This window comes from Pseudophryne corroboree, chromosome 7, assembly GCF_028390025.1.
Source record: "Pseudophryne corroboree isolate aPseCor3 chromosome 7, aPseCor3.hap2, whole genome shotgun sequence".
Classification (NCBI taxonomy): domain Eukaryota; kingdom Metazoa; phylum Chordata; class Amphibia; order Anura; family Myobatrachidae; genus Pseudophryne; species Pseudophryne corroboree.
Genome location: NC_086450.1, coordinates 98144242 through 98216330, shown reverse-complemented (window position 1 = coordinate 98216330; position 72089 = coordinate 98144242). Strand labels below are relative to the sequence as shown.

Genomic DNA, 72089 nt, shown 5'->3' with positions numbered 1-72089 from the left:
GGTAAGCATCCTTGATGTCCCGAGACATCATGTAGTCCCCTTCTTCCAGGTTCGCAATCACTGCTCAGAGTGACTCCAACTTGAATTTGAACCTCCGTATGTAAGTGTTCAAAGATTTTAGATTTAGAATCGGTCTCACCGAGCCGTCCGGCTTCGGTACCACAACAGTGTGGAATAATACCCCGTTCCCTGTTGCAGGAGGGGTACCTTGATTATCACCTGCTGGGAATACAGCTTGTGAATGGCTTCCAAAACTGCCTCCCTGTCAGAGGGAGACGTCGGTAAAGCCGACTTTAGGAAAACGGCGAGGGGGAGACGTCTCGAATTCCAATTTGTACCCCTGAGATATCACCTGAAGGATCCAGGGGTCTACTTGCGAGTGAGCCCACTGCCCGCTGAAATTCATTGAGACGGGCCCCCACCGTGCCTGATTCTGCTTGTAAAGCCCCAGCGTCATACTGAGGGCTTGGCAGAGGCGGGAGAGGGCTTCTGTTCCTGGGAACTGGCTGATTTCTGCAGCCTATTTTCCTCTCCCTCTGTCACGGGGCAGAAAAGAGGAACCTTTTGCCCGCTTGCCCACGAAAGGACTGCGCCTGATAATACGGCGTCTTCTTATGTTGAGAGGCGACCTGGGGTACAAACGTGGATTTCCCAGCTGTTGCCGTGGCCACCAGGTCTGAAAGACCGACCCCAAATAACTCCTCCCCTTAATAAGGTAATACTTCCAAATGCCGTTTGGAATCCGCATCACCTGACCACTGTCGTGTCCATAACCCTCTACTGGCAGAAATGGACAACGCACTTAGACTTGATGCCAGTCGGCAAATATTCCGCTGTGCATCACGCATATATAGAAATGCATCTTTTAAATGCTCTATAGGCAATAATATACTGTCCCTATCTAGGGTATCAATATTTTCAGTCAGGGAATCCGACCACGCCAACCCAGCACTGCACATCCAGGCTGAGGCGATTGCTGGTCGCAGTATAACACCAGTATGTGTGTAAATACATTTTAGGATACCCTCCTGCTTTCTATCAGCAGGATCCTTAAGGGCGGCCATCTCAGGAGAGGGTAGAGCCCTTGTTCTTAAAAGCGTGTGAGCGCTTTATCCACCCTAGGGGGTGTTTCCCAACGCACCCTAACCTCTGGCGGGAAAGGATATAATGCCAATAACATTTTAGAAATTATCAGTTGTTATCGGGGGAAACCCACGCATCATCACACACCTCATTTAATTTCTCAGATTCAGGAAAACTACAGGTAGTTTTTCCTCACCGAACATAATACCCCTTTTTGGTGGTACTCGTATTATCAGAAATGTGTAAAACATTTTTCATTGCCTCAATCAAGTAACGTGTGGCCCTACTGGAAGTCACATTTGTCTCTTCACCGTCGACACTGGAGTCAGTATCCGTGTCGGCGTCTATATCTGCCATCTGAGGTAACGGGCGCTTTAGAGCCCCTGACGGCCTATGAGACGTCTGGACAGGCACAAGCTGAGTAGCCGGCTGTCTCATGTCAACCACTGTCTTTTATACAGAGCTGACACTGTCACGTAATTCCTTCCAACAGTTCATCCACTCAGGTGTCGACCCCCTAGGGGGTGACATCACTATTACAGGCAATCTGCTCCGTCTCCACATCATTTTTCTCCTCATACATGTCGACACAAACGTACCGACACACAGCACACACACAGGGAATGCTCTGATAGAGGACAGGACCCCACTAGCCCTTTGGGGAGACAGAGGGAGAGTTTGCCAGCACACACCAGAGCGCTATATATATACAGGGATAACCTTATATAAGTGTTTTTCCCCTTATAGCTGCTGTATTTTTAATACTGCGCGTAATTAGTGCCCCCCTCTCTTTTTTAACCCTTTCTGTAGTGTAGTGACTGCAGGGGAGAGCCAGGGAGCTTCCCTCCAACGGAGCTGTGAGGGAAAATGGCGCCAGTGTGCTGAGGAGATAGGCTCCGCCCCCTTCTCGGCGGCCTTATCTCCCGTTTTTCTGTGTATTCTGGCAGGGGTTAAATTCATCCATATAGCCCAGGAGCTATATGTGATGCATTTTTTTTGCCATCCAAGGTGTTTCTATTGCGTCTCAGGGCGCCCCCCCCCAGCGCCCTGCACCCTCAGTGACCGGAGTGTGAAGTGTGCTGAGAGCAATGGCGCACAGCTGCAGTGCTGTGCGCTACCTTGTTGAAGACAGGACGTCTTCTGCCGCCGATTTTCCGGACCTCTTCTGTCTTCTGGCTCTGTAAGGGGGCCGGCGGCGCGGCTCTGGGACCCATCCATGGCTGGGCCTGTGATCGGTCCCTCTGGAGCTAATGTCCAGTAGCCTAAGAAGCCCAATCCACTCTGCACGCAGGTGAGTTCGCTTCTTCTCCCCTTAGTCCCTCGATGCAGTGAGCCTGTTGCCAGCAGGACTCACTGAAAATAAAAAACCTAACTTAAACTTTTTCACTAAGCAGCTCAGAAGAGCCACCTAGTGTGCACCCTTCTCGTTCGGGCACAAAAATCTAACTGAGGCTTGGAGGAGGGTCATAGGGGGAGGAGCCAGTGCACACCAGGTAGTCCTAAAGCTTTTACTTTTGTGCCCAGTCTCCTGCGGAGCCGCTATTCCCCATGGTCCTTACGGAGTTCCCAGCATCCACTAGGACGTCAGAGAAAACTGAATTTTATACTCGCAAACCGATCTAAAAAAATATATTTTTGTTCCCCAGTTTTATGATTGGGTATAGAGACAAGTGCAGAGACATCTTAACAGCATTGTAGCCCCTGGGCAAAGCAACATAATGGAGCATAATTTACCCTTCCTGCAATCCCGCACCGTCTCTCCAAATGCTTATATACAGTAAATGGCTGTCAGCACTCTGATTGGCGGATAGCTCCTGCCTTCCACCAATCATCATGCTGACAACCATACACTGTCTGTCTGTCTGTCTGTCTGGGTGGCAGGTAGAGAATGGGGCACTCTGACTGGTAAATAGCTTGAGCCATACACCTATCAGCTTGCTGCAGCTATTCACTGTTTGGCTGCAGGCTGGGGGGCAGGTAGAGAATGCTGCTCTCTGATTGGTGGATAGCTGCAGCCATCTACCTATTAGGATGCTGACAGCCATTCACTATATGCAGGCTGGGAGGTAGGAAGAGAATTCTGCTTCTCCGCTTCTTGAAAAAGCTGTCCCGTGCAGAGAAACGCATTGACGTCCATAGTTCCCCTGCATACACTGGACTGTATAATGAATGGCAATTGACACTAGCTATCCATCAGTTTATACCAGCAATCACGATCTACAGTGCATAACCTCAGGAATCTTTCCGGTGAAGGGAGGTCTCTCCTGCATAATGGAGCACCCTCACCCGGCCGAGGCTGCCGCACGCCGTTTGCACTGCTGGTCCCGATGGGCACTCAAATCTGAGTGTTTTAAATGTGGCTCTCCGGAAGCAGATATTGGGGGTCATTCCGAGTTGTTCGCTCGGTATTTTTTTCTCGCAACGGAGCGATTAGTCGCTAATGCGCATGCGCAATGTCCGCAGTGCGACTGCGCTACGTAAATTTGCTATGCAGTTAGGTATTTTACTCACGGCATTACGAGGTTTTTTCTTCGTTCTGGTGATCGTAATGTGATTGACAGGAAGTGGGTGTTTCTGGGCGGAAACAAGCTGTTTTATGGGTGTGTGCGAAAAAACGCTACAGTTTCTGGGAAAAACGCGGGAGTGGCTGGAAAAACGGAGGAGTGTCTGGGCGAACGCTGGGTGTGTTTGTGACGTCAAACCAGGAACGACAAGCACTGAACTGATCGCAGATGCCGAGTAAGTCTCGAGCTACTCAGAAACTGCTAAGAGGTGTCTATTCGCTATTTTGCTAATATTTCGTTCGCAATTTTGATAAGCTAAGATTCACTCCCAGTAGGCGGCGGCTTAGCGTGTGCAAAGCTGCTAAAAGCAGCTTGCGAGCGAACAACTCTGAATCACCCCCATTGTTCATTGCTTGTGGTCCTGTCCGAAGGTGCGGGCCTTGTGGCACGCACTTCAAACTATACGTTACAAATGATCTAAAAATCCAATTCACTACTGATAAAATCTGGGCGTTTTGGGGCATTTATCCTAACCCCCCCCCCATACATTGTCTAAAGGGAACCGTGTTTTACTTGTTAAACTGGCTGCAGCTGCAAAAAAACAACAACGATACTCTCCCAATGGATATCCTCGGACCCTGTCTCCATTTCACTGTTACACCCCATCATTTTATATTTGTTTTATTTAGATTGGACCAACACCACGTTTGAAAAAGAGAAGTTGATGGGGGAACACTTTGACACGTGGCTCCCATACGTTCATACTTTATCCCCGTTGGTTACAGAGGTCTTACGGAAATGCTTCCAATCCACTACATGGTACAAATTAGAAGTGTTAGACTCTGGTGCTCCATGTTGACCCAGCCCAAATAAGGGGTATATACTGTGCAGGCCCAAACTGTGATTTTTGTGTATTGTGTCTGTATTTTCCATTTACTACCTATTACCTTGTACGCGCTCTATTCTTTTATGTGAGCACCATGCTTTCTGTTGGTAATGTTCTGTATCGCAGGTCCACCCTGCAGTTGTTCTGTATGTCTGTACTGTATACGTGTATTACATGCCTTACTGTTATCTGCTGTCAATAAACTATTAGAAAAAAAAAGAAAAAAAAAAGAAGCGCCATATATGATAGTATCAGTGTATTGTGAGGTGCTGGCACAATTAATCTGTACAGGCTGACTGGATGCTATAAACTACAGGGAGGGGATCACTGGCAGCGCGGAGGCCCCTACTGGTACAGTAAGCAACACCCAAATGTACCTCCTCGTACTTATGTGGGGTACAAACAATGCAGAAGGATGTCACTTTGTTAAAAGCAACTTTGATCCTATATCTATTAGTGGGGTCAGTTGGCCGGCGGTCGGGATCCCGGCACCCAGAATACCTGCGCCGGGATCCCGATCACCAGAATGCTGGCAGCGGGGGCGAGTGCAAAAGAGCCCCTTGCTGGCTCACTGCGCTTGCCACGCTGTGGGCATGGTGCCGCACTACGCGCACCACGCTATTTATTTTGTATCTCTTGTGTCCCCCTTGTAGCTGGTACTTCTCCGGCTGGCGTGGTGTCATGTCTCTATTGCTGATCTCCCGTCTCCATGGTCCTGCATCCTATCTTCTCTGGGCTGCCCCTCCGTCTTTCCATCCCCACACTCCCGGCAGTTGCCTCCTCCCCTAGCCCTTGTTTCGCCGGCCAGAGGGGGTCATTCCGAGTTGATCGCTAGCTGCCGTTGTTCGCTGCGTAGCGATCAGTGAAAAAACTGGCTAATCTGCGCATGCGTATGCACTGCAATGCGCACGCGTGTTGTATGGGTACGAAGTCCATTGTGGTTTTGCACTGGTTCTAGCGACGATTCCAATCGCACAGCTGAACGCAAGGAGATTGATAGAAAGAGGGAGTTTATGGGTCTCAACTGACCGTTTTCTGGGAGTGTTTGGAAAAACGCAGGCATTGCCGGGCGTTTGCTGGGCGGGTATCTGACGTCATTACTGTGTCACTCGTCGCAGCAATCATCGCACAGGATAAGTAACTACAGGGCTGGTCTTGTTTTGCACAAAATGTGTTTGCAGGTGCTCTGCTGCACATGCGTTCGCACTCCTGCAAAGTGAAAATCCACTCTCCCGTGGGCGGCGACTATGCATTTGCACGGCTGCTAAAAACTGCTAGCGAGCGATCAAGTCGGAATGACCCCCAGAGTGCGGCAGTGGTCTTGTGCCCTGGGAAACCACCAGCTGCTCACTGGGGGGGAGGGGGGAGCTACATTGCCGCCCCCACCAAGTGTTGCCCATAGGCAGGTGCCTCATGTACCTAGTGGGAAATTCACCACTGACCCTAGGCGCTATTGCTGTACAGCGCTATGGCTGAGATGCGCCGACGGAATCTCCACACTTCGATGCTCACTGCTCAGGGCACACAGTGGTCAGGTATGTCGCATGACATCATGACATGTGCGGCACCTGGCACATATGCAGCACAGTGCTCCTCTGGGAACAAAGCCTAGGCCAGACTTCCTGGGGCCTGTCCACGGGCCCCTTGCAAACCGCAGGGCAGGCGCCTAGGTTGCCTTGCAGAAAATCCTGCCCTGCCGCCTGCTTGTTTGTAAGACTGGGCAGTTTCGGCCTCCGTCTGCTTATTTCTGCACACTAGGTACTAGATTGTGAGGCTGCGGGTTACCCCTGCCACCAGCTTTGGTACACTGGGCACTAGATTGTGAGACTGTGGGATACCCAAGACACCAGTTTCGGCACACTGGGCACTAGATTGAGAGGCCGCGGGCAACACCTGGCACCAGTTATGGCACACTGGACACTAGATTGTGAGGCCGCCGCGGGCAACCCCTGGCATCAGCTTCGGCACACTGGGCACTAGATTGTGAGGCTGCCAGAAAACCCTGGCAACAGTCTCGGCACACTGGGCAGTGGATTGTAAAGCTGCGGGTAACCCCTGGCACCAGTTTAGGCACACTGGGCACTAGATTGTGAGGCTGCGGATAACCCCTGGCACCAGTTTTGGCACACTGGGCACTAGATTGTGAGGCCGTGGGCAACCCCTGGCATCAGCTTCGGCACACTGGGCACTAGATTGTGAGGCTGCCAGTAACCCCTGGCAACAGTCTCGGCACACTGGGCACTAGATTGTAAAGCTGCGGGTAACCCCTGGCACCAGTTTAGGCACACTGGGCACTAGATAGTGAGGCCGTGGGCTACCCCTGGCACCAGTTTCGGCACACTGGGCACTAGATTGTGAGGCAGCGGGTAACCCTGGCACAAGTTTTACCCTCCGTCTGCTTGTTTCAGCACAGAAGGCACTAGATTGTGAGGCCGTGGGCTACCCCTGGCACTAGTTTCGGCACACTGGGCACTAAATTGTGAGGCCACAGGTTACCCCTGGCACCAGTTTCGGCACATTGGGCACTAGATTGTGAGGCCGCAGGCAACCCCTGGCACCAGTTTCGGCTGACTGGGCACTAGATTGAGAGGCCGCGGTCAACCCCTGGCACCAGTTTCGAAACACTGGGCACTAGATTGTGAGGCTGCGGGCAACCCCTGGCACCAGTTTAGGCACACTGGGCACTAGATTGTGAGGCTGTGGGCAACCCCTGGCACCAGTTTTGGCACACTGGGCACTAGATTGTGATGCGGCGGGCAACCCCTGACACCAGTTTCGGCTGACCGGGCACTAGATTGTGAGGCCGTGGTCAACCCCTGGCACCAGTTTCGGCACACTGGGCACTAGATTGTGAGGCCACGGGCCACAGGCAACCCCTGGCACCAGTTTCAGAACACGGTACTAGATTGTGATGCTGTGGGCAACCCCTGACACCAGTTTCGGCTGACTGGGCACTAGATTGGGAGGCCGTGGGCAACCCCTGGCACCAGTTTTGGCACACAGGGCACTAGATTGTGAGGCCGCGGGCAACCCCAGGCACCAGTTTCGGCGCACAGGGCACTAGATTGTGAGGCCTCGGGCAACCCCTGGCACCAGTTTTAGCACACTGGGCACTAGACTCTGAGGCCGCGATCAAACCCTGGCACCAGTTTTGGCACACCAGGCACTAGATTGTGAGGCCGCGGGCAATCCCTGGCATCAGTTTCAGCACAATGGGCACTAGATTGTGAGGCCGCGGACAACCCCTGACACCAGTTTTGGCACACTGGGCACTATATTGTGAAGCCGTTGGCAGCCCCTGGCACCAGTTTTGACACACTGGGCACTAGATTGTGAGGCCACGGGCAACCCCTGGCACCAGTTTTGGCACACTGGGCACTAGATCGTGAGGCTGCAGGCAACCCCTGGTACCAGTTTCGGCACACTGGACACTATATTGTGAGGCTGCGGGCAACCGCTGGCACCAGTTTCGGCACACTGGACACTAGATTGTGAGGCTGTGGGCAACCCCTGTCACCAGTTTTGGCACACTGGGCACTATATTGTGAGGCCGCGGGCAACTCTTGGCATCAGTTTCGGCACACTGGGCACTAGATTGTGAGGCTGCGGACAACCCCTGGCATCAGTTCCGGCACACTGGGCACTAGATTGTGAGGCTGCGCACAACCCCTGGCATCAGTTTTGGCACACTGGGCACTAGATTGTGAGGCCGTGGGCAACTTGGCATCAGTTTTGGCACACTGGGCACTAGATTGTGAGGCCATGGGCAACCCCATGACCAGTTTTGGCACACTGGGTACTAGATTGTGAGGCCGCGGGCAACATCTGGCACAAGTTTTGGCACACTGGGCACTAGATTGTGAGGCTGCGGGCAACCCCTGGCACCAGTTTTGGCATACTGGGCACTAGATTGTGAGGTCGCGAGCAACCCCTGGCATCAGTTTTGGCACACTGGGCACTATATTGTAAGGCCGTGGACAACCCCTGGCACCAGTTTTGGCACACTGGGCACTAGATTGTGAGGCCGCGGTCAACCCCTGGCACCAGTTTTGGCGCATTGGGCACTAGATTGTGAGGCTGCGGGCTACCCCTGGCACCAGTTTTGGCACACTGGGCATTAGATTGTGAGGCCGCGGGCAACCCTTGGCACCAGTTTTGGCACACTGGGCACTAGATTGTGAGGCTGCAGGCAACCCCTGGCACCAGTTTTGGCACACTGGGCATTAGATTGTGAGGCCGCGGGCAACCCTTGGCACCAGTTTTGGCACACTGGGCACTAGATTGTGAGGCTGCAGGCAACCCCTGGCACCAGTTTCGGCACACTGGGCACTATATTGTGAGGCCGCGGGCAACCCATGGCACCAGTTTTGGCACACTAGGCACTAGATTGTGAGGCCGCGGGCAACCCATGGCACCAGTTTCAGATCACTGGGCACTATATTGTGAGGCCGCAGTCAACCCCTGGCACCAGTTTTGGCACACTGGGCACTAGATTGTGAGGCTGCGGGCTACCCCTGGCACCAGTTTCGGGACACTGGGCACTAGATTGTGAGATTGCGGACAACCCCTGCACCAGTTTTGGCACACTGGGCACTAGATTGTGAGGTCGCAGGCAACCCCTGGCAAAAGATTTGGCACACCGGGCACTAGATTGTGAGGCCGCAGGCAACCCCTGGCACCAGTTTCGGTACACTGGGCACTAGATTGTAAAGCTGCTGTCAATCCCTGGCACCAGTTTCGGCACACTGGGCACTAGATTATGAGGCCGCGGGCAACACCAGGCACCAGTTTCGGCACACTGGGCACTAGATTATGAGGAAGCGGGCAACCCCTAACACCAGTTTTGGCACACTGGGCACTAGATTGTGAGGATGTGGGTAACTCCCTGGCACCAGTTTTGGCACACTGGGCACTAGATTTTGAGGCTGTGGGCAACCCCTGGCACCAGTTTCGGCACACTGGGCACTAGATTGTGAGGCCGCGGGCAACATCTGGCACAAGTTTTGACACACTGGGCACTAGATTGTGAGGTCGCAGGCAACCCCTGGCACCAGTTTCGGCACTGGGCACTAGATTGTGAGGCCGCTGGCAATCCCTGGCACCAGTTTCGGCACACTGGGCATTAGATTGTGAGGCCACGGGCAACATCTGGCACAAGTTTTGGCACTAGATTGTGAGGCCGCGGGCAACCGCTGGCACCAGTTTCAGCACACTGGGCACTAGATTGTGAGGCAGCAAGCTACCCCGGGCACCAGTTTTGCCACACTGGGCACTAGATTGTGATGCCGCTGGCAACACCTGGCACCAGTTTTGGAACACTGGGCACTAGATTGTGAGGAAGCGTGAAACCCCTGGCACCAGTTTAGGCACACTGGGCGATAGAGTGTGAGGTCGTCCCTGGCACCAGAGAAGTATAAAATGACAATGAATACAGGGAACTCAGGGTAAAGAGCTTAATGGGGTTTCCTGTGAATTTTGCAGATGCTTTTTCTATTTATTGCTAAATAAAAGTTTACATTACTAATACGGTTGTATGTAAATGAATAAACATATATGCTCAAAACTGATCTGGAGTAAATATTAAAGTATTATGAGCTGGTTTTAGTGTGTGATTAGCTACAGATAAGTACAGTACATGGGTGGTGACCATGCAAAAATGGTAACTTCAGCCCTATTACTATGTGCAGAGCATATCTGACGTGCCATCGCGCTCCGCATAGTCTAGAACTGAGTGCACAGAAGTATGAGCAACATCTGCACTTGTAACTGAGAAGGTGTAACTGGGATGTAAGGGGGCATTCCTACTGGGACAAAGCTAAGTGAGGGCATGTCGATACAATTGCGGTCTATGAACCATTGGATGTAAGCATCAGGCATTACATTTGCTGGTTGCTGTAATGCAAACTTGCCTACATTTATTTTCTCCTTTCCGGGAGATACTCGGAGAGGAAAAGCAGGCGGGTGGCGACGGAAGCGGGGCCGAGCCAATGACGTCATTAGGCCCCGCCAACACACAAGCAAGTACCGCGATTGGACGGCATTTGCATATGAACGGAGCTTCGATGACGCAGTTAGCTTATAATCACATCATTAAGTCCCGCCCCCTCCGCCAGGTCCGCGATTTGGCACTATTAGCTCCAGAATCTGCCCACTTACCTAGGAGCCCGTTTGAGATTCTTCAGTCACATGTCGGCAACATCATGCCAGGATCCCTAGGTCAGAGATCTTATAGCCCAGGGCTACAGACTGGATTTTCAGGAACTCCCACCTCACAGATTCTTCAAATCAGGATTACCAGCTTAGCTTCTCCAGAAGCAAGTATGACTTTACAGAAAGCAATTCATAAACTGGTACAGACTCAGGTCATTGTTCCAGTTCCACTTCAGCTGCAAAACCAGGGTTATTATTTCAACCTGTTTGTAGTTCCAAAACTGGACGATTTGGTAAAGCCCATTTTAAATATCAAGTCATTGAACCCAAACTTACGGGTGTTCAAGTTCAAGATGGAGTCTCTGAGAGTGGTGATCTCAGGTATGGAGGAGGGGGAATTCTTGGTGTCTCTGGATATCAAGGATGCGTAACTTCATATTCTGATTTGGCCGCCTCATCAGGCTTATCTAAGGTTTGCAATACAGGACCGTCACTACCACTTTCAGGCCCTGCCATTTGGGCTCTCTACGGCACCGAGGGTGTTCACCAAGGTAATGGCAGAGATGATGTTTCTCCTACGCAAACAGGGAGTGAACATAATACCATACCTGGATGATCTGCTGATAAAAGCACCATAGAGGGAGAGGTTGTTAGTCAACATTGCCCTCTCAACCCGACTACTCCAGGATCACGGGTGGATTTTGAACCTACCAAAATCTCATCTGGAACCAACACGGAGGCTTCTTTTCCTGGGGATGATATTGGATACGGAGGAGCAGAAGGTATTCCTTCCGTTGGAAAAAGCATTGGTGATCCAGTCAATGGTGTGGGATGTTCTAAGACAAACCCGGACATCGGTGCATCTGTGCATTCGCCTTCTGGGGAAGATGGTAGCCGCTTACAAGGCGCTGCAGTACGGAAGGTTTCGCGCAAGGCCCTTCCAGCAGGATCTGCTGGACAAGTGGTCCGGATCGCATCTTCACATGCACCAGAGGATACGTCTGTTGCCAAAAGCCAGGATTTCTCTCCTGTGGTGTCTTCAGACTTCTCACCTGACCAAGGGCCGAAGGTTTGGGATTCAAAATTAGATTCTGCTAACCACAGACGCAAGCCTCAGAGGTTGGGGAGCAGTCACCCAGGGGGTGCAGTTCCAAGGAAAATGGTCAAGTCAGGAAGCCATTCTTTCAATCAACATTCTGGAACTAAGGGCCATATATAACGCCCTTCTACAGGCATCACATCTTCTTCAAGATCAAGCCATTCAGGTTCAGTCAGATAATGTGACGGCAGTAACGTACATAAACCGACAAGGTGGAACGAAGAGCAGGGCAGCAATGTCGGAGGTAACAAGGATTCTTCTCTGGGCAGAAAGACATGCTGTGGCGTTGTCCGCGATCTTCATTCAGGGAGTAGACAACTGGGAAGCAGACTTCCTCAGCAGACACGACCTCCACCCAGTAGACTGGGGCCTTCACCCGGAGGTGTTCGTGTGCTTGACACATCAGTGGGGAATGCCACAAATCGACATGATGGCCTATAGTCTTAACAAGAAGCTCAAACGGTATTGTTCCAGGTCAAGGGACCCGCAAGCAGTGGCGGTGGACGCTCTGGTGACTCCATGGGTCTACCAGATGGTGTACGTGTTTCGACCACTCCCATTGATCCCAAAGATTCTCAAAAGAATAAAAAGGGAAAAGGTTGAAGCAATTTTCATTGCTCCGGACTGGCCAAGAGGGCCTGGTATGCAGATCTACTGGAGATGCTCCTAGAGGACCCGTGGCCTCTACCTCTTTGTGAGGACCTTCTCCAACAGGGGCCGAATCCTTACCATGGTTACGTTTGACAGCATGGAGGTTGAGCGTCAAATTCTATCCCGGATAGGGTTATTCCAACCCTGATCCAAGCCAGAGGGGGGTAATGTCTAAACATTACCACTGTATTTGGAAAAAATACGTCTCTTGGTGTGAGTACAGGAAATTTCCTGCAGTGGAATTTCAACTGGGACGTTTTCTCCTTTTTCTGCAGTCAGGTGTGGATGTGGGCCTACGTTTTGGCTCCATAAAAGTCCAGATTTCGTCCTTATCCATTTTCTTCCAGAAATTGGCTTCTCTCCCTGAGGTTCAAACATTTTTGAGTTGGTTCTGCACATCCAACCGCCCCTTGTGCCTCCTACGGCACCTTGGGATCTCAACATGGTGTTGCAGTTCCTGCAATCGGAATGGTTTGAGCCTTTACAGGACGTTGACGTCAAGTTTCTTACATGGAAGGCCGTCACGCTGTTGGCCTTGGCTTCTGCGAGGCGTGTGTCGGAGCTGGCGGCGTTGTCTCACAAAAGCCCCTATTTGATTTTCCATTAAGTTAGGGCTGAACTCAACTCGTCAGCAATTTCTTCCAAAGGTGTCTGCGTTTCATATCACCCAGCCTATTGTGGTTCCGATGGTTACCGACACCTCGGCTACTTCAAAGTCCTTGGATGTTGTGAGGGCTTTGAAGATCTATGTGAAGCGAACAACTTGTCTCAGAAAATCGGACTCGCTGTTTGTTCTCTATGATCCCAATAAAATTGGGTGTCCTGCTTCAAAGCAGACAATTGCACGATGGATCAGGCTTACTATCCGGCATGCTTATTCCACGGCAGGTTTGCCGTGTCCAAAATCTGTACAGGCCCACTCTACTAGATCGGTGGGTTCTTCCTGGGCAGCTGCCAGGGGTGTCTCGACTTTACAGCTCTGCCGAGCAGCTACTTGGTCAGGTTCGAACACATTTGCTAAGTTCTACAAGTTCGATACTTTGGCCTCTGAGGACCTTCAGTTTGGTCACTCAGTTCTGCAGGAACCTCAGCACTCTCCCATCCGGTTTGGGAGCTTTGGTATATCCCCATGGTACTAAATGGACCCCAGTATCCTCTAGGACGTAAGAGAAAATAGGCTTCTCGTAGTCCGTAGAGGATACTGGGCACCCGCTAAGTGCTTCATTTCTTCCTGCACTATTACTTGGTTAAGTATTGTTGGTTCAGCGGTTGCTGTTCCTGGTTTAAAGTTTGGTTAGCATGGCTTTCCTCTAGTTTGTGTGTGCTAGTTCAGAATCTCACCACTAACCTTTTATAGCCTCTCTCATAGTATGTCCGTTTCCTAGACTGATTGTGGTAGGGGGGGGGGGGGGCATAGAGGGAGGAGCCAGCCCACACTATCAATTTCTTAAAGTGCCCATGCCTCCTAGTGGACCCGTCTATACCCATGGTACTAATGTGGACCCCAGTATCCTCTACAGGCCATGAGAAAAGGATTTACCGGTAGGTAATTAAAATCCTATTTTTGCCATGCAAGTATGCGATGTTATGTGTATGCTGAGCTGCTAAAATCCACTTTGTGCAGTCTCTGCACAGCCCAGGACTTACTTATCCAGTGCGATCACAACAGGCTGATCGGGGCCGGAGTTGACGTCAGACACACTCTCTGAAAACGCTTGGACATGCCTGCGTTTTTCCAAACACCCCAAGTAAACGGTCAGTTACCACCCACAAACGGCTTCATCCTGTTAATCACCTTGTGTACGCCCGTGCGAACGGATATTTCGCACCATCCCGCCGCTGACCAGTGATGCCCTTTGTTGTTGTCCGACACGTGTGTGCTTTGCAGTGCATACACATTTAGTACCTGATCGCCCGCTGTGCGAAAACCACAGCAGCGATCAGATCTTAATCACCCCATAGTCAGATGCATAAAATAGGTGAGACAAAAAATAAGAATTTACTTACCGATAATTCTATTTCTCATAGTCCGTAGTGGATGCTGGGGACTCCGTCAGGACCATGGGGAATAGCGGCTCCGCAGGAGACAGGGCACATCTAAAGAAAGCTTTTAGGATCACATGGTGTGTACTGGCTCCTCCCCCCATGACCCTCCTCCAAGCCTCAGTTAGGTACTGTGCCCGGACGAGCGTACACAATAAGGAAGGATCTTGAATCCCGGGTAAGACTCATACCAGCCACACCAATCACACTGTACAACTTGTGATCTGAACCCAGTTAACAGTATGATAACAAACGAAGTAGCCTCTGAAAAGATGGCTCACAACAATAATAATAACCCGATTTTTGTAACAATAACTATGTACAAGTATTGCAGACAATCCGCACTTGGGATGGGCGCCCAGCATCCACTACGGACTATGAGAAATAGAATTATCGGTAAGTAAATTCTTATTTTCTCTAACGTCCTAGTGGATGCTGGGGACTCCGTCAGGACCATGGGGATTATACCAAAGCTCCCAAACGGGCGGGAGAGTGCGGATGACTCTGCAGCACCGAATGAGAGAACTCCAGGTCCTCCTTAGCCAGAGTATCAAATTTGTAAAATTTTACAAACGTGTTCTCCCCTGACCACGTAGCTGCTCGGCAAAGTTGTAATGCCGAGACCCCTCGGGCAGCCGCCCAAGATGAGCCCACCTTCCTTGTGGAGTGGGCCTTTACAGATTTAGGCTGTGGCAGGCCTGCCACAGAATGTGCAAGTTGGATTGTGCTACAGATCCAACGCGCAATCGTCTGCTTAGACGCAGGAGCACCCATCTTGTTGGGTGCATACAATATAAACAACGAGTCAGATTTTCTGACTCCAGCTGTCCTTGAAATATATATTTTTAATGCTCTGACAACGTCCAGTAACTTGGAGTCCTCCAAGTCGCTAGTAGCCGCAGGCACCACAATAGGCTGGTTCAAGTGAAAAGCCGAAACCACCTTAGGGAGAAAATGAGGACGTGTCCGCAGTTCTGCCCTGTCCGAATGGAAAATCAGATATGGGCTTTTGTACGATAAAGCCGCCAACTCTGAAACTCTCCTGGCTGAAGCCAGGGCCAGTAGCATGGTTACTTTCCAGGTAAGATACTTCAAATCTACAGATTTGAGAGGCTCAAACCAATGAGATTTGAGAAAATCCAAAACTACGTTTAGATCCCACGGTGCCACTGGGGGCACAATCGGGGGCTGTATATGTAGTACACCCTTGATAAAAGTTTGTACTTCAGGCACTGAAGCCAATTCCTTCTGGAAGAAGATTGATAAGGCCAAAATTTGAACTTTAATAGACCCCAATTTGAGGCCCATAGACAATCCTGCCTGCAGGAAATGTAAGAATCGACCCAATTGAAATTCTTCCGTTGGGGCCTTCTTGGCTTCACACCACGCAACATATTTTCTCCAAATGCGGTGATAATGTTGTGCGGTCACTTCCTTCCTAGCCTTAATCAAGGTAGGAATAACTTCCTCTGGAATGCCCTTTTCTTTTAGAATCCGGCGTTCAACCGCCATGCCGTCAAACGCAGTCGCGGTAAGTCTTGGAACATACAAGGTCCCTGCTGAAGCAGATCCCTTCTTAGAGGTAGAGGCCACGGATCCTCCGTGAGCATCTCTTGAAGTTCCGGATACCAAGTTCTTCTTGGCCAATCCGGAGCCACTAGTATTGTTCTTACTCCCCTTTTCCGAATAATTCTCAGTACCTTTGGTATGAGAGGCAGAGGAGGAAACACATACACTGACTGGTACACCCATGGTGTTACCAGAGCGTCCACAGCTATTGCCTGAGGGTCTCTTGACCTGGCGCAATATCTGTCCAGTTTTTTGTTGAGGCGAGACGCCATCATATCCACCTTTGGTTTTTCCCAACGGTTCACAATCATGTGGAAAACTTCCGGATGAAGTCCCCACTCTCCCGGGTGAAGGTCGTGTCTGCTGAGGAAGTCTGCTTCCCAGTTGTCCACTCCCGGGATGAACACTGCTGACAGTGCTATGACATGATTTTCCGCCCAGCGAAGAATCCTTGCAGCTTCTGTCATTGCTCTTCTGCTTCTCGTGCCGCCTTGTCTGTTTACGTGGGCGACTGCCGTGATGTTGTCCGACTGGATCAACACCGGCTGACCCTGAAGCAGCGGTTTTGCCAAGCTTAGAGCATTGTATATCGCTCTTAGCTCCAGTATATTTATGTGAAGAGACGTCTCCAGGTCTGACCATACACCCTGGAAGTTTCTTCCCTGTGTGACTGCTCCCCAGCCCCGTAGGCTGGCATCCGTAGTCACCAGGACCCAGTCCTGTATGCCGAACCTGCGGCCCTCTAACAGATGGGCACTCTGCAACCACCACAGGAGAGACAACCTTGTTCTTGGTGACAGTGTTATCCGCTGATGCATGTGCAGATGCGATCCGGACCATTTGTCCAGCAGATCCCACTGAAATGTTCGTGCATGGAATCTGCCGAATGGAATTGCTTCGTAAGAAGCCACCATCTTTCCCAGGACTCTTGTGCATTGATGTACTGACACAGTTCCTGGTTTTAGGAGGTTCCTGACCAGTTCGGATAACTCCCTTGCTTTCTCCTCCGGAAGAAACACCTTTTTCTGAACCGTGTCCAGAATCATTCCCAGGAACAGCAGACGTGTTGTCGGGGTCAATTGAGATTTTGGAAGATTCAGAATCCACCCGTGTTGCTGAAGCACTACTTGGGTTAGTGCTACACCGACTTCCAGCTGTTCTCTGGACTTTGCCCTTATCAGGAGATCGTCCAAGTAAGGGATAATTAATACGCCTTTTCTTCGTAGAAGAACCATCATTTCGGTCATTACCTTGGTAAAGACCCGAGGGGCCGTGGACAAACCAAACGGCAGCGTTTGAAACTGATAATGACAGTCTTGTATCACGAACCTGAGATACCCTTGGTGTGAGGGGTAAATTGGGACATGCAGATAAGCATCTTTTATGTCCAGGGACACCATGAAGTCCCCTTCTTCCAGATTCGCTATCACTGCTCTGAGTGACTCCATCTTGAACTTGAATTTCTGTATGTACAGGTTCAAGGATTTCAGATTTAGAATAGGTCTTACCGAACCGTCCGGCTTCGGTACCACAAATAGTGTGGAATAATACCCCTTTCCCTGTTGTAGGAGGGGTACCTTGACTATCACCTGCTGAGAATACAGCTTGTGAATGGCTTCCAATACCGTCGTCCTTTCTGAGGGAGACGTTGGTAAAGCAGACTTTAGGAACCGGCGAGGGGGAGACCTTTCGAACTCCAACATGTAACCCTGAGATACTATCTGCAGGATCCACGGGTCCACCTGTGAGCGAGCCCACTGATTGCTGAAAATCTTTAGTCGACCCCCCACCGCTCCTGAGTCCGCTTGTAAAGCCCCAGCGTCATGCTGATGGCTTTGTAGAACCCGGGGCGGGCTTCTGGTCCTGGGCAGGGGCTGCTTGTTGCCCTCTCTTACCCTTTCCTCTGCCTTGCGGCAGATAAGACTGTCCTTTTGCTCGCTTGTTTTTATAGGAGCGAAAGGACTGCGGCTGAAAAGACGGTGTCTTTTTCTGTTGGGAGGGGGTCTGAGGTAAAAAAGTGGATTTGCCGGCAGTTGCCGTGGCCACCAGATCCGATAGACCGACCCCAAATAATTCCTCTCCTTTATATGGCAACACTTCCATATGCCTTTTGGAATCCGCATCACCTGACCACTGTCGCGTCCATAAACTTCTTCTGGCAGATATGGACATCGCACTTACTCTTGATGCTAGAGTACAAATATCCCTCTGAGCATCTCGCATATAAAGAAACGCATCCTTTAATTGCTCTAGAGTCAATAAAATACTGTCCCTATCCAGGGTATCAATATTTTCAGTCAGGGAATCCAACCACACTACCCCAGCACTGCACATCCAGGCTGAGGCTATTGCCGGTCGCAGTATAACACCAGTATGAGTGTATATACTTTTCAGGTTAGTTTCCAGCCTCCTATCCGCTGGATCCTTGAGGGCGGCCGTATCAGGAGACGGCAACGCCACTTGCTTTGATAAACGTGTGAGCGCCTTATCCACCCTAGGGGGTGTTTCCCAGCGCGCCCTAACCTCTGGTGGGAAAGGGTATAATGCCAATAACTTCTTAGAAATTAGCAGTTTTCTATCTGGGTTAACCCACGCTTCATCACACACGTCATTCAATTCCTCTGATTCTGGAAAAGCTACAGGTAGTTTTTTCACCCCCCACATAATACCCCTTTTTGAGGTACCAGCAGTATCAGAGATCTGCAAAGCCTCCTTCATTGCCGTGATCATATAACGTGTGGCCCTGTTGGAAAATACGTTTGTTTCTTCACCGTCGACACTAGATTCATCTGTGTCGGTACCCGTGTCGACTGACTGAGGTAAGGGACGTTTTACAGCCCCTGACGGTGTCTGAGACGCCTGAGCCGGTACTGACTGGTTTTCCGGCCGTCTCATTTCGTCTACTGACTTTTGTAATGTACTAACATTATCACGTAATTCCATAACTAAAGCCATCCATTCCGGTGTCGACTCCCTAGGGGGTGACATCACCATTACCGGCAATTGCTCTGCCTCCACACCAACATCGTCCTCATACATGTCGACACACACGTACCGACACACAGCAGCCACACAGGGAATGCTCTAATCGAAGACAGGACCCCCTTAGCCCTTTGGGGAGACAGAGGGAGAGTTTGCCAGCACACACCAAAAGCGCTATAAATGTATATAAACAACCCTAAAAGGTGTTGTTTTTGTTATAAGCGCTTTTAATATATAAATATCGCCAATTTATGCCCCCCTTCTCTTTGTTACCCTGTTTCTGTAGTGCAGTGCAGGGGAGAGTCCTGGGAGCCTTCCTCACAGCGGAGCTGAGCAGGAAAATGGCGCTGAGTGCTGAGGAGAATAAGCTCCGCCCCTTTTCCGGCGGGCTTTTCTCCCGGGTTTTGAGAAATCTGGCCTGGGTTAAATACATACATATAGCCTTAATGGCTATATGTGATGTATTCTTTGCCACTAAAGGTATTTAATATTGCTGCCCAGGGCGCCCCCAGCAGCGCCCTGCACCCTCCGTGACTGGTCAGTGAGAAGTGTGTAGCAACAATGGCGCACAGCTGCCGTGCTGTGCGCTACCTTCATGAAGACTGAAGAGTCTTCTGCCGCCTGTTTCCGGACCTCCGATCTTCAGCATCTGTAAGGGGGGTCGGCGGCGCGGCTCCGGGACGAACCCCAGGATGACCTGTGTTCCGACTCCCTCTGAAGCTATGTCCAGTAGCCTAAGACTCCAATCCATCCTGCACGCAGGTGAGTTGAAAATCTCTCCCCTAAGTCCCTCGATGCAGTGAGCCTGTTGCCAGCAGGACTCACTGAGATTTAAAACCTAAAAAAACTTTTTCTAAGCAGCTCTTTAGGAGAGCCACCTAGATTGCACCCTGCTCGGACGGGCACAAAAACCTAACTGAGGCTTGGAGGAGGGTCATGGGGGGAGGAGCCAGTACACACCATGTGATCCTAAAAGCTTTCTTTAGATGTGCCCTGTCTCCTGCGGAGCCGCTATTCCCCATGGTCCTGACGGAGTCCCCAGCATCCACTAGGACGTTAGAGAAATGTATTTTGGACCTTATTCAGCTTTAATTGCAGTTTTGCTAAATTAGTACAAGGCAAGGCCACCAGCATGCAAATGGCCACCAGCAATGCGTTCACAATTTAATCGCAATCGCACCGCTGAATTAGGGCTGCCCCTTGCCTGTGCAGCCTGGCTGCACGTTTCCCGTTGCAGCGGCCACCCCGAAAATGGCCCAGTCCCACCCCTGTTTACACTGCACCACCACCGCAATGCCACTTCGCCACCTCTGACCATCCTGCGAACGCTTCTGCCTGTCAATCATGCAGAGGCATTCGAATCACTGAGATGCGAATGCAGCTCCCGGGCCGAGGATGCACAGAACAAGTGCTTCACATGCGCACTGGCCTGAAATCATCAGTATGCGATCGCAGCTCAGATGCGAGCCATACTGAATAGGGTCTACAGCGTAGTACGTTTTAATCTAATAATGCAGGTTTTTTTTTAAGTATAAAGGTATAAAAACACACATAGAAGATAAGCATTCCACACGATGGTGTGAATAAAGGTGCAATTACCAACTGTGCATGAAAACCAATGTAACTTAGCTCTCTGTATAGATGTTTAAAGAAATACCTGCGGGTGTCCTGGATCACAACCACAGCTTAGCTCCCAGTCAGGAAATGGCTCCAGAATCCTTCACCATCTACCGGATAGTCCACACAAATTCCAGCGTGTTCCTGGGATCTTTTTCAAGGCCAGGGATAATGTGCGAGATGCATCATCGCTTGGAGAGTGATAAAATGGAGAGCGGAAAAGTACCAGCTAGTCAGCTCCTAATTGTCATTTTTCAAACACAGCCTGTAACATGACAGTTAGGAGCTGATTGCTGATTGGCTGGTACTTTTTCTCTCTCCATTTTATCACTCTCCAAGCGACGAAGCATCTAGCCCAGTGTGCTATCCTCATCTCCTTCACAGAATGAAATACCAATTCTAACCAATCATCTGTAGTATAGGTGTAACACTCGTTCTGATGACAGTGTACGTTCCTGGAGAAGTGTAGTGGTAAATATATTCTATACTCTCACCGTTATACCTCTTGGTAGGATCTTTCTGTTCTCACAGAGAGAGGAGGTTGATAAATATGCTGCCAACAGGAGTATGGGAGTTCGAAACAGAAACTCTTCACTTTATTTATGACAACAGAGTGTAACTATACCATTAAGTATAGTTTACCTAAGACTATATAAATATTACAACCCAGCATTTCAAAGCTTTCCTCACAGCAACGATTGCTTAAAGAAAGTAAAGAGTTTCTGTTTCGAACTCCCCTACTCCTGTTGGCAGCGTATTTATCATCCTCCTCTCTCCGTGAGAACAGAAAGATCCTACCAAGAGGTATGACGGTGAGAGTATAGAATATATTTACCACTACACTTCTCCAGGAACGTACACTGTCATCAGAACGAGTGTTACATAATATTTTGGCGTCACGAACAGGATTTTAAATTATTGTAAGCAATTTTCATACAAGCCACATCATGACCAATAAAACCTCTTTTATAGTTCCCGCTGGATATAGTCTTAGGTCTGAATAAGGCCAGTTGGAAACAATTACTATATAGCATGCGAACTGGAAACAATATTACATGAAACACCATTTCACAGAAAAATACAATTGTATTGATACCATTTGTTATAGCAAATACTGTTAAGCTCTCCTAGTTACTTGTACTGCGCAGTTTGTGTATTTTAAATGGCCATTGCGTTGGTGCACATGGAGTCTCTGTTCATTTATGTGATACTCAGTCAGCGCTAACTCCTAGCATACTGTGAAGGATAATCCTGAGTAAGTCCTCGGGGCAATTCTTCTACTAAATATAAGAAAATCAAACGCTGGATTTCGCCAATGCCGACTGGTATTGGCCAGGTTCAGAAAGAATGGAGCCTGAACTGAGGTTCTTAGTGGCAGGACTCTGACCTGGGGTAAATTGTAGGATAATTGTCCCTTAACTGACAGATAAGCTGGTGAGTATCTCCTTTCACTAGCAGTGGTTGAGCAATGCTAGCCTCCTAGCTGAAGCTTGGGTGCGCCAGGCTATGATGCTACACACAGCGTCCCTTATAGTTTATAGCTTGTCCCTGCGGCTCATAAAGCGGAGTAAGTTTATTTATTATTCATAATAATTTCCAATTTCTGCCTGATGCTCGAGAGAACAGAGTGTGTAAGTGCTTGAGGGTTGCTACAGTCTATTCTGCACTACTACCGGACATCTCTCTGTTATGCTGCAATGTTCAAATGAGGGAAGCCCGCTCAGGCAATGAAACTCAATAAAGGACTACTGTTTCTATAATGACATGCATGAGCACATAGGTTTAATCATCTGCGTCCTGCTGCTCTTACTGTGTGTGGTGAGGTGCTGTGGTAGCCACTTTACCTGCTCCAAATGAACTTGCGCAGGCTACTTCCAATCGTGCCCCTTATTAGGTAGCTCTGGCTCTGCCTCCCGTCCAGCCTCCAGACCGCCTACTCTGTACTGCCGCCCCGTGGAATCTCCACCCGCCGCTGTCACTCCCGGCTGGGCCGCGCCTCTGCTCCACCTCCCGCTGGCTGGCTTGCGGTCTGGATACCTCCGCTGCTGCCACCGCCGGCCTCTCTCTCTCCCGCTGGCTGCAGGATGTTACGGGGAGCTCACCCTCTGTGTCTCTCTCTCCTGCCGGGGGGAATCGGACAGAGCCACGTAGTTTAGGCTCCTCACAACGCGTGGATCTCCGGGGTAAGTGTGCAGTTTTTCAGTTTGCTCCAACAGCTGCCTGGTGTCCCCGAGCTGCCGTGTAGCCAGCGCGTGGGGAGAATGCAGCAGTTGTTTTAGGCATGCGCTGGCCCCTGCTCCTGCTCCTCTATTGTCACCTTGTAGACTGTGCAAAGCAAAGGGTACTCCTTTAGTCAATGTCCACATGTTATAACATACAGAGTACCTGTACAACTATATGTCAAGATTAACCCTAAGAGTCTCATAACACTACATAAGGGCTCCACAGTCTGGTAACCTGCGGTGTCGGTGTCACATACCTCCCTAGTAGAACGATGCATGTCCTCATGCATCCAACAATTCCAACACACATTGCAGAAATTAATCTTACTATTGTCATAGATTAATTACAAATAGTAGTACTATACTCATACATATTAGGATGACTTAATCTCTATACCTCAGAGGTAAGGTGCCTCTGGTACTGCGTTTTGGCCTCCCATTGGTCGGGTTAGGCACCTCACCCTTGGCCTGAACATTTTCACCACCAGCGGAATCATGACAGCCAACGGACCCTTCAACTATGGGGTCGGGGGTTATAGATTCTATGGAGCTCAGCGTGGTAGGGCCGCCAATGAACAATAGGAGCTCCATGGGATCGTGGAATGGAATGGTATGAGCTCTGAGGCTCCCGGTCCATCTGCTACAGGCAAGCTTCATCCTTCCTCAGGAATTCTTGAGGTACAAGGTTTGATTTATTCACGGGACACGACACTGACTGGCCCCTCCGGCTCGTGGCGGATCTGGTAAGTATAGTGTTCACCGTCCGGAACACTGATCACGACATAGGGGAGGTTTTCCCACAACGTATCCAATTTACTACAGCGATGATTCCGCCTTCTCCAAACATTTTCCCCCACCTTCACGGGCACAGCCCTGGTATGGGCATTATAATTCTTCTCCTGACGCTGATGAACCATCTCTGTTCTTTTTTCCACAATTGCTTGGGCTGTCCTGATCCTCCATTGATGTTCATTGACCCAGTCGGTTTGAGGATTGTCTGTTTAAGTCTCCTCCGGCACAAGTTCCAAGTCTTGTGGTAGTTTACCCTAATGCCCGAACATGAGGTAATAAGGGGTGAATCTAGTGGAGCAATGTTCCGTGTTATTATATAGGTAGATGAGTTCCTGGAGTAGAGTCGGCCATTTGGCCCGTTCTCCCGTTGGTAGACTCCGTAACATGCCAATAATGGTTCGATTAGCCCGCTCACATAACCCGTTTCCCTGCGGATGATAGACGGTGGTTCTTGTCTTCCGTCAGCCATAATAAGAGCAAAGTTCATGGAAAAGCTGCGACTCAAAAGCAGGGCCTTGGTCCGTCAGGATGCAGTCTGGATACCCATATGGTCTAGCGAAGTATTTGAGGAAAAGTTCGGGGGTGGTCTTTGCGGTAAGGTCTCTGGCCAGCACCACCACCAGGAACTTACTATAATGGTCAGTCATAGTCAGGGCATATTGGTACCCGCTGGTGCTTGATTCACATGATCCAGCGCTACAACTTGCAAGGGACGTTGGCTCTTGATGGGATGTAATACATCTTTCTGACAAGCATCAGGATGCCGCTTGAGGCTGCACGGCACACAATCTTGACACCACCTCTCAACGTCCTCTCTCATGCCGCTCCAAAAGTATTTTTTTCTTAATAGTGCCTCTGTCTTTTGCATGCCGAAGTGTCCGGATCGATCATGATAGGCCTCTAACAGGAGGGTGGCCCGATCTTGTAGGACGACAACCTGAGTGATGGTCTGGTGAGTGCCGGGGTCTATGCTAACTCGAACTAAAAGACCCTGTTTCAGCTGGATACGTCCCCGGTGTCTCAACCATTTCACTAGCTCTGGATCAGCTTCGGCTCGTTGAACTCTGTTTAACTGGTGGTTCTGTTGCAATAGAGCCATGAATTCTTTCAACACTGGGCTTTGCTGTTGGATTCTTGACCAGTCGACGGGAGTTGGGTCACTAGAGTGATCCTCAACCTGCGGATCAATGGAGACGGACAAAGGGCCAGAAGTGACTTTGAACACTGGAGTCTCGATGTCTTCCTCAACATCTTTATCCTCTTCCGCCACATCTGCCGTGGGTAGTCGCGATAGGTCATAGGCATTGCCATTCGACTTTCCACTTCTATACAACACTGTATAACTGAAGTTGGCGAGGCAAGATACCCATCGCTGTTCGAGGGCCCCCAGCCGAGCAGTAGATAGATGAGCTAAAGGATTGTTGTCCGTCGTAATGATAAATGGAGTGGCGGCCAAGTATTCCTTGAATTTTTCTGTAATGGCCCAGACGAGAGCTAACAATTCCAGCTTAAAGGTGCTGTAGTTCTCACTGTTCCGCTCAGTTTTGCAAAGGCCCCTGCTGGCGTAGGCAATAAATCGTTCCCGTCCGTTCTGCCTCTGGGATAAGACGGCCCCCAATCCACGGTGACTGGCATCGGTATACACTTCGAAAGGTTTGTCAATGTCCCGATAGGCAAGCAACGGATCTTCAGTCAGTGAGACTTTTAACTGATCAAAGGCCCTTTGATGTCCTTCACCCCAATTGACCCGAGACGAGCCCCTTCTTTCAACACCTGACCGACCCCTTAGGAGTTCATGCAATGGGGCGGCCACCTTGGCGAACTGTTCAATGAAATGCCAGTAATAACCAACAAATCCCAAGATGCTCCGGACATCTTGGACTGTTCGGGGTACTGGCCAGCCCTGTACGACGTTGATTTTCTCCGGGTCAGGCATCACTCCTTCAGCACTGACGACATGTCCAAGGCATCGCACCTTTGGTTTAAGTAGATGGCATTTGGCCGGTTTGAGTTTCAATCCAGCCTTGGTCAATAATTTGAAGATTTCCTCCAAGTGCTGTAAGTGATCCTCATAACTTTTCAAAAAGATGATGACGTCGTCGAGCTAGTAGAACAGTCTTAAAATTATGATGTCCAAGACAATGTTCCATAACCCGCTGGAATGTGGCCAGTGCATTTCAGAGCCCAAAGGGCATTCTTTCAAACTCAAATAAGCCCATTGGGGTTGTAAAAGCTGTCTTCTCCCTATCTTCGGGAGCCATTTGAATTTGCCAGTACCCGCTGGTAAGATCCAGCGTTGAAAAATATGCATCTGTCTTTAAGGCCGTTAAGGATTCCTACACACAACACACCTGCCTAAACAGGGCTTCCTCTCAGAGCGGCACATCCCAGCAGTGACGTGCGGTGGTGTGAGGCAGGTGAGGCAGAGCCTGTCCTGTCATATTAACGTTTGTACCAGAGTTTTGATTGTATAAAGTATATGAAAAATACAAAGAATATGTTTGAAATATCTTCTTTGCATTATTCTAATCATTTTTATAGCCAAAACTCTGGAGTAAAAAGTCTATGGCAGGTCATGCAGTGCCTCACCTGCTGACCTTTTCTGCACTTCTCAGTTCAAAACTCACCAAATTTCCAGAAGGTTATACTGCTGCAACTGTGTATAATGTCCAGATGTACCCTTTGGCTCATATATTGCATTTAAATCTGGCTCTGGTGCTAGCCAGTGCCTCCTTAGCCATTTAGCTCACCGCACATCCCCGCATCCCTGCACCAATCCAGGGGCAAACGCACGATTTCTAGAGGGGGGTTTCCAAATGCAATCTACAATCTCCCACTCTGCAAAACATTGGAGCAAGTGCGGGAGTCTGAGGGAGCAGTAGAAGAAACAGTACTGACCCTGAAACATACTGTATATGTGCACATTAGTCTTTTTAAACACTTGATAGTGTATGGAATACAGTATTAATAATTAACACTATAGATGGTCTATAGCAGGGATGAGATGGGTAACCTTTGGCCCTCCTGCTGTTGTTGAACTGCACATACCAGCATGCCTTGCTACAGTTTTGCTATTTGGCCAGGCTAAAACTGTTGTCCCTGGTCTATAGGATAGACTGTATCAAACATATTTAACTAGTCTAAATAAAACAAGTGGTCAGTAAAAGGTTTAACATACCATCATAGATGCACAAACATAATAGAACCAGTAGAGACAGAACTGCAATTTCTAAACACACATTATCCCACCTCATGCCTTTTCTTCCCGGCAGCTACTCTCAAAATACTAAAGCTCATTCCTTCCTTTCAAAACAATAGTAATGATTGCCCCCGTTCAAAATATTAATCATTTCTTCTGTTCACATTTTATGGTACTACTAGGGACCCATCTGATAGGGTTCACCTTGAGGTGATGGATGGGCATGCAGTTTTGGGCAAACATGTGCTAAGAACCTCATTTGCACTCTATGTTAATTGAGAATAGTGGGGGATACCGCACTTGACCAAAGATATTACGCTTATCAGCATAGAAGGAACCAAAATATAATTAAATACTATGGATAAATTCCCATGGATTTATGTATTGGTGGTGCACCCTGAGTCAGTGTTATATTTAACAATTAAACTGGAAGAAAAAGACTCTTTAGTGGGTGCACTCTTAGAATAGTCAAAAGACGACTATAATATGGAATAATTTCAATTCGTTAGGTGGCAGTGACTTAGTTCTGTCTATCCCTCATATCAAAATACAAATTCTGTTGTCCGTTTTGCTTATTGACCCCTATCGCCAGCTCATTTGTGCCTCCTCATATACATAGCCTTCTACGCTCACACTTTTGCCAGGTTTTTCTCCCTGGCATGCACACACCCTCTCATATCGAGAATACTTTTTTTTTCTTTTCTGCCCACATATATCACGTTTGTAGTTTTAGCACACCTCACTTTTCCTCATGATTACACATTTGTGTATGGAATAGTTTTTCATTACACTCCACTTGCCACCCAATCCCTCTTCCCTGCTCTTCTTTCACTTTCCCTCCCCTTTGCCAGGAGGGCATATGACTACAGTGTCATCACATTAGGCACAGATGTTTGCCTACTTTGTAGGTCCTATTCTCACTTTCGTGTATCCTATGATACATATATCCTCTTCACACCTCCCTCCCTAGCACTAGCACTTTCTTTAATATAAGTGGCCACAGGGCCCTGTTACTACCTGGTTTAAGTGCCACCCTTATAAAACAATAATATACTATATTTATTACACTGCTAACAATCTCTTCATAATGAACTTATATCACCCGTTGTTATATTTATTTATTTTGCTTTATTTCCTAGCACCCTATGTTGTATATAGTGTTGTGCAAGTGAGCCCTAACAATAGTAAAACATTTAATCTTTGAGCATATTCTATATCCTTTGGTTTAGTCGTTCAGGATAATAATTACCACAGTGCTTATTCTATTTATATATTTACAATTGGAGCCGTAGGGGATGTGGGGATATGTGTGGAGGCATATATGCATATACATGTGTGTGTGTGTGTGTGTATGTATATACCTATATATTTTCCCTTGGCATTCCAGATAAATGTGTGTGTACACCAGTGACGTGCGGTGAGGTCAGTGGCTGGGGAGGCACTGGCAGCTAACCTTCCCCCCATTGAGGGAAAAAAATGTGCAGTCCCCACACACACCACTAAAACCAGCACCAGGCAGAACCAGCCAGGGGGGATAATGCCATAGCAGGGGAGACACTCAGTATGGGGTTCCCCTGCCATGCCATTAAAGTGCCCCCCAAGCCAGTCAGCCCAGGGCTAGAATTCCTCGGAAAGTGGGGCCCCCAAAAAATTAAAATGGACCCCCCCCTTCCGAGCAACAACCAGCAGTGGGCTGATAGACCAGTGCTATGCCCTGGTGGTGGTGGGTGCGGGGTTCATTGCATGCTAATATTGTTCTTTACAGGTGGCCTACAGACCACCATTACAGGACATTACAGACCACCTTATCAGGAAATACTCTTAGCAAAGGTTTCTTCCACTGCAACTCTTGCCAATACTGTAAATTGAATCATGTCTCCACCAAAGGTACTGCAAGCTTCCAATCATATGTCACACAGGAGACATTCGACATCCAGGAACACATATCCTGTCAATCCAAGGGTGTCATTTATTTGATCGAGTGCCCCTGTCACTTGCAATATATAGGGAGGACAATAAGACCCCTAAAAACGAGAACTTCAGAACATATAAGGAACATAAAGAAAGGCCTAGAAACACACAGTCTCTCAAACCACTTCAGAGAAAAACATGGGCAGAATCCAGAAGGGATGAAAGTGATAGGTATCAAAATGTTGAAACAAAACTAGAGAGGGGGGGATTTCATCAGGACGATAAATAAGGAAGAGCTAAAATGGATGTTTACACCGAAGACCTTAAGACCTCATAGGTTAAACCTAGACAATGAGGTAAGAGCAATAATTACAGGCAAATGACCAGGGATACAAATTATAATGGATGCCTGTCTGCATGCAGTTACACACATTGACGTAAATTTTACATGCAGGATTAACTAACTCAATAATCTCTGCAGTAACAATTATAGGAAAGCAACTAGTAACCCAAATTAAAGCGGATGCCTGCGTGCATCCAGCCACATACATAGATTAAACGTGCGAACTAGACAAGTTATCCTATCCATTTTTGATGGAATAAACATTTATTTTAATTTTATTTTTTATTTATATTTTCTGACAATCAGTATTAATTGCACCATGATGTGTGACTAATATTGTACTGTGTAGTAATCCAATATGTGACACTATCAGTATAGTACTCATCTTTTAATTATGGACATATAGGAACAACAGATTTAAACTGATTTATCCTATTTCTTTATTCTATTTATTTATATATATTTCTTTCCCACCTACTATTATCCTAAACACACCTCCTTTTCAACCCGATCCTCCCCTTTTTCCTAATATGAATTAATCATTCCAAGCCACTCCCGCTGGATGTGGGCATAAATAGCCCACACCTAAGATGGCGGAAAAGGACTCCCTGACGAAGGCCAACACTGGCCGATACGCGTTGGAGCACACGAACAGAACCACCTATTTACACCCATACCCAGTATATTGTAACAGAGCGTTTGAATAAGCGACCAGAAGAAGGGAGGACGAGACAAGAGAGAGACGGGACCCAGATCTACCCGAGCCTGGTCACGTGGACGGACCAACCCGGAAGTGCAGGAGGACGCCGGGTGCGACAGACACGGAGCAGATCGCTGGCGGAGGGACAAGGAGACGGAGCAGAAGCTTACAGGTAAGGGACTCTGTAGGAGAGGAGAAGGCGCGGCGGACAGCACTAACAGTGCTAGAAGCAGCCCCTACCTCTCTCTCCAAGACTCACGACTGATCCCCTTCTGCCCGGGACACCGCGTTGCGCTCAGTAGAGCGACATCGGGGTGACCCAGGGCGTAGAGGGGTACAGCCTGTCCGGAGTCCTCACTACCTTAGCACCAGCCCTATCCTGACCCCATATCGCCAGCGGCAATTCAGGGGTACCCCTTATTTTCTTTTTTCTTTTCCCACCGGCATTAAAAGACATTCAGTTACTCCACTACTAGCTCTGAACATTTTTTTGCACTTATTAAAGAATTCACTCAGAGGTGGGACGACATCTTTCTGAAGTGAGCAGCATTACAGATATTCCTACCTGTATATAACGAGGAACTCCATCACTGCCATTGACAGCAGAGGAATCTCCCTACAACCCACCACCCCATTCCACCCCTCCCCTCCCCCTCTTCCTTGTTTTGCTTCTAAGCATTAATTATTGCAATTTATTTACAGAATAAAAACACAGTTTTTACTTCAATATCGTTTATTGCCTATTGTCATTACCATTACCATATTTCTCATTTTGTCAAGGGCATCAATGTATTTTTAATTAGGAATCAGGCCACTATATATTTCTTTTCAAGACACAATCCATGCCAGGCGCACCTGTGAAAACCCATTATTAAATATTGCGCTGACTTATATAAGTCAGCGGGAGGGGCGGGGCGATGACGTGGCAAGGCACCATTTTTGAAATTGGAAGCCGTTCTCCGCTGCCGAACTCTGCAGAATGGCCCTGACTGCCGCGTCCCGCCACCGCCATCTCCGCCGCCCACTCCTCCGCCGCATCGGCCCGCCTCCACCGCCGCCCGCACCTCCGCCGCCGAGCCCACCAAGTGATGACAGCGGATCCAGTGATGGATCCGCTGGCCAATCACTGTGTCCTGACTCACAGGGGTGTGCTTTCATAGGTTTAACACCCTTGATAATGATTAGAATAATAAAGGACATACTTATGACACAGAATATGTGTCATAAGTATCTTCTTTATATTATTTTAATCATTAATGATAGGGGAGGCACTGCTTTCCCTGACTGCACGTCCCTGGTGTACACATCATTTACATTACCAATGAGCCCTCTATCCCATCTATTCCTGGATATGGGTTTCTGTGTATATTTACATATATCTTACATGTATGCACACATGTGCTTAGCAAAGAATTGACTTAGTGGAAGTGCTGTTCCAGTACTTCAGTATAAACCATGTGGCATTTAATCTAGGATTTAAATTTACCTACCCATAGGGACAAGTGTCCATCGAATACAGCAAAAATCTTGCCACAGATTTATAATTAACTGCATAATAGTTTAAGAGGAGTTTTAATACCCCCTCGTGCACTATGCCAGTCCAACAGTATCAGACGGTCCAACATGACCCGCCCCACTAGGTACAAAATGCTCTGTTTCTGGACTTCCCTCTTAATTTATGATTGCCATCACCTGTGTTGAACTAGTTAAATGATAAGAAAGCTGTTTCTTCACAGGTGATGGCAATAATAATTTAAGAGGGAAGTCCAGAAACAGAGCATTTTGTACCTAGTGGGGCGGGTCATGTTGGAGGGTATGCAGTATTAATTCCCCACGGTCTGAAATAACCAAGATAAATGGATGCATTCCTTACAAATTGATGTGGTTGTTCCTTTCCGTATATTATTTACTTTGCATATCTACTTTTTCAAACTTTGAATTCTCTTTTTTCCTTCCATGTTTTATGATCTCCCTGGCCATTCCGAGATTCCCCTGCTATCAGCTCGGGTAACAGGGAGGGGTGTTACTATTATGATGGTATATCCAGACATGAGGAGAGATTCGTCCTCCGTTCACTTAGCAACCAATAAGTCACACCTCTAAGAAAATGATTGGTCGACAGCCAGCGACGTCAAGTTTATAGGCTCCGGACCAACATAGTGACAGGACAGGATGTGAGCAAGCCCGTGAGGATGAAACGCGGCTTCCGCCAGTTCTCCATCAGCCGCATCATCATCAGTCTGGTCACCGTTTAACTCTGAATGCACACCGTCACAGCTAGACGAGGACTCACGGATCTCCCGCCAGTCCGTCCTTATCAGCCGCGTTGTCACCAGCCCGGGTACACACAGCCGCAGCCTGCCTTTGATTCACACACAACCGCCAGTACCAACACCAGCCCAGAAGACACGGTACTGCAGCCTGCAAAGGACTTGTATATTGCTGCTTACCCTCTTGCTGCCAGTCCTATTCTATCTTTCATGAAGATCGTGGAAAACAATTTTAGACACTGCTGTATGTTCTCCATGCCTATCATGATATACATCATCTGTTTATTTTGACTTGCAATATCATTATTGGATTCACTTCTCTGAATTGATACATATCTTATAGGCCCTACACACTGGCCGACATCACTGCACGATATGAACGATCTCGTTCATTAATGAACGAGATAACGTTTATATCGTGCTGTGTGGAGGCACCAGCGATGAATGATGCGCGGCCCCGCGCTCGTTCATCGCTGGTGCCCCGTCGGCTGTGCATGCAGGCCAATATGGACGATCTCATCCATATTTGCCTGCAGTTCTAGGGAGCCGTGTGATAGGGGAGTGAAGTAACTTCACTCCCCCCGTCACTGCCCCCCCGCCGCCGGGTCGCCCTCTTCACACCTTTGTAAGGGGCTACGCCCCCTTAACCCTTGCACGCCCTTGTGGCGTGCAATATTTGTAATATATGGAGTATTACTTCCAATCATAATTGTGTCAGTGGTTAAATATTGCACATACAAAGGGTGTGCGATGGTTAAGGGGTCATAGCCCCTTGCTACAACTTGAACAGTGCACGCAGGGCCTGATGAATCACCTAGTAGGTGCTGTGGTTGGGGGAAGGGTGGTTGTGGGGAAGACGCGGATGGGGGAGGGGGTCCAGAAGTGCCACAAGTGGGGGAAGGGTGGTTGCGGGGGTGCTGCGGGTGGGGGAGGGGTGGGAGCGGTGGGAGGGGGAGGGTTGGGTGCGGGGGTGTTGCGGGTGGGGGAGGGGTTCTGGAGTCACCACGGGTGGTGGAGGGGGTGTGTGGGGGTGCTGTGGATGGGGCCGGAGGTACTGCGAGTGGGGGAGGGGCGGGTAATGCTTCTCCTCCTGGAAGCAGCTAAACTGCTGTCCTCCCTTTGGCAGTGGCTCTCCCGGAGACTCGCACAGCAGCCAAGCAGCCAGTCACTATTGTTAGCGCTGGTGTCCCAACATGCTGCATTACAGGGAAGAAGATGCACTCAATAAACTACAGCTCCCAGCAGACCTTAGCGCCGGAATGCTTGGGCGCTAAGGGCTGCTGGGAGCTGTAGTTTATTTAGTGTGTCTACTTCCCTGTAATGCCGCATGTTGGGACACCGGCGCTAAAATAGTGACTGGCTGGCAGAAGTGACTGACTCGCTGAATCAATGTAAAAGGTGAGAGTGCTGTGCAGTGTTAGTGACACTGCACACCCACTGCACTGGACAGCACTGTCACCTTTTAGATTGATTCACCGTCCAGACATTACCCTCCGCGATATCACCCACTCTATCCGTTTCATTAGCCATCTCGGCAGGGCCGGTGCAAGGTTTCTCGGCACCCTAGGCAAATCTTAAACCTACCCCCCCCCCTCCCTCAATTCAGGTTGTGTCACACAGTAGTGCCCCTTATTCACAGTAGAGACCACTAACGCTAAACCACACAGTAGAGCCCATTCACATTCTGGCAGAGCCCATTCATGTCTTGGCACACAGTAGGACTGCCCCTTATAACATTATATGTCGTACAGTAATGCCCTTATAACATTTTGCCACACAATAGTAATGCCCTTACACATTGGGGTCGATTCTATTCGGCAACTTAAGAATAGCGCCGGGAATTAGCTCCCGACGCTATTCAATTCAGCTCCAGTTAAGTCGGCGATGTCCCGTTCTCGCCGACTTAACAGGTAGTTTTGTCGGGAGAACGGGCATTCTCCGACTTAACTACCCGCGGCGATGCTGATTCCCGACAGAATCAGCCTCGCGCCGGCCGCGAGGCAGCACTTTTGTCGGGTTTCTTCTCTCATCCCCCGGGGATGAGAGAAGAATTCCCGACAATTGCGGGTCACTAGCAGCTGAATTGAATAGCGTCGGGAGCTAATTCCCGGCGCTATTCTGAAGTTGCCGAATAGAATCGACCCCATTATGCCACATCAAAATTGGCTGGCGGTCTGTGAACTCCGATTGGCCCGCGGATGGCTCCAGATTCAAAATTAAGAAGTCACTGTCTATCACATGGCTGAGAGGACGTGTGCCAGCTGTAATCATCTCTACAGAAGTCCGCAATGGACAAACAGCAGTAGATCAGCACACCACCTCTTAGAGAAGTAGAAAAACAGAGCATTCTTTAATTTGCAACGGTGCAATAACTGAAACGGGCTGTAGGGATAGCCATCTGCCAATATGCTGACTGCATCCATGATATTCAGATGAGTATAAATGCTGCTATGTTTTGTTGAAGGCCTGAAGCTATTAACAAATTAAAGAATGCAATTTTTTTTCTACTTTTCTAATGGGTCCTACACACTGCGTGATCCACCACCGAGCTGCCCGACAGTGGATACGGCCGACAGGCGACCCGGCGGCGGGCAGTGATGGGGGGAGTGAAGTTTCTTCACTCCCCGCGTCACCCGGCTCCATAGCAGTGCAGGCAAATATGGACGAGATCCTCCATATTGGCCTGCATGCACAAGCGACAGGGCACCAGCGATGAACGAGCGCGGGGCCGCGCACCGTTCATCGCTGGTGCCTCCACGCTGAAAGATATGAACGGTATCTCGTTCTTTAATGAACGAGATCGTTCATATCTTTCAGTAATATCGCCCAGTGTGTAGGGTCCATAAGAGGTGGTGTGCTGGTCTACTGCTGTTTGTCCATTGCGGACTTCTGTAGATTACTGGATGTATTTGACTGAGCACCCAGGATTCATTCACCCTAAGTGGGTGCGAACTTGTACTATATATAAATACACCATCATTTCACATATTTTCAAGTCTCCAGAGTGCTGCCTTATTACAAAATGGATATATACATTGGTCGAAGTGGAAATTTTGAAGTGGGGGTATGCAAAAGTCAAGGACGGCGCTCGCGCTCCAGAAAAGGGGGCGTGGTCACCCAAAAAGGGGGTGTGGACACCCAAAATGGGGCATGTCCAGTGTAGTAGAACCCCTTATACTATCTAGTACTGGTGCCCCTTTCACCCTATAGCACACAGTACGAGCTGAAATTCACCTTATAGCACACAGTACGAGCTGAAATTCACCTTATAGCACACGGTATGAGCCAAAATTCACATTATAGCACACGGTACGAGCCAAAATTCACATTGTAGCACACGGTACGAGCCGAAATTCACATTGTAGCACACTGAATGAGCCGAAATTCACATTGTAGCACATTGAATGAGCCGAAATTCACATTGTAGCACACTGAATGAGCAGAAATTCACCTTGTAGCACACTGAATGAGCCGTAATTCACATTGTAACACACTGAATGTGCCGAAATTCACATTGTAGCACACTGAATGAGCCGAAATTCACATTCTAGCACACAGAATGAGCCGAAATTCACATTATAGCACACAGAATGAGCCGAAATTCACCTTGTAGCACACTGAATGAGCCGAAATTCACCTTGTAGCACACTGAATGAGCCGAAATTCACATTGTAGCACACTGAATGAGCCGAAATTCACATTGTAGCACACTGAATGAGCCCAAATTCACATTATAGCACACTGAATGAGCAGAAATTCACCTTGTAGCACACTGAATGAGCCCAAATTCACATTATAGCACACTGAATGAGCCCTAATTCACATTGTAGCACACTGAATGAGCCGAAATTCACCTTGTAACACACTGAATTAGCCGAAATTCACATTGTAAGACACTGAATGAGCCGAAATTCACATTATAGCACAGTGAATGAGCCGAAATTCACATCATAGCACACTGAATGAGCCGAAATTCACCTTGTAGCACACTGAATGAGCCCAAATTCACATTATAGCACACTGAATGAGCAGAAATTCACCTTGTAGCACACTGAATGAGCCCAAATTCACATTATAGCACACTGAATGAGCCCTAATTCACATTGTAGCACACTGAATGAGCCGAAATTCACCTTGTAACACACTGAATTAGCCGAAATTCACATTGTAAGACACTGAATGAGCCGAAATTCACATTGTAGCACACTGAATGAGCCGAAATTCACATTGTAGCACACTGAATGAGCCGAAATTGTGACAACAGGGACAGCCAGAGTGACGACAGGGAGAGAGAGAGTGACGACAGGGAGAGAGAGTGACGACGGAGAGAGAGTGACAACAGTGATGACGGAGAGAGAGTGACAACAGTGATGACGGAGAGAGTGACATAGTGGCGACAGTGAGAGAGAGTGGCGACAGGGAAGACAGGGAGAGAGAGTGACGACACGGAGAGAGAGTGACGACAGTGACGACAGGGAGAGAGAGTGACGACGGGGAGAGAGAGTGACGACGGGGAGAGAGAGTGACGACAGGGACAGAGAGTGACGACAGGGATGGCAGGGAGAGAGAGTGACGACAGGGAGAGTGACAACAGTGACGACGGCGAGAGAGTGACGACGGAGAGAGAGAGAGTGACGACAGGGAGAGAGAGTGACGACAGGGGAACATTACCTAATTTGTTGCTGGTGGCTGGCAGCGGTGAGCGGTGGGCTGCTGGCGGCGGCGGGCGACTGGTGGCTGGCGGTGAGCGGCTGGCGGTGTCGGGCGGCTGGCGGTGAGTGGCTGTGAGCTAATACAGCGCTCTACACAGCCGCCGGCCGCCGCGCAGGGACGGGGAGCACAATGTGCAGCAGGATGGCCACTTCCCTCGCCTCCTGCTGCACTTTCAGTTCTGCATTTCTGGGTCAGTGGAAGAAGTGGCGGTATACCATACCGCCGTATACCACCCCACTTCGACCACTGGATAGATATATATATATATATATATATATATATATGTCTGCCAGTGTATAAGATAGAAAGCAAGAAAGTGCTATTTTAGGTCAAGAGGTCATGTTGCTTCCGGGAAAATTGTGTCCCAAAAGAGACTCCCCCCACAGTGCAGGGCAGCTTTTAAGGGTTAAAGTAGCTGGCATGTAAGGCTGTAAATCTCTTGGTGCAGCGCCTCATACCTTCCAATGTGATTACTGTTCTTTTCAGCAGTCTCCTATCACCAGTGTGCAGGCTGCCAGGCTCCCTCCTCCTTCGTATTGTGCTGGCATTCCGGAGGCCCGTCAGCTGTCCTGTGGTGATGAAATACACTCCCTCACTGCAGCCTGCCTGGCTGAGATAATGCCCGTGTAGCTGCAGTAGTGAAGGGGAGCCGCAGCTGTTTCTGCTTGCTGCTGGGCCGGGCGGTTGTTTCCGGGAGCAAGGGGGGGGGGGGGGGTGCTGGGGGAGGGGGCGCAGCAAACCCTTTACTTATGCACCCCTGGCTGGGGGTGAAGATGACTGATAATGGTGGTTGCGGCTGGCCAGACCTGCGCCGCGACCACTGCTAGGCTAGCATAAATAAATGTTTTAAAGTAAATCTTATTCAGCAGGAGTGTGCCGCCCTCTAGTGGCTGCCGCCCATAGGCAGCTGCCTAAAGCTGCCTAATGGTAGCGCCGGCCCTGCATCTCGGGGCTTCCAGACCGGCTGTCCAGGTACTGTGTTGTGGAGTCAGGGCCTCTTGGGATCTGGGCGCGGCTGTGGCAGGGAGGCACTTCTGTGACACCACACGCAGAGGAGGCTCCGGGGCTCAGGGAGCATGCGGCGCAGGGAGGGCTATGAAAGCCTTTTGCTGTGCCGCTTTCATACACATCTATGCCAGTGGCCGCAGCAGCTTTTGTTCCACCTTCGCCGCAGCTAGGGAGTGGGGATTGTTGATGCCGGAGGGGGCAGGCAGACTGGCAGCAGGACATAGGCCCTCATTCTGACCTGGTCGCACACAGGCGGATTTTTTGCACTGCTGCGACCAGGTAATTGCTGCCTACAGGGGAGGGGGGAAACGCTGTGCAGGGGAGCGATCGCTTGTGCAGAGAGCTGCACAAACAAAAGTTTGTGCAGTCTCTGCACAGCTCAGGACTTACCCGCTGCGACGATCTGGCCTGGAGGTGATATCAGGATCCCTCTCTGGAAACTGCCGGGCACACCTGTGTTTAGCCGGACACTCCTTCAAAACTGTGAGTTGACACCCCCAGCCGGCCTCTTCCTGTCATTCTTCTTGCGTTTGCTGCTGCAAATGCTTTCTTCATTGTCTTCGTCGTCGCTGGGCAGTGACGCGCCTGCGCATTGCTGCCCGCTAGTGATGTGCACCGTAAATTTTTCGGGTTTTGTGTTTTGGTTTTGGATTCGGTTCCGCGGCCGTGTTTTGGATTCGGACGCGTTTTGGCAAAACCTCCCTGAATTTTTTTTGTCGGATTCGGGTGTTTTTTTTTACAAAACCCCCTCAAAAACAGCTTAAATCATAGAATTTGGGAGTCATTTTGATCCCATAGTATTATTAACCTCAATAACCATAATTTACACTCATTTCCAGTCTATTCTGAACACCTCACACCTCACAATATTATTTTTAGTCCTAAAATTTGCACCGAGGTCGCTGTATGACTAAGCTAAGTGACCCAAGTGGCCGACACAAACACCTGGCCCATCTAGGAGTGGCACTGCAGTATCAGACAGGATGGCAGATTAAAAAAATTGTCCCCAAACAGCACATGATGCAAAGAAAAAAAGAGGCGCAATGAGGTAGCTGTGTGACTAAGCTAAGCGACCCAAGTGGCCGACACAAACACCTGGCCCATCTAGGAGTGGCACTGCAGTGTCAGACAGGATGGCACTTCAAAAACATAGTCCCCAAACAGCACATGATGCAAAGAAAAAAAGAGGCGCAATGAGGTAGCTGTGTGACTAAGCTAAGCGACCCAAGTGGCCGACTCAAACACCTGGCCCATCTAGGAGTGCCACTGCAGTGTCAGACAGGATGGCAGATTAAAAAAATAGTCCCCAAACAGCACATGATGCAAAGAAAAAAAGAGGCGCAATGAGGTAGCTGTGTGACTAAGCTAAGCGACCCAAGTTGCCGACACAAACACCTGGCCCATCTAGGAGTGGCACTGCAGTGTCAGACAGGATGGCACTTCAAAAAATAGTCCACAAACAGCACATGATGCAAAGAAAAATGAAAGAAAAAAGAGGTGCAAGATGGAATTGTCCTTGGGCCCTCCCACCCACCCTTATGTTGTATAAACAGGACATGCACACTTTAACAAACCCATAATTTCAGCGACAGGGTCTGCCACACAACTGTGACTGAAATGACTGGTTGGCTTGGGCCCCCACCAAAAAAGAAGCAATCATTCTCTCCTTGCACAAATTGGCTCTACAGAGGCAAGATGTCCACCTCCTCCTCATCGTCCGATTCCTCACCCCTTTCACTGTGTACATCCCCCTCCTCACAGATTATTAATTCGTCCCCACTGGAATCCACCATCTCAGGTCCCTGTGTACTTTCTGGAGGCAATTGCTGGTGAATGTCTCCACGGAGGAATTGATTATAATTCATTTTGATGAACATCATCTTCTCCACATTTTTTGGAAGTAACCTCGTACGCCGATTGCTGACAAGGTGACCGGCTACACTAAACACTCTTTCGGAGTACACACTGGAGGGGGGGCAACTTAGGTAAAATAAAGCCAGTTTGTGCAAGGGCCTCCAAATTGCCTCTTTTTCCTGCCAGTATACGTACGGACTGTCTGACGTGCCTACTTGGATGCGGTCACTCATATAATCCTCCACCATTCTTTCAATGGTGACAGAATCATATGCAGTGACAGTAGACGACTTGTCAGTAATCGTTGGCAGGTCCTTCAGTCCGGACCAGATGTCAGCACTCGCTCCAGACTGCCCTGCATCACCGCCAGCGGGTGGGCTCGGAATTCTTAGCCTTTTCCTCGCACCCCCAGTTGCGGGAGAATGTGAAGGAGGAGCTGTTGACGGGTCACGTTCCGCTTGACTTGACAATTTTCTCACCAGCAGGTCTTTGAACCTCTGCAGACTTGTGTCTGCCGGAAAGAGAGATACAATGTAGGTTTTAAATCTAGGATCGAGCATGGTGGCCAAAATGTAGTGCTCTGATTTCAACAGATTGACCACCCGTGAATCCTGGTTAAGCGAATTAAGGGCTCCATCCACAAGTCCCACATGCCTAGCGGAATCGCTCTGTTTTAGCTCCTCCTTCAATGTCTCCAGCTTCTTCTGCAAAAGCCTGATGAGGGGAATGACCTGACTCAGGCTGGCAGTGTCTGAACTGACTTCACGTGTGGCAAGTTCAAAGGGTTGCAGAACCTTGCACAACGTTGAAATCATTCTCCACTGCGCTTGAGTCAGGTGCATTCCCCCTCCTTTGCCTATATCGTAGGTAGCTGTATAGGCTTGAATGGCCTTTTGCTGCTCCTCCATCCTCTGAGGCATATAGAGGGTTGAATTCCACCTCGTTACCACCTCTTGCTTCAGATGATGGCAGGGCAGGTTCAGGAGTGTTTGCTGGTGCTCCAGTCTTCGGCACGCGGTGGCTGAATGCCGAAAGTGGCCCACAATTCTTCGGGCCACCGACAGCATCTCTTGCATGCCCCTGTCGTTTTTTAAATAATTCTGCACCACCAAATTCAATGGATGTGCAAAACATGGGACGTGCTGGAATTTGCCCAGATGTAATGCACGCACAATATTGGTGGCGTTGTCCGATGTCACAAATCCCCAGGAGAGTCCAATTGGGGTAAGCCATTCTGCGATGATGTTCCTCAGTTTCCGTAAGAGGTTGTCAGCTATGTGCCTTTTATGGAAAGCGGTGATACAAAGCGTAGCCTGCCTAGGAACGAGTTGGCGTTTGCGAGATGCTGCTACTGGTGCCACCACTGCTGTTCTTGCTGCGGGAGGCAATACATCTACCCAGTGGGCTGTCACAGTCATATAGTCCTGAGTCTGCCCTGGTCCACTTGTCCACATGTCCGTGGTTAAGTGGACATTGGGTACAACTGCATTTTTTAGGACACTGGTGACTCTTTTTCTGACGTCTGTGTACATTTTCGGTATCGCCTGCCTAGAGAAATGGAACCTAGATGGTATTTGGTACCGGGGACACAGTACCTCAATCAATTCTCTAGTTCCCTGTGAATTAACGGTGGATACTGGAAACACGTTTCTCACCACCCAGGCTGCCAAGGCCTGAGTTATCCGCTTTGCAGCAGGATGACTGCTGTGATATTTCATCTTCCTCGCAAAGGACTGTTGGACAGTCAATTGCTTACTGGAAGTAGTACAAGTGGTCTTCCGACTTCCCCTCTGGGATGACGATCGACTCCCAGCAGCAACAACAGCAGCGCCAGCAGCAGTAGGCGTTACACTCAAGGATGCATCGGAGGAATCCCAGGCAGGAGAGGACTCGTCAGACTTGACAGTGACATGGCCTGCAGGACTATTGGCTTTCCTGTCTAAGGAGGAAATTGACACTGAGGGAGTTGGTGGTGTGGTTTGCAGGAGCTTGGTTACAAGAGGAAGGGATTTAGTTGGCAGTGGACTGCTTCCGCTGTCACCCAAAGTTTTTGAACTTGTCAATGACTTCTGATGAATGCGCTCCAGGTGACGTATAAGGGAGGATGTTCCTAGGTGGTTAACGTCCTTACCCCTACTTATTACAGCTTGACAAAGGCAACACACGGCTTGACACCAGTTGTCCGCATTTCTGTTTAAATAATTCCACACCAAAGAGGTATGGATGGATAGTATACTTGACGACACAGAGGTAGGTAGAGCAGTGTCCTACTGTACCGTACTGCTATATATTATATACTGGTGGTCAGCAAACTGTGCAAAACTGAAATGCACCACAGGTATGGATGGATAGTTTACTTGATGACACAGAGGTTGGTAGAGCAGTGGCCTACTGTACCGTACTGCTATATATTATATACTGGTGGTCAGCAAACTGTGCAAAACTGAAATGCACCACAGGTATGGATGGATAGTATACTTGACACAGAGGTAGGTAGAGCAGTGGCCTTCTGTACCGTACTGCTATATATTATATACTGGTGGTCAGCAAACTGTGCAAAACTGAAATGCACCACAGGTATGGATGGATAGTATACTTGACGACACAGAGGTAGGTAGAGCAGTGGCCTACTGTACCGTACTGCTATATATTATATACTGGTGGTCAGCAAACTGTGCAAAACTGAAATGCACCACAGGTATGGATGGGATAGTAAACTTGACGACACAGAGGTAGAGCAGTGGACTACTGTACCGTACTGCTATATATATAGTTATACTGGTGGTCAGCAAAATTCTGCACTGTCCTCCTACTATATACTACAATGCAGCACAGATATGGAGCGTTTTTCAGGCAGAGAACGTATAATACTGGTGGTCACTGGTCAGCAAAACTCTGCACTGTCCTCCTACTATATAATACTGCTGGTCCCCAGTCCCCACAATAAAGCAATTAGCACACTGGGCACAGATATTTGCAGCACACTGAGCACAGATATGGAGCGTTTTTCAGGCAGAGAACGTAGATATTTGCACTTGCAGCACACTGAGCACAGATATTTGCAGCACACTGAGCACAGATATTTGCAGTCCACTGAACATAGAAACTGAGAGGACGCCAGCCACGTCCTCTCACAGTCATCTCCAATGCACGAGTGAAAAATGGCGGCGATGCGCGGCTCCTTATATAGAAGCGAGAATCCGACCATGGGATGATGACATTCGGGCGCGCTCAGGTTAACCGAGCAAGGCAGGAGGATCCGGGTTGCTCGGACCCGTGCAAAAAAAGGTGAAGTTCGGGCGGGTTCAGATCCCGAGGATCCGAACCCGCTCATCACTACTGCCCGCACGCATGCGCTTTTGAGACTCGATCGCATGGCTGCAAAAAACTGCAGCGTGCGAACGGGTCGGAATGACCCCCATAGGACGCTGCAGTAAAAGGATTTTTGTTTTCCCTATCTACAGCGCAAAGACTTGCTGCAGATGCAGTGGCATACCCTCCAGCTGGACCTTTTTGGCAGGTACAGTACCTTTTTTTATGGTCTGTATGGATTTTTGGCTCTCCAAACTGCCATTGAAAGTATAGGAAAAGGGGCGTGGTCACACCACTGTACCCATGGCCACGCCCCCTTTTTGAATGTGTATCGATTTTTATGTGTACATTGTGGGAGGGTATGTTGCTGCAGATGCAGTGGGCCTATTTTGGGGTGTGGACCTGGAGCTGCAGCTCCATCAGCCCCATTGTTAATCCTGCTCTGGGAGCACACAGCTGCCAAAGGGCAGAGCCTCCCATTGGATGTAACCTGTGTGGGAGGGCATTTCTCACCCAATCAGCTGTGGACTGGGTGTGATAGACCTGCTGCTAACCCAATGAGAGCTCCTAGCCACACCCAGCATTATACACACAGGCACAGAGTCACAGATCTGGGCTATTATATAGGAGATGATCCATCAGCCATTATACATTTATTTATGGCTGATAGCCTTCCTAGGCAGCAGTGTTGGGCTGCATAGTGTAACATTTGCAGTCATTAGCCAGTATCGTTTTGACATTCCATGCTATTGTTACATTTGTTGCTACATGTTATATTTCCCTATCAGCTCAAATGGCTGCTGGACCTAGCTATAGTGTTGCGGCGTGTAACTTTACCAGCTATTTAGGATTTTAACTATCATTCATAGCTAACCTTGTGCACCTTGCCATTACCGTGACATAATTATTGGCAACTATTTTTTATAGGGTTGCCCACGTATTAACAATGTGATATACAGTAACTATTGTGCCCACGTATTAACAACGTGATATACAGTAACTATTGTGCCGCGGTTGACTTTATATTAATCTGTGACAATTTAGTCAAGTAATCAGTTCAGATCTTATACATACATATCTGATTTTTTGAACAGATACAAACATTTTTACAATTCTTTCTTACTGTTATTCTGGACTCTCACCAGCGATTCATAGGTACCGGGTGTTTCACCGTAATACCTTTGTCTAATGCCGGCAGCAGATCCACTCTAACCTTCATGTTCTTTTTGTCTCATATATCTGTACTTCTTTTCTATGTGAACTCTCATCAGTGATCCCAGAGCGACAAGGGTATCTGTACCCCTACTATCATACCACACTGTAAATGCCCGACTCCGTTCGATCTTGGAAGCGAAGCAGTGTGGGCTTGGTCAGTACTGGGGTGGATGACTCCCCAGGAAGACCAAGTGTAGTAGAGGCAGGAGTCATTTAGATGCTCTGAGCCTAACGCTGACAGCAGATTCACCTTTTTTATCTAATGGCTCTATCTTCTATATTTAACATCTAACGTACTGTTCATTTGTGTGATTATCCACTGTATTAGTTCACTTTTGTGACTTGCTCACCGTCAACTTCCAGTTATTTGCACTATCTATTTGTGTATGTACGACAGCAAATATTTTTGCAGGTTCGCACAATACTTATCAATGGTCTCGGTGACCGGTACTGACTACTAGTAATACATATTTGGTCCTCCTATATAGGATAATACGAGCATTTGCCAATCAATGAGAGACCACTCACGTGACGGATTTTTTATTTTTTTGTTTATTTGTTTGTCTTTCTCATGTCCATATTAGATACACCAACTGTCTTATTTTAACAATGTACTATTAAATCTTTATGTTTTAATATTTCAATATTATAGTCGTCTTTTGACTATTCTAAGAGTGCACCCACTAAAGAGTCTTCCTCTTCTTCCAGTTTAATTGTTAACTATAACTCTATGTTAATTGCAAAGTTTATCATAAGTGTTTTGAACTATCATACCCCTTTCACATCGCAAACCCAGCTCCGACCCAGGTAAGAGACGTTCGCATCGCAATACTGACCTGGGTTATTGCCGTGTTGGTGTCTTTTTGCACAACCCGGGTCACCCATGTTAAAACCAGTGTGATGTCATTTTAAAAGGACTTGATTGGTTCCCAGTTTTTGGCCATTCAACTTCTGTGCCCATGTTCAACTGATTGTGTGCTACACTTTTTTTTGGTTGAATAATTACATTTCAGTAGGTTTTCAATACAGGTTTGACACCTTTTTACTTTGTACAAAACAAGAACTGTACATACAAAATAACAATACTATGTTAATATATAGCATATTATAAATATTTTAACATTTTTCTAAAATAGAATAACAACAGCAACAGCAAGTCAGCAAATACTCTAGTAATAAATTAAAAGCCAAGGAGATTAAGGTAAATTTTCATACACCGGAGCATTAGGGTCCACCGGCCTCTGTGTGGGAGGTGGTTGGGGATGATGGTGCTTGGTACACCGGTGCATTAGGATCTACCGGCCTCTGTGTAGGTGGTGGTTGGGGATGACTATACTCATACGGTGCTGGGTACGGTGCAGGATTGAAATGGGGATATCAGTGACTGTATTGGGGAAGCATATTATGTGGGTGCCTTAAGCATTGACGTTGACTACCAGAGATGTGAGAAACTCCTAGTTCTCCCTCTGTAGCTCACGAATATGATCCATAAAATTGTTCTGCATGGTTTGTTCCGCTGCCAGGAAATGGTTCATGCGAGCATCTTCCCTGGCTGCCATGGCTGCATCCATTTGCTCAAGCTTATCCAGCAGAACAGTCGTCATGGCTTTGGCTGCCTGTTCTGTCTTGTTAGGACTCCTCCTGCGTGGCAGTACAGTATATACTGTGGGCGCAAGAGATCAAAAATTTCTTAACAAATCTGAATTGCAGTATGGCTATAAAAAACTGCAGTGATGATAGCAAGCGTCTCTGTGGTCTCCTCCCACCTACACACCTCATACACTGCAATATTTATAATTTTTAATATTATTTTAGTTGTAATTCATCTCCAATTACTTTTGAATATTTTATTACTTGGCCACTTACTACACGTTTTCTCTGGCATATACATCGGAATCGGGTGACAAGTAGCCAAATAATAAAACAAGTGTATGTCCATATGTTGTTGAAAATATATAATCGTTAACTTACATTGTCCTCGTAAAGGCTGCATTGGGATGGTTGATGTTGGGGTTGTTGCGGCCACACTAGGTCCAGGTTGTATCTCATCAGTTGTAGGCAACACACCGTCTTCTTCCATCAGCAGTGGATCTTCCGCCATGGGTGTAGGCTCATCCACAAGCAATGCAGGTGACGGTGGCGGAGATGACCGTGCCTCTGGGGTCACTACAGGAGGGAGGGGCTCTGCAGCACAGGCATGGCTAGTTTCAGCGGCAGCCAGACTGGATGACAATGTCACAGGGTTGCTTAATGCGGTATGGCACACAACTCAATAACATGGGCACACAACTCAAAATTCTGCCAATCCATGCGGTTCCTATTGTGGTTGTTAACCCTGTGAAAATGTTTCTTGAGTGCCTTCAATTTATTGACCACCTGCTGTTGGGACCTAATAAAGCCTGATGCCGCAAGCATTTTAGTAATGCTGCGATATGTTATCGCATACCTGACTGTACCCGTTATCTGCCGACGTATCTCCTCCTCACCCCAGATCCGCAGCAACTCCCTGACTTCATCATCACCCCAGTTTGACATGGCTAGGTCCAAAGGAGTACAGAACTGTGCAGATTGCTTTAAGACACGTGTGCTCGCAGTGCAGTACTGTAAACAAACCTCAGCTGACTGGAAACAACCAATCAGTGCTATTTCTTCATGGGTGGCCAGAATATCCCGGGACTGTACCATTTTAGTGCACAATAATCCGGGTCCAACACGTGTTCAACCTTTCTTTTAACTCGGGAAGAAATACCGGGTTGGACGTCCCGGGATATTCAGACTGGCGCTTTTACACTGCACCCCGACCCAGGTCGAGTCGGCAGCAATCCTGTAAAAAGCTGGGTTATTTTGGCGATGTGAAAGTTGTACAAGTAGTTCTAGAGCTTACTGTGCGCACCTGCATTTTCTTTGTTCATAGGAATACAATCCTTCCCAGCCTTCTGAGATATCCAGACAATTCCAAATTCTCATTACAAATTCCTGTCAATATCTACAATTAAATTATATTCCAATCTGTTTGTAAAACAGGTCGACCCCCTGACTAGTGTTCATATTTACATTGTGTTTCCTCCTGTGGCTTAATCTCTAATATATATGCTAATTTAGTTAACCCTGTCATGTCTACTAAATATCCTTGTGCAGCCCATTGGGAGGCAGGCATCACATAAATTCATACTAAGGAGTCCAGGAAGGAGATTATGAGCAGTTTGGCTTGTAGTTGAATTTGTGTTTAAGTCTAAGCAAATGTTTAGAATAGAGGTTCCCAAACTCTGTCCTGGAGGTCCAAGTTTAAAGTACAGTATATCCATGCTTGGTCACAGGTGACTTAATTAATACCTCACTCAATATGATTTAACCATCACTGCTGAGCCATGGATATCTTTAAAACCTGGCTTGTTAGGGTACCTTGAGGACAGAGTTTGAGAACCACTGGCTTAGAAGCTGTCTGAGCGTTGGTACTGTGTTCTACCTATATGACTGTGAATGGTCCCTCCACGTCTGACAGGTGCTGGAGATGTTACCCACAAGTGGGCTTCTTTCTTTACATTTGGTAGGGGGGTCCTAAATGAAAAGGCTTTTTTTATTCTGCAGTTAAGAATCTTATTCCAAAATAACCTTCCGATGTCTCCTAGATATTTCTCCCATTTTCCTTTCCATTCTAAGCCATTAAACACCAAATGACATTTATTAAACATTGTCTTGGCAGTCCATCTCAGCTAGCTGCTGAATACAGGTCCTTACCTCATTCCCATCAAACTGATTTAAAGAGAATAAGATATGTCTTTTGAATGTAATATATGAGGTTGCCAGGAAAAACTCCCTCGTTCTGCAACAGGAGGAAATCTAGGGATGTTCATGTGACTCAAACCTACCCATCCAATAAATACATCGTAGTTCTCACTAAGGGCCTAATTTACCATGGATCACTGTTGAGGTTGAGATAGTGATTCTCACAAATCTGCTATTGCTAAATTTTGCATGTGAAGAGCCGCCCAGAAAGGTAAAAGACGCCCACCTATGCATTCGCAATTCTGCATATGCATTAGCCAAATCGCAATGCATACACAAAAAATTAGCACCATCGAAAGTTGCAGCTGACCCCAGCATACTCAAAACAATGAGAATGCAGTTGCACCAGGCACCATGGAGGTCATTCCGAGTCGTTCGCTCGGAAAATTTCTTCGCATCGCAGCGTTTTTCCGCTTAGTGCGCATGCGCAATGTCCGCACTGCGACTGCGCCAAGTAAATTTGCTATGAAGTTTGGATTTTTACTCACGGCTTTTTCTTCGCTCAGGCGATCGTAGTGTGATTGACAGGAAATGGGTGTTACTGGGCGGAAACAGGCCGTTTTATGGGCGTGTGGGAAAAAACGCTACCGTTTCCGGAAAAAACGCGGGAGTGGCTGGAGAAACGGAGGCGTGTCTGGGCGAACGCTGGGTGTGTTTGTGACGTCAAACCAGGAACGATAAGCACTGAACTGATCGCAGATGCCGAGTAAGTTTGAAGCTACTCTGAAACTGCTACGAGATGTGTAATCGCAATATTGCGAATCTTTCGTTCGCAATTTTAAGAAGCTAAGATTCACTCCCAGTAGGCGGCGGCTTAGCGTGTGCAATACTGCTAAAATCGCCTTGCGAGTGAACAACTCGGAATGAGGGCCCATGTTTTTATTCGCAGCGAACGCAGATGACTTCAGATGCACGCCCCGATAATAGCCATGAAATGCCTGCGTTTTCCCAACCACTCCCCAAAAATGCCGCCCATGAACGATCACTTCATGTCAATCAAAATTTGGGTTTGCTTTACACTTAGAGGTCTATTTATCACCATCCACATCTAATGATGCGGATGACAGGTGATAAACTCGATCAAACTCGCACTGCGATAACTGAGTACATCACAGGGATGTATCAATTATCGCAAGCAGGGACAGAGATTGCAAGCAAACTCTGTCCCTGCGATGCCGCTTTGCAGCATCATCGGGGTATTTTTTGTAAAAAATACCCAGATGGCCTGCTGCGCATGCACCACCACCCATCGCAACTGCTGCTGCCAGGTTACCCCCTCTGTCACGAAAACCCCCAAGCCGACTAAAGCACCCCCACCTCCCAAATTCATACTTACCAGTCCCAGGAGCCGGTGTCTGCTGCTCCAGTGAGCGCTGCCGGGCGCCTGGTCCTGTGACTCTCGGTGCTATAAAGTGCCCTGTCGCTTTGCAGTGTCACTTTACTGCACCAGGGTCACAGCGCATCATATAGAGGTCCCGGCGTCTGGCAGCGTTCACCGGAGCAGCGGACACCGGCACCCTGGACTGGTAAGTATGTTTTTTTTTCCATTTTTTTTTTAACACTGATCAGCTTGTGTGAAAATCACGTAATTTACTGATTTCTTTTTAAGTTTACGGTATATGTTGCTATATTGATGAAGATGTTCTGTGGTATCTGGGGTATTATGTACTGACAGGTATGGATAATAATGGAGTCCTAGTTTATATACCAGTCTCTATTAATTGATTAGCATTATCTTATTTAAAGCTGTTAAAATTGCTATATTAATGTGTTTAATATCGCTATGCTTAGGTTTGTTTATTCAATTATCATGCTGCTGCATTTCTCTGTTTACTTCCTGTGTTTAGTATCACCATGGTGATATTTGTCCAATGATGTTCCGTTACTGCTGTTCTGTTATATGACGTCATTTATGTGCTGCCACTGGTCGGGTGTTTGGTCCCGTTCCCGGCGTTCAGCGTGGTCTCACCTCTTCACTTCACTTGTTATAAAGGTATGTTTAGTTGTTTTAATTCTTTAATAAAGTCTGACGACAGTGCTGGGGCACTGAAACGTTACTTACTATACGTGACCGCTGTTAGTCCGTTATTGATTGCCGTGAGTGCCGCACCTCCATTCTATTATATATATATATATATATATATATATATCCCACACTCTCACCCATCCAAATCAGCAGCTAGGGTGCTGAATCAGAATCCAACCCACTAAAAGGTGGGACCCATAGTACAGTGCAGTATTTCCCACAATGTGTGGGAGTGATAGCACTCTCCAGACTTCAAAAGCAGAAAATATCAAAAAAACATTTATTAAAGGAATAGATATCTCACAGTTCCATATGGTATGCAAAGGTTCACCAACATTTCGGTCCAATTGCCAGGACTTTTTTCAAGTTATTCACAACAAAGTCGACGTGTCAACAGCAGTCATAGATGTCAAGCAGGGAACTGCTTGTAGCGCCCATATTTGGTACATACCCTAAAAGATAGCCCACCTCACCCATACCTTATTGGAGTATTCAGTTTTCCCATTTCCTGCACAGTTTTTGAGACAAAAGGGTGTACTGCGACATATATATAATATGTGTCACACCTGACACAGGCTGGCTGAGGGAAGCAATACCCATGAACACCTCCTCCCCTCAGCCACACAGTGTTGTATACTGAAGGAGAGGCATGCTGGGCCATTTACTGTCATTCATCCCTCTACACTATCCTGTGACTTAACAGCCGCCTTACCGTTGCTGCATGGTGGGAGATACTGAGCCCTGACTGCCCACAGGGTGAGAGAGAGACAACCTTCTTTCCCCAGCATTCGGGGCACTCTCTCTCCCCCTCGAACACATGCACTATCTGGGCTGCAGCCCTGGCTCTTTCCTCCTGTTACTTTATCCCGAAGGCCCCCTTCACCTTTCCATGGCTGTATGCACTGCCCGCCAGTGTTGCCTCAGCAGCAACGCTGAGCTGACACACACAGCACAGCAGCCGGGAGCACTGCTGGTATTATACACTAGAATGGGCACTGCAGGGTCGGTGCGCTCACAGGGCTTATGCGCTATGTGCAAAGCACCATCCACACCACCTTATTTACGCCCGTTTGCTATCATTTTTCCACATTTAATAACAAGTGCAAAAATCTGCCATTTGACACATTTTTAAGAACCTCTAAAACTTTCCTTATGGACACTAACAGCCTTCTATACGGTCCTGCTATCTCCGTTGCCACTTTTTGGTGTCCATAGCTTCACACTTTTTCATTCACTTCTCCCAGTACGCCTTTTGTAGAAAAGTTGCGCAACCTTGCTGCGAGTGCCACAAATTGGCATTTCGAAATGGATATCGCATTTCTCAGGGATTTGCAGTAACACAATGTAAGCAAGTTTCTTGAAACAAACTTTTGCAAATTCACTCTTGATTGAATTGACCCTAAAGAGTTTATTCAAAATAATTCTGAAAATTATGGTTCATGGTTGCTCCATTAATTACTCTTTGGGGGTAGGTTCCTGTTATGGCCACTAGGTGGCACAGCTGCTCTTCAAACTAAATATAACCAATATACCAGGAAAGTATGGCGAGGATCATAGAGTTGTATGCATGCATCTTTTATTAAAAAAAAATATTTATTTATATAGCACCAGCTGTAATAGATCGGAACATAGATACATGTGGACTGTGGAGGCGTTTCTCTTGCAGGTGTTCAAGCCCTGTAGCAAAATATGACGGTGACAGTTGGCAGCTACCTCTGTCTGGCTGATTGACTTCTCCCGCTGATCATTTGTGTGGCTACTACGCTATATGAAGCCACAGCTATCTATTTACTACTTCTGACTGGCTGATTGACTTCTCCCGCTGATCATTTGTGTGGCTACTACGCTATATGAAGCCACAACTATCTATTTACTACTTCTGACTGGCTGATTGACTTCTCCCGCTGATCATTTGTGTGGCTACTACGCTATATGAAGCCACAGCTATCTATTTACTACTTCTGACTGGCTGATTGACTTCTCCCGCTGATCATTTGTGTGGCTACTACGCTATATGAAGCCACAACTATCTATTTACTACTTCTGACTGGCTGATTGACTTCTCCCGCTGATCATTTGTGTGGCTACTACGCTATATGAAGCCACAACTATCTATTTACTACTTCTGACTGGCTGATTGACTTCTCCCGCTGATCATTTGTGTGGCTACTACGCTATATGAAGCCACATCTATCTATTTACTACTTCTGTCTGGCTGATTGACTTCTCCCGCTGATCATTTGTGTGGCTACTACGCTATATGAAGCCACAGCTATCTATTTACTACTTCTGACTGGCTGATTGACTTCTCCCGCTGATCATTTGTGTGGCTACTACGCTATATGAAGCCACAACTATCTATTTACTACTTCTGACTGGCTGATTGACTTCTCCCGCTGATCATTTGTGTGGCTACTACGCTATATGAAGCCACAGCTATCTATTTACTACTTCTGACTGGCTGATTGACTTCTCCCGCTGATCATTTGTGTGGCTACTACGCTATATGAAGCCACAACTATCTATTTACTACTTCTGACTGGCTGATTGACTTCTCCCGCTGATCATTTGTGTGGCTACTACGCTATATGAAGCCACAACTATCTATTTACTACTTCTGACTGGCTGATTGACTTCTCCCGCTGATCATTTGTGTGGCTACTACGCTATATGAAGCCACAGCTATCTATTTACTACTTCTGACTGGCTGATTGACTTCTCCCGCTGATCATTTGTGTGGCTACTACGCTATATGAAGCCACAGCTATCTATTTACTACTTCTGACTGGCTGATTGACTTCTCCCGCTGATCATTTGTGTGGCTACTACGCTATATGAAGCCACAGCTATCTATTCACTACTTCTGACTGGCTGATTGACTTCTCCCGCTGATCATTTGTGTGGCTACTACGCTATATGAAGCCACAACTATCTATTTACTACTTCTGACTGGCTGATTGACTTCTCCCGCTGATCATTTGTGTGGCTACTACGCTATATGAAGCCACAGCTATCTATTTACTACTTCTGACTGGCTGATTGACTTCTCCCACTGATCATTTGTGTGGCTACTACGCTATATGAAGCCACAGCTATCTATTTACTACTTCTGACTGGCTGATTGACTTCTCCCACTGATCATTTGTGTGGCTACTACGCTATATGAAGCCACAGCTATCTATTTACTACTTCTGACTGGCTGATTGACTTCTCCCGCTGATCATTTGTGTGGCTACTACGCTATATGAAGCCACAACTATCTATTTACTACTTCTGACTGGCTGATTGACTTCTCCCGCTGATCATTTGTGTGGCTACTACGCTATATGAAGCCACAGCTATCTATTTACTACTTCTGACTGGCTGATTGACTTCTCCCGCTGATCATTTGTGTGGCTACTACGCTATATGAAGCCACAGCTATCTATTTACTACTTCTGACTGGCTGATTGACTTCTCCCGCTGATCATTTGTGTGGCTACTACGCTATATGAAGCCACAGCTATCTATTTACATTACTTAATTGATACTGCATTCAGACAGTGGAAGGAAAAGAAGATTCCTGTTAAATTTGTGAGGGGTAAAACAACAGATGTTTGTGTTTAATTAATATTAGTTTATACCTTTGTATTTGTGACGTTTGCAATAATGTTTAATAACACTGACACTATTGTATCTTATGCATATGGCACTTCTTTACAGCTTTATATTGTATACAAATTGGGTAATGTGAATTTAGAATTGACCAGTAACATTGTTAAGACACAATCAACACTTTTGTTACACTGCCGTGGCTCAGGGTAATGCTTACAAAATTCAGCTTTTTTTCTTACCTACTCGGACGCTGGTTAGACACCGGCATGCTGTAACAGCCAGAAGGTGTGGGATTCATGCAGCGGTGACTGCTTCTGTTGCCAAGTCCGGGAGTGCTGTGGATGCTGCACTGGAGTGCATAGGGCAGGATTCCAGGATTGCCTCACATTGCGCATGTGTGTGTTACGCAATTCCTGTCTGTAGCGTAACCCTGTTGTATGCTGTCTAACCACTAGGGGTCTCCAGACACTTTTGTTTAATGAATTGTAGTTCTGGTTCCTGCCAGAGGTGCTGCGGTTTGAGATCAGTTGCCTGATGAATTATTACCAATCAGCATGGCCGGACTGGCCATCTGGCACATGCCAGAAGGGCCGGTGGGCCGAATCGGTCACTCAGAGCCAGAAGGGCCGGTGGGCCGAATCGGTCACTCAGAGAGCTGGGAAGGCCGCTCACAGCGAAGCCTCCGGTTCTCTGGTTCCATCGTCTCCATGGAAATGGGGGCGTGCCGCGAGTCCACGCCCCTGGACTTGCGGCGTACACCCGCCCCCAGCAACTGTCGCCATGGTAATGGGGGCGTGCCATGAGCCCATGCCCCCATGACTCGTGGCACGCCCCCATATGTCGTGCGACAAGCCCCCTGTGACGCGCGTGCATTCACGATTGCCAGGGCCGAATAAAGGCCCCAGTCCGTCCCTGCCAATCAGTAATCATGGACGACACCTGTTGCTAGCCTTATAGGCTGCTTGGGACTAGCATGCACTGCTGGTCATTAATGATGTTTTCTGGTCCTGTTGTGTCCTGTTCCAGCTCCAAACTACCTGCCGTAACTACCTGTGTGACCACCAGACTCTAATTGTTTCCTGACTGGACTGCTACCTCTGTGCTATGGTATGCTTCATCTCAGTGCTGCCTCCTTGTGCCTGAAAACTGCCACTACCTCCCATAATTACCTGTGTGATTTCTAGACTCTTTATTGTTCTGTTCCAGGCTCTGCTCTGTTATCATATCATCTCCAATATCTGCCATCAAAACTAGTACATCTTGGTAAAATTACATCCAGCTCCTTTCCCCCCCCCCCCCCCCAATATATATTTTATTGAGGTTTGCAAAATACAATAAAGAGTAGCAGGAAATAACATGGGATCCAACCAATATACAAATCCCAGTTGAATCACAAATTAACCAAACGTAGGGATGGTGGAGCCCGGGGCGAAACCTCACATTTTCCATTTTCTATTATAACATACCAAGATTATAGACAATAGGGTTATAGAAGTCATGTAAGAGCTGTTTTGCAATACAAACAATCGCAAATCTGGTATAGAAACAAAACAAAAATACAAACAGTATAACATTCTAATGCGTCCTCCCCGTCGGGGAATGCAGAAACCAAAAACTATAAACAAACAGAAAAAATTAAATAGTACCTGCCCAGACTAAGGGACCGCCGACCCATCCATGGAGACATCATCAAAGCTAGAGAATATATATGGTTTACGGAGAACCAGAAAGCAGGAGTGGAGAAGGGGGGTGTAGAAGGCCACGGTGGGTAGCAGAGATCAGTGCATGAAGGAGAAGAGGAAAAGGGGGAGAGATGGGAAAGTGAAAGGAGTTAGGCGGCTATGGGAGAGAAACCGGAGGGTTATCAGTCAGGAGTTGAAGGCCATACCATGTAGTGCAGCAGAAACTCTGCTGAATGGCTAATTTTGTTAAAGTGGGTAGCTTATGTATGTGCAGGAGTCAGTATTTCTTTATTGAGAGATGTTTCTAACCAGTCCATTGTGAATAGGAAGAGGAGCCTAGAGGTCACCAGAGGTAATGTGGGAGGGGTGTCATGTATCCTCTGTTGAAGTATAGCTTTTCTACCTGCCGCTGAGAGAATCACTGCCAGTTTCGCGTCCTGGGAGGGGAGATCAGTTTGGTCATGAATATGTCCAAAGAGAGCCCAAGAGGCAGTGCATTGAAAATGTAAACCCAACTCAGAGGTACCATAGGCCCTCAGCTCAGCCCAGAAAGCCTGAATGTAAGGGCAGTGCCAAAAGCAATGCATTAAATCAGCTATCGGTGCAGAGCATTTTATGCATTTTGCCGAGCCAGATAAACCCATCAAGTATACACAAAAGAAAAAGTGGAGTAGTCCACAAGCGCTACTGTATCTAAGGGAGGTCTCTGGTTGAGTCCTGCCCAAATGTTCTTTCTGTCTGATAACAGACTTGTTGTTCCTTGGTCCTTGTAAATACTTTTTCCTTTCCCTCCTAAATGCGCACCTTTGGACTGACCTCCATTCAGTGCGGGATACCCATATAAAGGTTTCTTTTTATGTTTATTCTTCACAGCTTCTCAACCTCCCGTCAAACGGACATCATCCCGTCCCTTGCAGGGGACACTCACCTCTATTCAGTTCCCTATGTTCCTTAAAAGGTTTCTTTAGTCGTGGCACCGTCCTCCTTCTCTCGGAAGTCCGGATATTATTCACCTCATTAATTCATGAGACAGGAAACCAAAAAGGAACTGGGTGGTAATTTCTTTCCAAAATAGAATGTATTTATTCCAGTAAAAACAAATAATGAATTAAAACATCCAAAAAATAAAACAAATATTAAAACCCATCAAGTGACTCCTCTTTGGAGAGATATAGGCTCTATGTAAGATCTTATAGGACATTTCCTGGTATAAGCTGGCCGGGATAATTTTTGGAGAGGCTGTGAAACTGTCCATTACGTCGTCGGGAGACATTGCAGGTATTTGGGAGGACCATTTCTGAACCTGAGTTAAATCAGAAGTGGGTACGTGTTCTGTACGTATGCGGACGTAAATGGTTGAGATGGAATATGTCCCAGAGCACAAGAGCGTGTCTAGGGAGTTAGTAAAGTCTGACGGATGTAAGTGTGGGAGGACCGATTGTATATAATGCGAGGCCTGAAAGAAGAAAAATATGTGGTGAGGATTGATGTTGAATTTAGTCAGTACATCAGCAAAGGAGAGTAACTTCTTCCCGGAGTCAAGAAGGTTGGCGATTTGCACAATTCCAGCCGCGTGCCAAGCAGTGAAGGGAAGAGAGGCCTTACCCTTCTGAAATTGTAGGTTACCGACCAAAGGTAAAAATAATGAGTAGGTGTATTGCAGCTGCAAAGATTTTCTAGACAGCCGCCATGCCATAATGGTGGAAGTTAAGAGCGGGTTGTCAATGTGTAGGGATAACATTTCGGATCTAGTCGCGTGGAGAAGAAAGTTTAGGGACAGAGGGGCACAGAGTTGGGAGTCAATCATCAAGTCGGTAAAGACTGAAGTACCTCTAAGCCAGTCCATGGTGTAACGTAAAAGGCATGCTCTATTGTACTGCTCTATGTCCGGCAGATTCATACCCCCTTTCTGTACCATCTGGGACAATTTGAAAAAGCTTATTCTGGGGCGTTTATTGGCCCAAATAAATTTAGAGATAGCTGAATTAAGGGAGGATAGGTCAGATTTTGAAAGCATAACTGGAGCCATCTGGAGGACATAGAGCAGTTTGGGAAAGCTGGCCATCTTAACTAAGTTGTAGCGTCCCATTAAGTTGAGGGGCAGTGTTTGCCAGAGCGCTAATTCAGTCTGGATTTTGATGAGAACAGGGCGTACATTGTCAGAGTAGAGACGGGTAGGGTCAGAAGGGAAAAGAATCCCAAGATATGTAATATGTGCGGGGGCCCAGCGAAATGGAAAGGGAGTGTCCCAACCCATGGTGACTTGAGGAAATATGGCTAGAGCCTCTGATTTGTCATAATTGATGGAAAAGCCAGCAAAGGAGGAGAAACGTTCAATAGCATCCTGTAATGCCGGAATAGAGTGTCTCGGATTAGAAGTAAGAAAGAGGATATCATCTGCAAATGCCATCAGTTTAACCTCTCTATTGCCTATCCTAATACCCCTGAAGGTAGATAAGTTCAGGATGTATCGTAAAAAGGGTTCCAAAGCCAGATTGAAAAGAATGGGGGCATCCCTGTCTAGTTCCCCTTTCGAGGACGAAGGGAGGTGAGGAGACATTATTGACTACCAACCTGCGCAGTAGGGCAGTTATAAATGGAATTGGAAATTCTCACCAAATCATTGATGAATCAAGACTCTAGTCAAGTGGGGCCAAGCAATCTTGTCAAAAGCCTTCTCCGCATCAAGGTTTATCAGTATGTTATCTGTGATATTGTGAGTGCGCGAGTAGGTAATGGCTGTCAGGGCAGTCCTAATACCCTGAACAGATAGTCTATTCTTAATGAAGCCCATCTGCACAGGCGACACAACACGAGAAAGGCAAGGCTGTAGTCTGTTGACCATAAGCTTTGTGAGAATTTTGAAATCCTGGTTGAGCAGGGAGATAGGTCTGTAGGAGCTGGGTAAGGAAGGATCCTTGCCAGGTTTTGCCAGAACTATAATAGTGGCCTCGTTGAATCTAATTGGCGTGTGCTTAGAGGTAAGAATGTGGTTGTAAAGGGACGTTAAGGTGGGAGCCAGCTCGTCACGGAGCATTTTATAAAACTCTGCGCCAAAACCATCTGGGCCAGGGCTTTTGTTGTTTGGTAAAGTTTTAATAACTTCAATCACCTCCTCAACCGTGACCGGGGATTCTAGAGAATCTCTCTCCTCTTGGGTCAATACCGGGAGGGAAGCTTCCTCCAGAAAGGAGCGGTTTGCTTCTAAATCATCAGGACCCTTGTCATATAGAGATTGGTTGAAGCTTCTAAATTCTGTGCATATAGTTTCGGGATCAGTAGTCAACGTGCCAGAGCTATTGACTGCGTTCACCCATGTGCGGGATTTAGGGCCCTTAATTAGATTGGCCAGCAATTTGCCCGATTTATTGCCCCATCTATGAAATCTGTTCCGTTGATAATCGGAAGGATAATTGTAGGATAATTGGGCTCGCTCCGTGAGGAACGTATCGTAGATGATTTTGGCAGAGAGATAGGCCTCTTTGTGTGCGGGGGTGTCGTGTTGGGTATACCTCCTGTATGCCGAGGTGAGAGTGGCACTTAAGGTCTGTAATTGGGAAGTAAACTTCTTCCATTTAGAGTGAGTATAGGACATTACTTGTCCTCGAAGGACGGCCTTGGCTGCGCCCCAGAATATTGACGAGTCCGAGCTCTGATCACTATTATCTAAGTTGTAGTTAAGCCAGGATTGCTTTAAATCAGGGATGGGGAACCTTTTTTCTACCAAGGGCCATTTGGATATTTATAAAATCCTTCGGCGGCCATACAAAAATTATCAACTTAAAAATTAGCCTGCCCCCAGTAGATATGCCCCAAGTCAGTAGTTATGCCCCAAGTAGATATACCCCCAGTCAGTTGTTATGCCCCAGTTGATATGCCCCCAGTACATATGCCCCCAGTCACTTGTTATGTCCCATTAGATATGCCCCCAGTCAGTAGTTATGCCCCATTAAATATGCCCAAAGTCAGTTGTTATGCTCCATTAAATATGCGCCTTTAGATATGCCCTCTAGTAGCGCCGCTTACACACACACATTAAAAGAAAAAAAACCCACAATACTCACCAGCCCCGCTCCCGCTTCCAGACCATTGCCCTCCGCTTGGCCGCCCGCTCCTCAGAACTATGGGAGAGATGTCATGACATCTGTCCCATAGCACCGCACAGCCGCACACGCACACTGCCAGAACCGGAAACCGGAGCTCAGGAGTGAGCTCCTGACTCTGGCTTCTGCTGAGGGGAAGAAGCCAGGCGCCCACTAGTAACAAAATCTCAATGGGAGCCTGGCATCTCCACGGTTAGGTGAGCTTGGCCGGGCCGGATCAAGTGGCTCTGCGGGCCTTATATGGCCCGCGGGCCTGAGGTTCCCCATCCCTGCTTTAAATGGAGGAGGAAGTCAGTGGAGTGACGCAAATAAGCAGGGAAGCGCCACCTAGGAATACTACGTGGAGGCAGAGTTAGTTGGATGTGAAGAGAGATCGGGGCATGGTCAGATATAATAATATTCTCAATGGAGGTGTGGGTAACCTTGGGGAGAGGCCAGTGGTAGTAAAAATGTAATCAATTCTAGAGTGAGAAGAATGAGGATGGGAATAGAAAGTGAAGTCTTTCAGAGTGTGATGGAGGATGCACCAGGGGTCCAATAGGTCCAATTGTGTGCAGAAGGAGGAAAGTAGCAGAGCATAGGGTGTGTTAGAGTTGGTACTTACCCCGGATCTATCCATGGATGGGTCAGCTACCAAGTTGAAGTCCCCACCGATAACCAATCCCAATTGAAAAGGGTCGTTAAGAGATCTGCAAAAAAGGAGTCAGGTGAGACATTAGGTGCATAAACATTGAGAAGGGTATAAATAGTGTTATTGACAGTGATATCTAATAGTAAGAATCTACCCCCAGGATCACAAAGTTTTCTCAGTATAGAGTATTGTAGATTAGCATGTATTAATATCGCTACCCCCATAGATTTGGAATGATATGGAGACAAGATACAGTCTCCGATCCATGGAGCACGTAGGGTATGTCTAGGGTCATCCAACCAGTGCGTCTCTTGGAGAAAGACAATATGGGGGGACATGCGTTTCAGGTGGGATACCACCTTCTTCCTTTTGACCGGGTGATTCAGGCCCTCCACGTTCCAAGAGACTATTCGGAGTGATGTGGCATCTGGGACTCCGTCTACATGAGATAGTGGGTGGGCGTCAGATGACATATCAACCCACCCCTACCGGGTAAAACACTAGCCAAAATATGTGAAAGATAAAGTAGGGTCCCACCCCATCCCAGCGAGCGGGGGAGGGTTTCCCCAATGGAGGGAAGGGTTCCCGGCCTAGGCAGACGAATCTAACAAAACTTATAAACATAAGCAGAAATAGCAAAGGATAACAAGAAAAAAATAAAAAAACAAATCTTGAGTGTGTAATGGCTACACTCGAGGCAGTTCGTAAGTGAGACCCGAGGGCAGGCTCGGGTGGTAGAAAGTCACCGGCAGGCAGGATCAGGCATCAATCATGTGTTAGCAAGAGAGAAATGTCACCTGGCCTCCTCAGGATCATCAAAGACCAGCGGCTTGCCATCCTCAAAGACCCTGAGGTGAGCCGGGTAGAGTAAGGAGAATCTGATCTTTGCTTCAAACAGGTGTTTGCAGGTAGGAGCGAACTCCCTGCGTCTCGCAGCCACCAGCGCAGAAAAGTCCTGAAAGATGAAGAGACGGTCACCATTGATTGGAAGACTATTAGCCTTGCGGTAGTGGCCAAGAAGTCTCGATTTGTCCGCATAGTTCAGGATCCTCATTATGACCGGGCGAGGGCGCCCAGAAGAATTCCTGTGCTCAGGCCCCAATCTATGGGCTCTTTTGATGGCGAGGGGGACTCCTTTCAGATCCATAGAAAGTTGTTCTGGAATGCCTGATGAAAGGAGATCTAGGAGCTCATGACCTTTTATCGACTCTGGGATGCCTATGACCCTAAGATTGTTACGTCTGCTGCGATTTTCGAGGTCATCTAGCTTCTCTGAGAGGTCAGAGACCTCCAATTGCTTGGCCTGTAAGGAGCATTGCGCCTCCTCCAAGTTGTCTTCTAGGGTTGATATCCTCTGCTCCGCTTCGTCAAGGCGAGTGGAGTGTTGACTGAGCAGGGCTGAGGAGGACTCTATGGCTTCCTTGATGCCCGCCAACTTTTCGTCGAGGAGTGGCCCCAAGACCGCTAGCAGGTCCTTATGTTTCATCTTAGGTTGTTTCACAGGCGGTCGTGATTTGCGAGAATGCTGAGATAGTGAGCGTATGGTCGAGTGGTCGGAATCAGATGAATCACCACAGGGGGTGTCCTCTCGGGATTGCTGAGTAGTGCCTGTGGACATTACAGGCAGAGGTATCAGGAACTTTTCCATGCAGGGGTATTCTATGAGGGCAAGTTTGAGGCACAGAGAGCTCGAGTAGTAAAGGGTATAGCGGGTCTCACTTACTAGGTATATACATTCAAAGTAACCACATTTTGGTCACGTCCCTCAGAGAGTGAGAGAGTTGTGGGGTACCCCCAGCCGGGAGCATAGATGATGTTGGGTACAGCGTGTCCCCACCCGAACTTTTGAGGTATGTAGGTATATGGGGGGAATGAGGAGAGTGGCCACTGGATAATACAGCAGAGGGGCAAAGAGTGTTCGCGCCCAGCAGGAATCGAGGGTCGTCTCCAGGCCCAGCGGGTATAAAACAAATGAAACTGGCCCGCCAATAAAAGTAGGTATAATCAAAGGGTCAGTAGGATAGTGTCAATGGCAGCCCCGAGTTGTGCAGGCAAGTCAGGACAAGCGGGGTAACAGCTGGGCTTTTCCCGCCCAAATAGTGGCAGTGTGGTGCGGCCGGATGCCGGGGTAGCGAACGAGGCAGAGGGTCCCCCTTCGACAACAGCGGCTGGACGTCTACTGAATAGGTGCTGGAGGCTGAATAATCATAGCGGACTTTCCAGGGGGGTAGATAGAGCACAGTCCCCGCTGTCAGGACCCGTCCCGTGGCTCGGCGGATCGGAGTCAGAGAAGAAATCCCGTCTGCAGGGATGTTCCAGGCCTCCTCTATGGCGGTCTCCCGGTACACCACCGCTTAGATGCAGACGAGGGAGGGAATGCTGTGGTGGGCTGTATGAGGTCGCCCAGGGGCGCCATGAGGAGTGGGGAGCCAAGTGCTGTAATAGAGAGGCAGCCGTCTATCTGGAGGGCCGGCTGCATCGCGGTAATCTGAGGGCCGCGGGTCGGAAGGGCCTCCTCCGACAGCAGGAGCGAGGCACTTATTTCAGGGCCAGCGGCTGTAAATCTAATCCCCTTGCTAGGGAGGTGACAGGCGCTCGTTTGCCACCACAGTCCGTCCCGCGGTGCAGCGGGCGGGTGCCAGCGTCACAGCTCCGGCTACGTGGTGAGGCCCAGGTTGCTACCACGGCAGCTCCCGGCCATGGAGCTAGGCGGCTACAGGGGGCGATATGCAGCGCCGTGTGTCCGTCCTGGTAAGGCCATCCAGAAGCGCTGCAAGGGGTGAAGGTAGGCTGAGTGCTGCGGGCACAGTTTGTCCGGAGGTCCGGCGGGTCAACGCTAAAATCGAGGTCCCGGCTTCGGCGTGGAGACCAGGCCGCAATCCGCGGGAGCATCCACGGCGCTCCCCGATTCCGCGGCTCAGGTCAGCAATTAGCAGGGGGGTTATGAGAGGGCTTGAGGGAGCAGGATAGTGAAAAGGAGCGGGTCCGGGCAGCAAGGAGGGCAGGGGAGATGTTATATAAGCAGGAGCTCTGAGAAGCTGCGACTGCTCTCCTCTGTCGCCAGGCCACGCCCCCACATCCAGCTCCTTTATTTGTTTGTAATGTTCAGTACCTGCAGTTCTAACCAACTACATTCAATAACTGCCACTTTGTCGTATTTACTGCTGTACATGTGTGCTACATTATACAAGGATTCTCAATATCTGCATATCTGTTTGTTTAATGCTTATTTGGATTTCAAGTTTTTCTGCAAATCAAGTCACTGTGAGTTATCTATACTAATTGTTATCCAGCCACACTCAAGTGGGATTTCATCTGCAGGCAATGTAACTACATTCCGTGTGAACATTGTCTCTGTGCTCACCAACTATCCTGTTTGGTTCCAGGGAATCCTGATTCCAGTATAGACACTCACTAATACCCCTTTTCCATCTGTAGCACGGCTCGCAGCCGGGAGCCTGACACGGCTGCGACTCATGCTACAGCCCCCTTTCCCACAACGCTCAACAATGTTCAACCCGGCAAGTTACCCTGGTAGGATTCCCAGATCACTTGATCCGGGAATTTGCAGGGGGGGGCCGTTTCCAGTAGGAAAAAACACGGGTAAATGCACGCTCCCGCGCATTTACCCGTGTTTTTATGCTAGTGGAAAAGGGGTATAAGTATCTTCAGTGTATTGTACATAGTGGTGCAGTCCACTACCATCGGTGCAAGACTGATAATTTCGACCATCGGTGCAAGACCGATATTCCTATAACATTCCTTTCCAGTGGTGACCCAGACAGGGGGACATGACCGGCCTGTCGGGCACAACTAAGCCCAAATTCCCTTGCGGGGATCCCTGGTGAATACCAACGATGGGGTAAGATTCCGTGCCCCTGTTTTGGGTCTTAATGAACTACCTGGTGTTAGTTTATGTACTCTGTCTACTACTTTAGTCTCTGATGCGAAGAAACTATATTAAGTCTCCTAACTTCACACCATCCTCAAACCCAACACCACACGGCCCGACCACTAGGTACGAGATCCGTCCACGGCGAATCCTTACATACACCTGGCATAAAACCAGTGTTTTGCATCCATTGCAGAGGTATTCAGCATACGCACACAATTGGTGGTGGTGGTGGTGGGGGTTTAACTTACTTTACATCTGTTTTTGTAGCGTAAAATGAGTCCAATTCTTCATCAAGCGTCACAAGTGTACAAATGCTATTGCTTCTATAGAAGATCAGATACACAATTTTGTTAATTTTTATAGGCATACAATATTGATGTAAAATAGACCTGGGTAGTGATGACCATAAATTTTACACATATTCAGCACATCATAAAAGTACCTGGTCTATTTTTAAGTTTAGTAAAATTTAGTTTTGGAATGTTCAGTACCACTGTCATGCATCTTCTCTTCCACTAGGTTGTGCTATTGCTTTACAAACAACTGTGCTCTATACCAGTTCCGTGATACTGACTGTGCTAAAGATAAGGGTGGTGGTCATTCCGAGTTGTTCGCTCGCTAGCAGTTTTTAGCAGCCATGCAAACGCTATGCCGCCGCCCACTGGGAGTGTATTTTAGCTTAGCAGAAGTGCGAACGAAAGAATCGCAAATCTGTTTCTACGTTTTTTTGTGCAGTTTTAGAGTAGCTCAAAACCTACTCAGCGCTTGCGATCACTTCAGACTGTTCAGTTCTTGTTTTGACGTCACAAACACGTTCGCCCAGCCATGCCTGCGTTTTTCCTGGCACACCTGCGTTTTTACGAACACTCCCTGAAAACAGTCAGTTGACACCCAGAAACGCCCACTTCATGTCAATCACTCTGCTGCAAGCAGTGCGACTGAAATGCTTCGCTAGACCCTGTGTGAAACTACATCGTTCGTTGTAATAGTATGTCTCGCGTGCGCATTGCGCCACATACGCATGCGCAGAAGTGCCGTTTTTTGCCTCATCGCTGCACAGCGAATGAATGCAGCTAGCGATCAACTCGGAATGACCCCCAATATACAGTATAATGCATTAAATTTCCTATAAGGTAAAAGTAAAAGAATACTATGTAGATTTTTATAATGTACTCTATTAGCAAAAGCTATTTGTAACAATGACTGTAGTAGATATACAAAGACTCCCAATCCTATGTTCATTTTCGTTACTGATTCTGGGGTTAGCCAAATCCAGTTTCATTGTTTAGTTTACTATAAAAATGTATTTATACATTATGAAATAAATATTATTATTACTATTACCTACAAATTAGTACAATAGCTGTTAGAAAGATAAATTCAATTGTTCATCTTAAAAATTAAAAAAAAGTCATAGTCATGAACCTAGATTTTATTCAGATTTCATTGGCAGCCTAATCTAATTTGATTGGGAATATTTTTAAATCTATAGTCACTGCCTCACTGGTTATGGTACGTGCCACTGGCGTATATATAATGGGTACAGTGTGTTCGGTGCACACGGGCCCCTGGGTCCAGAGGGGGCCCACACTGCACCCATTTCTTTTATACTCACCTTTCCGGCATCCATCGGTGACTGTGTGTGGGCCCCCTCCTCTCCCGTAGCCGTCACCGCCGCTGCTAGTGCACTGAGCACTAGAGACTCTGGCACAGTGTCAGAGTCTATAGCGCATGCGCAGGACTCCGGAAAAATGGCGCTGCAGTCATTTTTCGGAGCCCTGCGCATGCGCTGTAGACTCTGGCACTGTGCCAGAATCTCAGTGCTGAGAGCGCTAACAACAGTGGTGACGGCTACAGGAGAGGAGGGGGCCCACACACGGAGTCTGCACACGGGTCCCCTCCTCTCTAGAAACGCTGCTGGTACATGCTATGCACAAGGGCGTAGCTACCATAGGTGCAGGGAGTGCCGCTGCTATGGGGCCCAGAGCTGAGAGGGGCCACCTTCCCTGTCATAGTTACATGTGTTATATACATTTTTCGCCATTGGTATGCCCCTGGACCTGCTTATCTAGGTATGCCCCTGGACCTGCTCATTGTAGTGTGGTATAAAATGAACTGGAGGGCATTTTAATGTTATATTATATGAACCGGGGCACTGTAATGAGGCACAATATGAACAGGGAGCACTATATAGCATAATGTGAATTGGGGGTACTGTGGGGCATAATGTGTACTGGCAGCTCTGACATGTGACATAGGGTAAACTTAAGCACTACTGCGATTCATAAAAGAAACTAGGGCACTACTCTGGGACATAACATTAAATAAGGCTCTACTATGGTTCAGAAAATGAACTAGGGCACTATTATAGGGCGTAAAATTAACAACTGCTGCAGAGAAGTGTCTCTCTAGAAGCATTGGGACGGGGGCCCCTTCAAAATGTTGCTATAGGGCCCACAAAATTCTGGCTACGCCCCTGGCTATACATCAATAGTCACTGCCCCACTGGTTATATCTTATGTTTGTTACTGGATGCACTGCACGAAGTTGGGTGGTCTTCAGTATGCCGGCTGTCGGGATCCCGGCGCACAGTATACCGGCGCCGGAATCCCGACAGCCGGCATACTGACACTTATTCTCCCTCGTGGGGGTCCACGACCCCCCTGGAGGGAGAATAAAATAGCGCCACCGTGCCCGCATCGTGGCGAGCGCAGCGAGCCCGCAAGGGGCTCATTTGCGCTCGCCACACTGTCGGTAAGCCGGCGGTCGGGCTCCCGGCGCCGGTATGCTGGTCGCCGGGAGCCCGACCGCCGGCATACCATACTACACCCCCCGAAATTCAGGGTAAAAGTAAAGTGATTAGTTGTTCTTATTTACTAAATGTTTATGAATGGAAAACCTAGAGTAGGGCTGGCCAAATCAGTCCTCGAGATCTACCAACAGTTCATATTTTCCAGGCCTCCTGGAGACCTGTAGAATTGTCAGTTAGGAATGAATGCAGCACATCTTAATTAGTAATGACTACACCTTTACACCAGCTTGGTGGTCTGGAAAATGTGAACTGTAGGTAGATCTCGAGGACTGGTTTGGCCAGCCCTGACCTAGAGGTTTTTTTTTTTAAATCAATCAATCAATCAATCAATCAATCAATCAATCTATCTGTGTACTAAGGCAATCTATGTACAGTGCATCCGGAACGTATTCACAGCGCTTCAGTTTTTCCACATTTTGTTATGTTACAGCAGGGGTGGGGAACTTTTTTTCTACCAAGGGCCATTTGGATATTTATAAAATCCTTCGGGGGCCATACAAAAATTATCAACTTAAAAATTAACCTGCCCCCATTAGATGTGACCCCTAGTAGTGCCGCTTACACACACACATTAAAAGAAAGAAAAAACACAATACTCACCAGCCCTGCTCCTGCTTCCGGACCCTTGCCCTCTGCCTGGCTGCTCGCTCCTCAGAACTATGGGAGAGATGTCATAACATCTCCCATAGCACTGCACAGGCACACACGCACACTACCAGAGCCGGAAGACAGAGCTCAGGAGTGAGCTCCTGCCTCCGGCTGCTGCTGAGGGGAAGAAGTCGGACTCCCGCTAGTAACAAAATCTCAGCGGGAGCCCGGCATCTCCCTTGGTTAGGTGAGCCTGGGAGGGCCGGATCAAGTGGCTTTGCGGGCCTTATACGGCCCACGGACCTGAGGTTCCCCATCCCTGTGTTACAACCTTATATCAAACTGGAATTAATTCATTTTCCCCTCTTAAAATGCTACACACAATACCCCATAATGACAACGTGAAAAAAGTTTTTTTTAGATTTTTGCTAATTTCTTAAAAATAAAAAATAAAAAGAAATCGCATGTACATAAGTACAAAATTGAGCTCAGGTGCATCCTGTTTCCATTAATCATCTTGCTCATACCCTGTACCAGAGACCATTCTAGGTTCTTGGTTTATATATAAAAAAAAAAAAAAAAAAAAGCTTACCATTGGAAGATCACTGTCTCCTTACCATGCGATGGTGGTAACCATCTGAACACCACCATCGAATGGTAAAAATACTGTAATTGAAAGGAAAACATTGATGGTCTGTACACATGGACTATCGATGTCCGAAGACTCCCTGAAATAGTGTGATCTCCTTGGCTACCTGAAAAAGTCTAGAACACAGGTTCTCAAACTCGGTCCTCAGGACCCCACACAGTGCATGTTTTGCAGGTCTCCTCACAGAATTTAAGTAAAATAATAAGCTCCACCTGTGAACCTTTTAAAATGTGCTAGTGAGTAATGAATACACCTGTGCTCCTACTAGGTTACCTGCAAAGCATGCACTGTGTGGAGTCCTGAGGACCGAGTTTGAGAACCTCTGGTCTAGAAAATGAATTGATTGCAGTCCAGGTAGACTCAACACAGAGAAGATGTTATCACTTTTAACTCACCATGGAGCAAACACTGGGTAGAAATCCAGCTCATTGATTGCTACATGGAGCCACTAATATGTGTACGAGTGGCACTAATATGTGTAGCATAGCAACACTGTTATTCCATGCAAAAAGTAATACATGTTTTGTTGTAGATAAAGTTAAGAAAGGAACGCTGTCTGCATGGTCACTATGACTTTATGCATTTTCACTGTAGGTTTTCAGAAGATGTCCAAATGCCATTGGTGTGTTCCTTGCAATTAATAAAATATAGCAACATTTAAATAAGTCCAACAGCAAGATCATTCTTCATTAAAAAATAACTTGCAGGACAAAGTACACGTTCGGTACAATTTCTGCTCATTGCAGAGCAAACAAGATGCTTGTAGCCATAGGGATTAATGATCCCTAGGGAAGTTTAACATATACTGTGCTTTTCATCCAAGTCTGTTATGCTTTGGATAAAGTGCTTACATAAATTAGCTGTCAACTTCGTTTAATTAATTTGTAATAGTTTATTTCGAGTATGAATGGCACATAAGGGTTTATTTGTTAACAATCTGGTGCACAATTTGAACTGAATCCCAGTAGCCAATGACCTCCAAGATTTTTTTCTTGACTAATGTAAATTACATAATTACAGTAAGTGTATTTTTAGTTGCTATGGTTTAGTGTCAATTTGACACCTAAACAGTAATGCAATGGCTGTTGTATGCATTATGGCAGTACTACTGCTGGCTGCTATCAAGCCCAGCAAGTGGTTGACGCGTTTCACTTCTCAGAGTTTTATAAACTGCACTGTTCCGTACACCATATTGAAATCCAGACATGAAATCCGAAACCAGGCTGTACTATGTATAAGTCTGCCCTGGATATATTCAGAAGAGCAAAGTAGGGGTTTAAGAGCTGATGAACCAGCATTGCTGTGTAAGTTATAAAAATTTCAGGAAGAAATGGCCCATTGACATTTAGGGGAAAATTTACTCTGGTATGGGTTTAAAGAAGTAGAGATGTTGCCCATAGCAACTGTCAAAGTCAGAAAAATATCACGCTACACACTGCCATATTTACACCTCATGCGAGTGCCTGTTGCACGTTCATGAGCCCTGCCGTGCGTGCGCATACTCGCTGTTGCGTGCACCCGCGGGCGCGCGGTGTGCGCATTTACGGTAAAGTTTGTGTGCGTCTGGCGGGCGACTCGTTCGTAACATATTTTAACTATATAATGTATTTTATAGATTATGGCCCCTTTGATAGATTCTGAAAGTTTAGTTAATGTAGCATGTTCATGGACAGAGAGATCCCTCTTTGTCTGATACAAAGGGTCAGACAAGGATTATACAGTGGTGTTTAGTATCCATCGGAAGAGTATTTAATTAGCAATATTCCGGTGTTGGTTTGAAGCGGATTAATCGCTCGTGCGAATAGTTATGGACATAAGAAGTTTATGTACTTTTACTATTATTTGCACTTACTTATCCATGCGGCGGGAAACCTAGTTTCCCACCCACCTGAGCAGTTGGAAATAGTCACAGCCCACCTGTATGAATCAACCTATGACCTTTTGTTATAATGCGAAGACGAATTCCTGTGTCCAATGAACAATGAGATTGTAGGGACCATTGAATTGTATTGTGTGTGGGGCATAAATAGACAAGCCGATCCTATCCAGCTCTCACTCTTCAACGGTTCTCATTGCTGATAATCGGGAGCTGGATATCCAGAGGCGCATGCGATCGTTCCCCTTTGTGCGTAAGTTTTCTCCGCAATCATATTGTCTTTCTTGTTATTGTGAGCCATATCTCTCTCTCTCTCTCTCTTCTCTTTCTCTCTCGTTTCTCTTATATAGTTATTGTACTGATATTGTATTTCCTGTGTAGTTATCTGGTTAGGTAGTCTATGTTATATTGGTAGTGTATGACTTGTATTGTATTATTCTTTTTGAACGTTCATTCATTTCCTTAAAAGGCGTTAGACCCTTAGACCGGTATTGTGTGTTTATTGCAGTGGGTAATAGGAGCGTCTCTATCGCTCAAACAGCTTTAGTGTAAACCAGCTTACACTGTGTTGGATTTTCACCTTATCACTACAAAAGGGTTTACAGTATAAGAATAACATTTCTGTGTGTTACATTCAAGGTCTACTGATTGTTATCTTGTGAGCGTCTGCGCCGCTCGTGATCTCCTCGTGGTCTCGAGCGTCCGCTACGCTGATAGCGTAGCATTACGGTAGTCGCTCACCTATAGTGTGCCCGATACCAACAGCATATTCTCGCGAGCGTTTGTGTCGCTCGAGCGGCTCGCTCCCGATACAGCGTCCGCTACGCTAAGAGCGTACCCTTACGGTACCTTGTGCGCCGGTTGCGTACAGTGTTTCTTAACCTCTGTATAGTGTGTTATATAGGATAAATATTTGGCTTTATCTAGTCGGCAGCCTATAGCGTGCCTGCCTGTGATCCCTTGGCCGTAAGCGAACGTGACGCTCGAGCGTCTCGACTACGGCTAAGAGATTGTTACGCAACGTGCGTACCCTTACGGTATACCATACGTAAATAGCGTACTGTGTTCTTAGACCTCTTAAAGGGTTTTAAGTAAGATAAATATTTAGCTTTATCAATTGGTGGCTCGCCCGTCCTTAACATATCTGAACTAGGTAATTTCAGCAGACATTATCCATCAGCAAAGGGCGGGAGATCATATTCCTCGCAGTGCTGACTGGATAAGCGTCTGCTTTGCTTAGTAAAGGGTGCTGAAGGAATCCGGGAACCGGAGGTAAGAACAACACGCTAGTATCTTTTAAAACTGTTTTATTTCTGTTTTGCGTACACACGCATATAGCTGCATTTCTTTTTCGTGTATTTTCATATCACTCTCCTGTTTGCCATTTCACAATTGATAACGTGCTGAGAAAGATTTGTTGCTATTGGTAGTTAAAGAGTAAAAAACGATACATTAAGGGGTAATTTGTAAAACACACGCACAGCTTCGCCTGAGATACAAGGAAAGACCTGTGTGGTGCTTGGTAGATGATTACAGTTAAAGATCATCTACATTGATAAACGTGCTAATTGTATTTTTATGGCCAGCGTACACGTGTCTCTAACAAAAGGCTGAGACTCGCGAACGCAACACAAAGGCCGACGCACGCAGCGTATATTACGCAACGGAGCGTCTGGGTACGCCCACCGAAACTCAAATCGCACAATAGCATTGTTTTAGTGGGGGCGGTATAATATAGCCACGCGATAATAGCACAAATTGATTTCAGTTTCCAAAACTTAGTTTAAATACCTTACTTTACTGTAACGCCTCTGGGGAGAGCTATCAGATTACGGGAAATTATTTTTCTGATCAGAAAACTATAGAATGATAGTGGGTTGAAAACGGTATGAGTGTATTGAATCCCGCTTGGTGAACTGAGTGATCTTGGTGGTCTTGGTGAAACGTGATGAGCACGGTCTAAGTGAAAACGTGCGACAGAGTGTGATAAAGTTTTCGTTGTATTACGCTCTGGCTGTTTTGGAGCACAGTAGGGAGACTCAAATGATCCTACCATTTATGGGCAACAAGTGTCTATAGGTGGTACGATTGGACCGCACGGTTGTAGGTGTGACCAATAATGCAACGTGATCTACGTGTTGTGGGAAGCACATGCAAGCGTGATTTGTGTAAAGAAAAAGGAAGGGAATTTTCTCAGGAAAATCTCTAGAGATAGGGCCTGTAACGGTTACACGTGTCTGCTAGAAGGCGGACCGGAGATACCCGGAGCAGAAGAAGCTGGTGGAAGAGCTTGGAAAAACTCCCACCGTAGACTGTGTTTGGTG

General features: G+C 47.5%; 1 pseudogene; it reads left to right on the top strand.

Annotated features, from left to right (window-relative positions):
* Positions 1–44208: 44208 nt before the first annotated feature.
* LOC134946239 (5S ribosomal RNA) lies at positions 44209–44326 on the top strand (annotated as a pseudogene).
* The last annotated feature ends 27763 nt before the right edge of the window (positions 44327–72089 follow it).